The sequence below is a fragment of the Prosopis cineraria genome, unplaced genomic scaffold, assembly GCF_029017545.1.
Source record: "Prosopis cineraria cultivar Desert tree isolate PC_DT_omini unplaced genomic scaffold, ASM2901754v1 PC7, whole genome shotgun sequence".
NCBI lineage: Eukaryota > Viridiplantae > Streptophyta > Magnoliopsida > Fabales > Fabaceae > Prosopis > Prosopis cineraria.
Window position 1 is genome coordinate 5,780,332 of NW_026555338.1, and position 72,089 is coordinate 5,852,420.

Sequence of the window (72,089 nt, forward strand, 5' to 3'; positions counted from 1 at the left end):
CTAATAAATTAGGTTAATTAAGCCTTAATCCTTAAAATTTAACTATTTAACTCCAGATTAATCATAAAATATTAGTTTTGTATTCAAAAGCCCTTTTTAAATATATTTGGGTAGAAATGTAGTGTAGGTCTATACGATACTTACTCAACAAGTCACTAGCCAAAGCAAACTCCCAATCGTTAGATAATAGTTTCCCAAGAAGAGAAACCTTCCTTCTCCTCTCCAAACATGTTTTTCCTTCCTTTCCTTTTTGATTTCACGAGCTGAAGATGTAGCCTTTAAGTAAATCCTATGCAATGTGCTGCAGTGCATGCAGCACTCGCCACAGCGCTTGGCACAATGAGGTCAATCTCACTTATACTTGCGCGTCTCATCCCAGCTTGCCATTCCACCATTTAATTCTATATTGACACCAACCAACCAACCAAAATCACACATTAATCCTACATCCAAAGCCATAATCAATTCACTAATTACTAATCTACCCTTGACTAGTAACTAGTGTTCTTGAATTGAAATTCAAAATGTTATAGAACCAATATAAAAAGTCATTTTTAACTACTGTAAAAAGCATTTTCTATTATATTGTTAACAAAAGGATTTGAATAAAGATCAAGGAAAACATCTTCTAGAGCACCTTCCTCTAGTAACCTTAACATTCGATTTCTTTGTGCTTGATCAACTATTAAAAAAATAAGAATCACTCTGATTATTCAAATCAAACTTTCTGGACAATGAAGAAGTGCACACCTATATATGGGCTTACTCAAGACTCAAAAACCCTAATTTAGAAATCCTAGTTTTGATGAAAATACTAAACAATAATAAAATTCAATCACATAATATAGGAAGTATATTTTCTAAAATCATGGGATTGCATTACAAAATGAAATCCTAATCTAGAAATAAAAAACAAAACTTAAATAAAATATTAAACTAATATCTAAATTAGTAAGCTAATTAATTTGGATCAATCAAGAGATCTTCAAATCTAGGAGAATTTCACCTCTTATGCTTCAAATATTGACTTCAAGGATACTAAGGGATCACGCATGATATGACTATATGTGGTGCCTCCCTTAAGCCTTTCTCTCCAAGTAACCCTATTGTCACATGTTGCAATTGATGAGCTAGGGTTTTAATTAATTAAACTTCAATCTTCCAAGACTTGGGCTTGAATTTTGTCCAACTCCTTTAATGAAAGGCTCTTGCATGTGTGGACCTCATTAATGGATGTGAACTCTTGTTCTTGGATCTCTTTAGCCAAATAAGTCAAGACCACCTTCATAGCTTTGGCCCCGGCTTCAATTATTGAGCTTCTAATGCCTTATACTAGATCCTTTAGTACTTGAGGCTTCAACTCTAGGACACACCTCCTTGGATTCTTTGAGTTCCTTGTGGACCATGTGCCAAGCAATCTCCATCAATCCTCCTCCCAACTAACAAATCTAACGCATCTGGAAAATCATTCCCACGATCTTCCTATACAACATGGTAATATATAAATGAGATAAGCATCCTGTGTTAGAAACAGGATCAAAATATCATGTGAAATGTGTGTTATTGTGTAATGAACGTTCAACTTATTCCAATAAAAATAAATTAAAAGGCAAGATGGATCTTAATAATTAATAAATAATGAATATGTTAGACTAGAAGATTTTCTCACGAAAGCTCCATTGAATGAGACTTCTTTTTTCCAGTTGAGGCATGTCATTTTGTCCCTTTATACTTTGGCTTGCTACCACACCTAGAGCAACCTTTGTAAGTTCATCCATATTTAGTATCAAGGTTTAGAATCTCACAATAAATTAGAAAGAACGTATTTAAAAAAAATAAACAAACCCAAGAATTAAAAGTTAGAACGAACACAAAGAATCAACAGGCTGGTATCAATTCATATAAACTTAACACTAGCTGTTCTGGAACCTCCGGACAAAAGATGAGGCTCGGGCAATATGAAGGTTCGCCCGATCGAAGATGTGTCGTGAAGAGAACTGATATAATCAAGAAAACATAGTAGCCGATGCAGATGAAGGATAACCCAGACGATTTCACTTTTAATGACAGCTACCTACAACCGGAGAGGGGGGGGGCTAATAATCAAACACACAAAAATAATACTTTTATAATTAATAAATTAATATTTAAACCCTTGTCAGCCTTGCGGTAGACAATTGGCAGTAGATATAATGGGATATGGAAAGGACAAAAACACTTGAAACCCAAGGAAAAAATTCATTTGATCATTTTTATAAGATATTTTTACTAATTTTATTAATATTAATATAAAAAAATATAGGGACTAAAAGTGTATAGAGTTTTAAATATACTCTTATATAACAAATCAAAAAAGTAATATCATATTACTTTTTCTCTCTTATAAAAGGTAATTTTAAAAATATTTTTTAAATATTATCTAAAAAGTTATACCGTGACTTATAAATAAAAACAAATAAATTTTTTAAAATGTGTTTTATAAATGAAACTAGATAAAGTACATAAGAAGAAATTCAAAATCAGGCAAAGCCTAAGGCATGCCGATGAATGGCACGTTAGCTGGCCCTGCATTTTTCCATTTATCATACAATAATTTCTTCCTAATATTACTTAAATCTTAGGAATAAAATTGGGATACTACAACCCACTTCTTACTAGAATTGAAAAACAGATGGACCTGATCCATAAGGGCTTGATCTCTTAAACCCAATTTCTTATTTTTCACTCCTTTTCTGATGTCTGACCCTTATTTGAAGAGCTCAGGGCCAGGCCCGCAAGCCCTCTTTTAAATAAAATTTAAAAAATAAAATAAAATTGAGCACTACAAATTAATTAAAATGCTTTGAAATAAAAAAAATCAAAATTCTTATAATCTTTTGAAAAGTGAACAAAACACATCTAGAAGTCTAGTAATAAAATTCAATTCTTGGTTAAAAAATATTTTATTTTTTATAAATACACAAACATAATAATTAGAAAAATAAAAATATCAAAAATTTTATACTATGCACTAATATTTATTAAATTATATTAAATCAATTTTAGACTAAATTAAAATTAATAATAATATAATGCGGGTAGGGTCAGGGTTTCAGGCAAGCAGGTCTTTGGCTTTAAACGCATGTTGCACCAAAAAAAATAGGGCTTAAAGGACTATTTAAGGCCAAGTTTTTTTTTTTACAAGGCTTATTAGGGTCAGGCTTTCAAGTCTGATTGTTTTAAAAAAATAATTTTTAAAATATAAACTCTTATTTAAATAAGACCTTTAAATCTAGCCCTTTAAATTCGACCCTGTTCTTGACTTTACTTTTTACTCATGATGTTATAACCACCAGTCTTTTGGCCCCCAAAAAAAAAAAATTACTGCTGATTCAAAAGTGAGTTTCTTTCTTTTAACCTGACGTAAATATAATAGGTGTAAAAGGTATGCTTTTTTAGACATAATATTACTACCATAGCTTTAAAAAGTATATTTTTAAGCCAGTTCTATTTAGTTGGTCAAAAAAAAAATCTAATTCTATTTATAACCAGTCTAAAATGCAGACTTTTTTAGACCTATTATACAACCAATTTAAGATGTTTTGGGGCTTTCAGAATTACTTATATCTAAACTGGTTCGAGAATGAACTTCAAAATTCATTTTTCCCATGTTTAAAAAGCATTTTTTGTACTAATGCTAGTTGAATTGTTATCTCTATAGCTTTTTTATTTTTTATTTTTTATTTTTTCTTTGAATTCTCAACTCCTTTTTTTTACCAATTTTTAATACATATTTTTATGCAATACTAGCGATTTCAATAGCACATAATTTTTGCAGTTACCATCTGATCCAATACAAATTAATGACAACAAATAATTTTGTAATCACTAGCTTACTTAAGTCCATTATTATTAGAGCTACGCCAAAAAGGAAAAAGAAAAAAAGAGACAAAAATGGTTGCATGTACCTCAGGAAGAGAGTGGATAATTCTCCTGAAAATGTTGAGGAAGAGTAAATCAATTAATTATCCCAAAAAAAAAAGTAAAACAAAGAAAAAGAGTGGGTCTTCGGCCAACCTTGAGAATGGTGGTGGAGAGGTAAACATCAGGAAGCTGCAAGTGGTGGGTCACAGGTGCCAATTTAAGTGACAATAGGTGGTGTTTCTTTTGAGATAGTAGGCAGCGTTTCTTTAAGGAGTAGTGCTTCTCATGACAAGCATTAATTACCTTTAGTTAACTTTGCTTTGAGAGGGGGAAAAATAGTTAAAGGAATATTTGCTCATAAATTATTTGTCCATGAGTATATAATATCCAAAATTTATATATAACGTAATTTTTTTTAACATTTGAAAATAATTTATTGGAGGTACTTTCTATTAAAAAAGTTAACTTTAAATATTAATTGATAAAAAATTATAAAAAATGATCTCAAAAATTATAAAAAATGACCTATAAAATTACACATGAGTATCTTATAAAAGATCATATAACTTAAGTCCTTCAAGTTACACATATAAATAATAGGATACAAATATTATTTATTATCCACATAAAAAGCCAAAGTATAATTTTGACAAGTCATTATTTTAGAAACTTAATCAATATTAATTTTCTTATATGATACTTATTTACAATTTTATAGATCCTTTTTTGTAATTTTTAGGCCTTTTTTTGTTTTTTTGTGAACTAAAGGTAGTTAACTTTTTTAACAATAGGATATCCAATAAATCATTTTCAAATGTTGAAGGGTAAAATTCTACTACATATAAGTTTATGATATTAGACACTCTTGAACAAATAGTTGAAGAATAAAAATGCCATTTAGCTCTTAAGAAAAAATAAGAGTTAAAGTGCATTTTTCCCTGTACTTTCTTCAATGAGAGCGGTCAGCATCTTATACTAATAAGTGAAACATTTTTTTTTCCCTAAATCATTTTTTAGAGGAGTGAAAATCACCCTCTATTAGCAAAAATCACCCTCTATTAGTCAACATCTTATAATAATAAGCAGTTAGCATCTTGTACTAATAAGCAAAATCACACTGTACTAATAAAAATTTCCTAAAACATTTTCTCCCCTAACAAAAATCACCCTCTATTAGCGAAAATCACCCCTAAAATCATCTAGAAAATAGTTTAGGAAAAAATGCTTCACTTATTAGTATGGAGGGCTTAGTGCTCATTGAAGGAAAGGATAGGGGAAAATGCAATTTAAACCTAATAATAATAACAAGAATATTTTCAAATAAATTATGGAAAATGACCTTAAAAAAAATTAATAATAATTAAGTCCTTTAAATATTTTAGGTCAATCTCTATAATATTTTTGGTCAACTAACAATTTTTTTTTAAATATTACACCACTCAAATTTAATATTTTTGGTACTTTACAACTTTGTATTAAAAATGATAGAAGGAACCTCCACATAAACTCATTTTCCCAATTTTAAAATTGGAAACACATTGCATTATATGAAAATATCAATTAACAAAAGTGACAATTCAATTCTAAATGTCTGTAAATTTGACAGTTAATTGATCAAAAAAAAATTACACAAGATGACGTAAAATAATATTTAAGAGGCTTAATTGTATTAATTTTCTTAAAAGATTATTTTCTTTCTAAATATTAACTATTTTAAAAAAATTTATTAATAAAATTTTAGGGTACTCAACACTCGTAAAAAAAAAGTTGTGGGACAAATTAGGACCAAATGGCATGTCATGCAGACACAGGAAATGGCAGAGTTAATGAATCACTAATCAAAAGTGATTTTTTGCTTCTCTAAAAAATGACTTAGAAAAAACATATCTCATTTATTAGTAAAGAGTATCTAGAGCTACTTGAATGAAAAAAAGAAAATGCTCTTTAACTTGGAAAGTAATTAAAGGTATAGCTTTTCAAAGGAAATGCTATCTCTCTATCGCAATAGCAGTAGTGATTATCACAACAAGAAAAAATTAATTTTTTAAAAGATATATATATATATATATATATGGAGAGAGAGAGAGTTACCGTCCCCCACTAAAAGTGCTACCTCATGCCCACTAACTTGTAGTAATTTAAATTTTAAATGCTACTCAAAATAATTTGTAGTATTTTTTAGAAGAAATGCTACTAAATGTGTGTCACTGAAGCTTTTTTTTTTTTTTAATAGTAGTAGCAGCCTACAAATGATTATTGGGACAAGGATCTATGGTATTAAAATGGATGCTTATGGTTACTTCCTTGGTGGAGCAATTTCTGCTAAAGGGTCATATAGAGAAAGGGGTTGGAGAGAGATGATACCTGGATGTGTAAAAAGGCAGAGAGAGAGAGAGAAATAGCCCACACTTAAAATAATGTATGATGGTACCATTTTAACAGTGAAGGTTAAATTATTTTAAATTTAATTATTTAGGTTTAACATATACCAAATATAAGTTGAATATTTAAATTACTCTTGAATATATAGTTTAAGATTCAAATTATTATTTAACCTTTAGTAAAACCTAAAAAGTGAGGATTTTATTAGCAAGCTTTAAGACCAAATTAACAATGGAGGCAAAAATGTCTCACATTTAATTATTCAATATCCAAAATATATCAATTAGGAATATAGAGTTTAAGTCATTATTGAATTTATAATTTAGGGCTCAAGTTATATATTAACCTTATAATGAACTAGTATTCTAAATCCATTTTACCAATTTTTTATAATCTTTTTATAGCCAACATGCCAATAAATAGTGGTGGCGAACACTATTGGTGGATGGGATTTCAGTCGCAATTCAATAATCATACATAATTTTGAAACAATGAATGGAGAAATGAGTTAAGGATGACAACAGTTGTGGATGGATTCAGGAATAAAGGTGGATGGGAAAAAAGAAGACAATTTTATATAAGTATTAGCATATTCTTTAATTGTTTTTTATAATAATAATAGCTTATGGGTGTGTGATTGAAATGACCTGAGATCAACTTTAGTATCACATGCTTTGATTTGATATGATTTGCTATTGAAAGAAGTTAGGAGATGGGAGGAAAAGACATGAAAAAGTAACATACACTATTAACATAAAAAACTTACAATATATAAATTATTTTAATTTAATAATTATTAGACTAATAAATATAAAATATTTTTAAAATTTAATTTCTCAACAAAATAAATCTAAATAATGAATATATCATATATAATAGGGTAAATGTGTATTTTTATTTTTAAAATATTTTTTCAAGAGCACTCAATACAAAAAATTTTTTGTTAGAGTAATTTTATTCTTAATGTTATCAAAATGAAACATTTTTATCTTTTTCGTTAAACTTTTAATGTTGATCTCAAACAAAAATTTAGAGGAAAATGATAAAAATATTTTATTTTAATAACATTAAGAATAAAATTGCTTTAAAAAAAGTATTAAAGTATTGAGTGCTTCTCAAAAAATATTTTAAAATAAAAGTTTACCTTTATCCTATATAATAATACATACAAATCTCAATAGATAATATATTATAGTAATAATTATCAAAGTGAAGAGAACGGCAGATGATTAAGAATATAACTTATCCTTGTTGGCCAGACAAAACTTAGTGATATGCGGACAGTGGGAAAGCTAACTTTTCTTTTAGTATAACTAATTATACAATGTAACTATGATTCCCTTCGGAACTTGTGACATGTTTTACAGCGTTCTTAACTACAAAGTTTTTTTTTTTTTTTGGCCAGAACTACAGAGTTTTTTAATGATCAAAGAGAAAAGAAAGAAAATATTGGGAGTCTGTTTGGTTCACTACTAAATGAAAATTTAAAAAAAAACATAGGGAAAACGAATACTCCCTCCATATAAGTTTATAAAATATTTGTAGAAATGATTTAGTGTCTCAATATATAAGGTGTTTGATAAAAATAAATGTTTATTAATTATACCTATTCTAAAATTATTACTATTTTTTCTTATTATATTTTCTCTATATTTAATGTTTCACAAGTAAGATTATATTAATTAAATGAAGGATATTTTTAAAACTTTATATTTGTGCTTTTTAAAAATTAAAATTTTAAAGTATATTTAAATTTTTTTTTTACTGATATATATAATTGTCAAAGAATATCTCCTACTCATGAAATGGAACAAATGTCCCTCAAGAAATGCCCACTACTCAAACTTTCAGCCAAGCGTTTCTAAAGATGGAAAGGAGACATGTTTGTCCTTTTGCTTCATTTTCATCAAACCAAGCGCCTGTTATGTGGTAAAAACGTGAAAATGCTATTAGTGTTGCTCTCTTTATGAACTTTACAAGCTGTAGTCTTACTTTCATATTTAAACTCTTGAGAATCATTATACTTGGTTAACTTAAACCTGTTTTTTACCCCACCAAAAAAAAAAAACTGTTTTCACGTTGTCCTAATGACTAGTTGAATTATCTTAGTGATAATGCCATCTTCCTTTTCTTAGGATTCATGGGTTCAAATCAAGTATTTATATATTTATATGTTTGCATGGGTGTGCACGTAAAGGCTAGGTTTGGGGTTAACCTTTTTTTTTTTTTAAGCCTATTTTTTTTTAATAAAAATATAATTATCTGTGTGATTGTGGACAACGAAGATCTGTGGGTGAACAAGAGGTACATAAAAGGCCGTGTGAAAAAAGAAAAGGTGGGCACGTTCCTTTGTAATTAATGGATATTAATTTAAACCATAAGAAAAACCATATATATATATATATGTATGTATGTATGTATGTATGATCACTATTGCAGGAAGGAGTTTTAACAATGATTACTTTTTACCTTTTACATCAGTTAGTAAGGAAAAGTAACAAGAAACAAAGTAAAAAGTCAATTTTTTATATAGGTTATTTAACAATTGTGAAAAAAACTTTTCATGTCTGTTATTAAATTAACTGACATAGAACGTATATTTTTCATATCGGTTATTATGTGAAAAGCTAGCTTTTCATGAGGGTTATTTTTAGAAAATCAATATTAAAAATTTTTTATCATTAGTTTTTTATATAATCGTTATTAAAAGTCTAACTTAAAAAAATTATTTATCTTTTTATACATCCAAAACTTAAACTTGTAGATTTCAACAACAATTGAATTCAAATTAAATATTAACAACAATAACGTTAAAATCCAACTCTCAAGCCATGAATAAATTATATAAATATTATAAAGATTAGAAAAATTTTTGGTAGAGTTTTTCTTTAAAATAAGATCTCTCAAAATTTCAATAACAATTAAATTCAATTTAAATCTTGACAAGAAGGAAGTTTAAATTAAACTCCCAAACATTATAAAAATTTAAATAATATAATCTTAAACAAATTGCAAACATATAACAATTTAAAAGAAAGAAACACAAAATAATTAAAACGAACAACTATTCTAAATTGAGCACGCCTAATGTTGTGTGAGAACAAAAATAAAAATTTTCATATCTACAACTACTAACTACTTTAAAGTACAGAAATTAAGGAATTTTTTTAAAAAAGAAAAGTTACTTTAAATGTGAAATATGAATAAAAGATAGCACCAAGAATGAAGTAGAATAAGAATGAAGAAGAAAACACCCCCAAAAAATGCTAAAGAAATCAACAATGGAAAAAGAACGAAGGAAGAATAAGAGAACAAAAATGGATCTTAAAAAGTGAAATGCGAATGGACAACAACACCATGCAAAACGGCACAAAGATGGTGAAAAAGTGGTGGCAATGTAACCCAGAATGGCGACTCAACAGCAATGATGGTGGACGGAGCAACGAACATCAACGATGGCAAAGGAGGAAACTTTTTTGGTTTCAAGTTCGGGGAGAGAGGGCATCAAATGAAAAGGAAATTGAAATTGAAGGAAGAATTATCAAAAATGCATATTTTAATATCAGGAATTTGAAATGAAACCACGTCGGTTGTAGAAGCAACTGATATGGAAACATATGACAATGTTTTTAAGAAAAAACTTTTTGACAATCTACGTTGGTTTTTTTAATAGCCAACATGGGTTGTAGTTTTTATGTCGATTTTCTAAAGCATCGGTGTAAAAACTTTTTCATATAATTACAGTTTTACCATTGCCTTTTTTTACTACGGTTTTTTAAATAACTTATGTTAAAAGGTGACATAAAAAGGCTATTTTATAATAGTAAATATAAAATGAAAAGCCATAATACTAGTAGGCGAGTTGGGTTTGATTGAAAGAATTCATTGTTCATAATGTAGTAAATTAAAGTTTAAATTAAATTTTTATTGAAAGATGGGCCGACTTCTAATAAGAGAATATTTTTTAGTAATAAAAAAATGAAAGGCAATAATATTATTCAAGAGAATCATTACTCCGTGTGAATTTAGGAACAATAATCTACAACAATATGAATAGTATAATATTTATTTTTGCAAAGAATAGATAGAATAAATAGTACAAAAAAATTGTAATAAAAAATGAATTCCCAATATTGTGTGTTATGATTCCCTCGTTGAAGATAATATAAAGGAAAATAACAACTAGAGACTATAAATTATTAAAATATTAATAATAGACTATAATTCTTACTTAAAATTAAAAAAGTATGAATATAGTCTAAAATATTTTTCAGAAGTGACTTTAATAACTTTTTAAATGATTATTGTATATTTACAAATTCCCTTAACAAGTTTTAAAAGTGAATTTTAGTTTCATATTGTGAAAACAATTCATTCCAAACTTTTATTCATTAATATTTTAATTGATATTAAAAATATTTACATTCTATGATAGTAATTTTTAGCAGTATAATTTTTTTATTTTCAAAGTTAAAGATAATTTTATAAACTTATGCACGTTTTTATTTTAAGTAAAAATTATAATCTATTATTGACAGTGGGGATATACATAGAGTTGAGGGTGGCCCCACCCAACTTGGAGAAATTTACAAGTATTTGTTGTAAATTCTAAAAATTTGCACCCACTGCTCCAATAATTTTGAACCCACTTCACTCAAAATAAAACATATTTGAGTTCTAAAAAAAGTTAAGCTTTTAATATTCCACTTAAGCCTAACAGATCTTAAATTCATACCCTATTAAATTTAAATTTAAATTATTATTTTTTGGGTTATATAAATTTATATTATTTTTAATAATATTTTAATTATAATTTTTATATTTTATTCCCCATCGGTCCTAGGTTTTGCGTCCGCCATTGATTATTGAGATTTCAATAGTTTGGAGTCCTTAATTATAATTAATAACCTTACAGGGTCTCTAATTGTCATTTTCTTATATATAATACTAATATTAATCATAATAATAATTAAGTTATCATAGCCTAGGTATCGAGGGTAAGGAAAAGAAAGTTGGCGTGTGGGTATAAAATGGGCGTGGGTGGGGGAAAATGAGGATGAGAAGGTGAGAGAGAAAGAGAGAGAGGCATCTTCCTCGAAGCTAGTTCAAACTAGTGGGAGGTTGTGTGCAGATCAGAGAGCGATCGAGAGAGACACAGACACAGACAGAGATTAATTAAGATCATCGGTCGGAAAAATTAGCATTAAAAATGGTACGAGGAAAGGTTCAGATGAAGAGGATTGAGAACCCGGTGCACCGACAAGTGACCTTTTGCAAGCGCCGAGCTGGGCTCCTGAAGAAGGCTAAGGAGCTTTCTGTGCTTTGCGATGCTGAAATTGGCCTACTCATTTTCTCCGCCCACGGCAAGCTCTACGAGTTAGCCACCAAAGGGTATATCTATCATTACACTTTTCTGATCATTATAATATTTCAAACATCTTTTACTATATATATATATATATATATATATGATACAGTCTCTAAACTTTGCTCTGTCTGGTTTTCGCATACGAAATTAAAGAACAATGCAAGGGCTTTTGGACAGGTACATGAAGTTCACTCGTGGACCTCAGCTTCAACCTGAACCGACCATCAATGAATCACATCCCCAGGTAACGTAAACTCTCTGTCTGTCTATTTGTGCTTTTGTGTTTACTTTGCCACAGTTGGAAGGATCAAATACTACTATAATGGAAGAATCGAATAATATGTATGACCAATAGTATTAATTATTTCCAAGAAAAATGGATCTTTAATGGCTATTAGATGTGATATCTTAAGGAATGTGACAAGGATCGGATTCTTGGTGGCGTTGTCTGCATAGTTATTGAAAAGTAGTTATATGTCAGTGAGAGTGTGACTAATCATCCAAAAGATGAAACGTGGATGGCTTGATAGATTCCTCGTGATCAAGAACTCAGTTCTTAATTACTCTTCCGTTTCTGCTGTATCACATAATTTAAAAAATTAATTAATTATATTAATTATTTTTAAAAATAAAAAATTAAACTACAATACCTTTTAATAATTATATTAATTAAGTCTTCATTAATTATTTTTTATTAAATTATAAAAGTTAATTTAAAAAATTTGTAATAAATGCCTATTGTGATTTTGTTTATATAAAAAGTTTGTAATAAAAACGGAAGAAATATTGTATATGATTAATAAGCTTTACCTGGCACAACTTAATTGCTTTGTTCGATTCGATTTCGTGTGTTCGTGTCTGTAGATATATAATAGAAGAAAAGCTTTGTTGTTGGATTCCTGAATTTCTTTGTTTCTTTGTATGCGTTATCTTTAAAATATGGAACTCATGTGCATGATAGTACTGTGGAAATTAAGCTCTTTCCTAGAGAAGTATTAAAACTATATATATTTTTTCTCTATATAAGCGTACATTACCTGGAATATCAATAATAGCATAATTAAGGCTTTGGATCAATCAAATTTTTTTAAAAAATTTTATATTATTTTATATTGAATATTGGTGTATATGTTATGCAAGATTTTTAAAAGTGCATAGAACAAAAACAACGTAACCAAAGGATATGGTTAGAGGCGAAAATGGGTCAAGTTTTAACCAAATATATAAGCCAAGCCTTCTGTAAGTTAAAGCTTTAGGTTGACCTACTAACCTACGTAATGTCTTTGTTTTCCGCTCATAAGTATTTTTCTATAGGAAAAAAATGTTATTAAAGTGCAATCAAGTATTAAATATAGGTATATTTGTTTTTTTTTAAAATAGATTTGAGCCTTTTAAAAATTTGGCTTGATTGGAAAGAATATTTGAGAGCTCACTATCGGGGGAAAAAAAGTTTTTCCTTTAGGCTCAAAGGTTCAGGTCTTTAAGTAATTAAGACTTCCAATTGGAGTCTAACGTCTAACCCCATTAAAATCATTAATCCTTGTTCTCATTAATTAAAAAGGAAAAAATTCCATATGTGACATTATTATTACATACTCTATAGAACACCGTAATACATTTGAATAATTTAATAAATTTATTTTAAATTGTATACATAAATTACTATTACTATTATATTAATTGGAAGTTGATAAGACATTAGTTTTACTTTGTTTTAAGCAAGGTTCATAAAAATATTAAATACTAAATGAAAATTTTATCTATTGGTAGTTTGGGAGGGGGAATTATAATCGTTCTTGGGCAATAAATAATTTAACAAAATTTAATAAAATGGACAAAATATTATTATAATTAATACTTTTTAGATAAATATTTTATTGAAAATAAGTTTTACAAAGTTTTATGAAGGAATGTTATGAAAATAATTTTAATAATTGAAATTTTAAATTAGATATTGATAATATAGAGCTTCCTTTTTTTTATTTAGTAATTAATTAATGGATAATAACAATTAGGTCCCAAAAAAATTTAAAAATAAATAAATTACAAATATCAGTTCAGATAGTTACTCCCTCTGGTCCTATTTTTAGGTGGAGAAAGAAGAATTTTTTTAGTCCTATTTATAAGTCACGTCATTAAATTTTCATTATAAATTGCTTTTTTTACGGTTTACTAATGTTAGAAAGAGAAAATATGTTATTAAAGTGTGTATATTTAATAGAGATAAAGTCAAAATTTTATTAAATTTTAAAACAGAGTTAATGAGTTTTAGGGTTTTTTTTTGTATCGGTAAAACATGTTAGAAATGACTTATAAATAAGACTAAAGGAGTACAAACAAAAATTTCAGATATAATCTAAGAATTACATTTGAAACTTAAATATTTTATGTGCAGTTATGACTTCTAAATTTGTATTAGTTTGAATGGAGATTTATAATTCATTTTTCAGAAAATTGCTAAATACCTAATTGTCATTACTTCAAAGTAAGCATCCATATCTTCGTTTTAATTACCTTTGACGCGGCAATAGTATGTTCCTGTGCAGGACGCGAAAGAAGAGATCGATTTGCTGAAACAAGAAATTGGAACTCTGCAAAAGGGTCTCAGGTAAATTTTATAGTCTAATCAATTGCAGGAAGATTGACAATTAGATTCTAAAATCTAAAATTTATCACAAAGTAACAATAAATTTTTTTGAAAAAAATCAGTTATAAATATTATTTCAAATATATAGTCATAAATTTAGGAGTTACAACTGCAAATTAAACACTTAAATTTTAAATATAACTCTTAGTTTATTGTTGGATTCTTGTTTGTAGTGGTTTGAAATAATATTTATAACTTTTTTTTATAATTTTTTTCAGAATTTAACTATAATAAATTTCAAATATTGAGACTTTATTGTCTTTCTCTCTTAATTATATTATATTTCAGTTTTTCAGTCAAACTGTTTTCAGTACAATTGTTTGTTCAGTCCCTAATTTTAGTTTTGATTCGGTGCTCATCATAACAAACTATGTGTTTATTGTTCGGATGGTGCAAATTTAAGATATAAATTTTGTAAATATGATTTATGAGATAAAAAATCATGATTTTCAATGTCCTTGTTGTTAAATACAAATAGGAGTATAGTTACGGGGTAATTAATTCTATGAATTCTGTGAACTATCTCATTCTTATTATTTTTTTATTTTAAGAATGGATAAAAGTATAATTACTGAAAATTTATTTAACATCAGCGGGGGTGTCTTTGATATTAAAGAAGATTTTGACAGGTATCTATTTGTTCAAATTCTAGACGTAAGTGAAGCTCAAACTTAACTTTGAAGTTCAAACTGATTATGAAGTTTTATTCGAATAAAAAGATATAACTATTTTCGAATCCTACTTTAAACATTTTTTAAATTTATTCAATAAAAAAATGACCCTTAAACTATATAAATTTAGGAGCGTTTATAATTTTAAACTTATTTTTAATGTAATACTACTTTTGAACTTTTGAAAATAGTTCAATCAGACTTTACTGTTAACAAAAATAAACTTTTATCATTCGTTGACCAAGAATGACAGCAGAAGACCAAAAATGTTTTAGTAAATGATCTAAAAATTACAAATAAGGTGCCAAAAAATTACTATAAAGGACCAAAGAAATTTTATTAGTCATTTTCTATAATTTTTGAGGTCCTTTGCTGTCATTTTTTAGCCAACTAATAATAAAAGTTAACTTTTATTAACTATAAAAATTAGATATAACACCATTTTTAAAAATTAAAGAAAATATTATACCAAAAATAAATTCAGATTTCCAGAGACTCCTGTACCTATAGCTTTATGGTCAATTTGCTCTTTTATCCAAAAAAAATTGAAGATAAAAATAATTAAAATTCAATTATGCTATATCTTTCATAAACTCTATCAGTTGCTAGTTTTACCAATAATTAATAATATGAATTAATTATTTACACACGCATATACTATATTACTCTATTAATAAAAATTCATACATTAGTAATTGATGATTATACATTATGGTTGTCATATATATGTATATGTATGTATGTATGTAGAAGTAGTTTATTACAGAGAATGCTTTATTTCACGTTGCACTAAAATATGAATGTGTTAAATTTCCATTGCGAGTAGTTACTTGTTTGGAGGGGGAATCGGAACAATGGCGGTGGAGGAATTACAAGTGTTGGAGAAATACCTCGAAATGTGGATTTATCAGATTCGTTCAATGAAGGTAACACCAAAATGCAATTTTCTTTAGTATGAATGAAAAAAAAACCTGAAATATGAAAATAATAAATAAGTACAGTGAAATGTGAATGGAATATGTGGTAATTATTATGTGGTCATTAGAAACTTATATCGCATTTTGACTTTTTGTGAGATGACTTATTGCCCCTAATTTTAAATTTGCAAAGAGGTACTTGCATCATTTGCTATTCAGTTGTCATTATGTCCTTCCTCAAACAAACTAGCCATTTCCTAACTGTAACTAGTAACTGATTTTGAGTAGTTACATTTGACTGATAATTAAAAATAGAAGAAAGGAACTTGTTATTTTCTGTTCCCCCTTAGTTTATAGCCCAAACAAAGTAGTGACTTATTTTTTTTAAGTTAGACTTGATTGATAAAATTTTTATGGAAGAGACACTTGTTGTCTACTATTTAGCAGTAATCATTTCTTCAAATAAAGTAGTCATTTTCGATTCATACCAAGTAACTCATTTTCAGAAGTTTGCACTTGATTGATGACGAAAATTTTGCATAGTCACTATCCCAAATAAAGTAGTCATTTTCCAATTGTAACTGGTAACTGATTTAATCTTTAGTGGTTGCACTTGATTGATAAACAAAAATGGCAGAAAACAAGTCTTTAGAGACTTCAAAATAATTATTATATTTCATAGTACTTATTTGTCATTTTCATATTTCATAGGGCTTTGTTTTGTAATTCTCCCATATTTTTATTCCTTCATAATAAAATGAAATAAAATAAGATGAAATTCAATCAATCTTTATTTCAAATATTTAATTAATTACATTATGCTTTGATTTAATTTTTGGAGATCTTGACTGCGTGTTATCTTTTCTTACTATTTACAGATGAATAATATGTTACGTGAAATTCAAACATTGAGGGACAAGGTTAGCATGAAACTGCAGTACTTTAGTTATTTTTATTTTTATATAGTTATTTTAGTCTTTTGGTAACTTAACCATGAAAAATAAATGTGTTGATTGAATTTAATTTCTAAAATCGTTTGCTCAAAAATATTTTCTTTGTATAGCATAATGAGCAAAACATTATTATATAAATTACTCGAAACAATAATATGTATCCTATATCAAATTAATGACATCTTTTTATATATTTATAGGTGATTTATTTTTCTTTTAATTTTTGGTGTGATATATGTGTGTGCAAGGAAAAAAAATTAATCTTTTAGTTCTTATAATTTTCTCAATTTTAAATTAAATTTGTGTAATTTATTTTAATTTAATCAAGATCTTGGAGTTTGATTCGTTAGATTTGTGTTAATCTTTGGAAGTTTAAATCCTTGACTTTTTTCTTTAAAAAATGAAATTAAAATTTTTATATTTTTATTATTATAAATTATAAGATTATATAAATTTAGAAATAATTACATAATTTTTATACCATATTTATATAATTAGGCGATGCCTTAAGAATTTTTTTAAAAAAACTTCAATATTGTATTAAATCAAATTTTCTTTTTTAATATTTTTAGCCAAAAGTATTTAAAGATACTCAATAATAAAACTTCAATTTTTCTGTATTGTGTCAAAAGTATTAATATTTTTAATTTTTTTTATATCACAATCCCACCTAATGAGATAAAGCTTATTATTGTTGTAGTAGTACATAGTATGATTCATGCATTACCATTACTCATTAATAGTGAGACTTAGCTTGTTAGAGTGCATATATATATATATATATATAATCAAATATTTAAAATTAATATGCATGATAGAAAAATATGAATTGTGTTTAATTTATTTTACATACGCCTTATTGGCTTTTGGTATTTGAAGGAGGGAATACTCAAAGCTGCAAATAAGTATCTCCAGGATAAGGTAATGATGAGATGTCTATATATATATATATATATAATTTGCTTTTCCTTTTGAGAAAAAAGCATTGATGTGTTTTCTATATTAAAATATTAATCTAATTAATTGATCAAGCCATGAATATTTTTTTTCTTTTTTGCTTAATTTCAGGTTGTGGAGAATGATGGAATTACTGACTTTGGACCATTTGCTCTTGACACTTACCCCTTGATGATACAAGATGAATTATTGCAGTTTTAGGAAATAACTTCATTTTGTAACATTGATATGATATAAGTTTTAGTTAGTAATCAAAATAAGGGATGTTGTGCGTGTTATTTGCATAATAGCACGCTTATTCAATAAATTGTAGCCTGAATAACTTGTCAACTGTAGCTGCTTCATGATCTCAAATATTGTAAGCTTCACTGAGTCATGTATTACAATGAATGTCATACATTGTGTTTATTGTTGTGATTTGATTCTCGACTATTAAATCCAAGATATCTTAATTTAGTTAAGATGTCACGATTAATAAGATTTTTGCTGAATGAGGTGTGCATGTACCTAAAATAATTTGTGAATCTAAGGATTTTTGCCAAAACTATCTTCTCAAATATAAGGATTTTCTGGGAAACCCTTTCTAAATAAACATTTTTTATTTTTGTCAAAAATATTTTTACAAAAAGTGCTCAACACCACATTTACACTAACCAACATTGGCTTGCTATCGTGCCAGGAGACTTATCTTCTCCTGGCATATTTACCAACATGCTTTTACTCTTTGGTAATTTATACTTTTTGACACATCCACACATTAATTATAACAACGTATAAACAATGAGATACTTCACATGCATTGTTTCAATAAACGTACATTGATTTTACAAGCATGATGATTGAAAAACAATTTATTTCTGTTTTGAAGCAATCTTCTCAAGTGATTGCCAGGTCATTAACATATAGTGTCTTTTGAAATCTGATTATAATATGTACGCGTGCAACTTAACTGACTTTTATTTGTAAAACAGAAATCAATAATACAAAGCAAGCCACAAATTATTTTGTTAACATGTAAATTAGCGAGTGAGGAGAAAATCTGACTGTTGTTTTATTCCTTTATGTCGCTAATGGCCTGTTTGGTAGAGGAGAACTGGGGTCGGGAAAGTGAAAATGGAAGTGGAATAAAAAAATAGAATGTTTGGTAAACAGGATTCCACTTCCTCAAGGAACCTGGTTCCGTCAAAAATGGTGGAAGTGAGTTCCATCATCCAAAGAACTCACTTCCTCCCTCAATTCCTTCCTTGGTTTCTCATTTTTACCCTCAACTCTCTTCTTTTGTATTTGACCGAGCTTCATCACCCACCATGTCCATCAATGGTGATGCGATGGAAGACCAAATCGAGGACGATGATGGCGATGGCTGCTGCGACTAGATTAACGACAACCGAACCTCACCCCTCTGGCAACAACCGTCGGCGACACCATGGATGTGTATTCTCAAATCATATTTCAGTTTTCTTTTTTTCTTTCGATCTGTCAGATCTTCAGCCTTCCACCTCCAGCTCCTCTTCCATGGTGATTTTTGTGGCCCCTCCATCTTCCTCACCCATTTCAACTCTTTCTCCATTCTTAGATCTGAGCTACAATAAATTTTAAATTTAATAACAACGATCTACTTCAATCAGTTTTCCCATTGCCCCATTTTGCAATCTGTGTCTTGAAACCCCACTTCCTATCGCACATGCTGAACTAGAGTTTGCCATTGTTACTGCACAGGAAGCCAAATCGTTTTGATGTGCAGGAAGGTGATATCTTCAAATCATGGGTTTTTTTTCTAAAATATTGCTCCTAATCTTCAATGATTACAAGTCGTAAATGATAGAAGTTAGATTGTTGTTTTGGAATTATTGTTCAGTGAGAGTTATGTTTGCTGGAACTTCAGTCATTTTTAATGTGCAATGGTAGTTGTCAAGAAAGAAGCTACAGAGGATGAGGATTTTTTTTCAAATTTTATAGGTATTTTGGTCTTTTCAAGATATGAATATGTTCATTAAATAAATTTTTTTTTCCAAACACACTTTTGAATCTTACTTCTATTCTCATTTTTACTTTCACTTTTATTTCCATTTCCACTTTCATAAAAACTCTTCCCTTATACCAAATGAATTATAAGATTGCATAGTCAAATTATTAATTCTGTGATTAGTTTAGAGACATATAATGTCCATAAATACATTATTCATTTTTCAATCCACTTATATACATATTATAAACTAATCCTATAATGTATCTTTCCAACCACCTAAGACTTTAGCCTAAGAAAACTTACCATACTACACTCCTTTCTTCGTCTTTATATATAAAATATTTTTAATTAAATCTTACATTCAACTAAAAGTTTGTTATTTAGATGAAATAATATAAAATCACAATAATTTTTCAGTTTTGCTTTTAATAATGTCATAATTAATATCAGTAGTGGATAAAAGCACACAATTAATATCTTTTTTATTTTTTACAACAAAATAAAATTATTTAATTATTCAAAAATAATACCTTTTATATTTAAGGATAAAATAATCTTTCAAAAGACATTATATATATATATATAGAGACCGAAGGCGTAATCACTGAGACTATATGCAGGGTCCCTAATCTTCGGGTGGTTAATATGACTTTGCAAAGTATACGTGTGATATTTTCTTTGAATATATGTGTGTGTGAATATATTACTTGCCGTTATAGTTAAAATATTTATATCTATATTAATAAATAATATAACAACATAGTGATAAATGAATTTATATTATAATAATATCACACAATTAATGTTAGTTTCGAGGAATAACTTCATTCTTTAAACGCGCTTCTCTGCTTTGCCCATCACTTCTTCACCATTGTGTTTGCTAACAGTTGTAGTGTATTTTTCATAATAATAAATATACAGTTAAATTTTTATTTTTTATTTTTAATTTTAGAATTGAAGTAAAAGGATCCAAAAGCATAGTAATGTTTAGATGTATTTAATTGATCATCTCAAGCTAATTAACTACGTACAGTACTGACGACATAAATAACTAGAAATAGTGTTTTTCAGCTGCAAACTCTTGTAATCATGATTTTTTTTTTATTTTTTTTAAAAGCCTTAATTTGTAAATGTCATGGGACCAACTTGCCTTCTTTTAATATTCAAACAAGCATATAGCATGGCAAGTAAACATTCTATTAGTGTCTATTTCAGAACCTTCAGCCTTTTAGACTCACAACTGGCGCATCAAATTAAAGTGACTTGAAAAAAATTAAGCGTTTTGAATTTTCGTTTCACAACTTTTTTTTTTTTTGAGAGAATCTCACTTAAGGCCCTCAGAACATAAAAATTTACATTTAGGATCCAATAGAATATAAAAACACACTGCAAGCTTGAGGGCTTTTCTTACAAATTTTGTTGTAGATGAAAAAATGCATCTGCCCTTGTCTCAAAAGAATGTTCATGTACGCACAATATGATATTTATAAATTCTCAATACAATATTCATAAATGCACATAACACATTTGGTGTATATTAACTTAAAGTCTGTTGTTTTGTTTCAATGAAAGTATATTGTTTATCATAGGTTTTATGTTGTACAAATGTTGTAGGCCTACATATTTACACTATGTTGAGAATTGATGGACATTATGTTGATGATTCATAGACCTCGTGTTATGCATGCATGGACATTTTATTAAGGCAAGGGCAAATGGGTCTTTTTGTTCACAGCAAAATTTGCAAGAAGAGCCCTCTGGCCTATGGTGCATTTTCAGATTCTATTGAGTCCAAAATGAGATTCTCCTTTTTTTTTTTAATTACTCGCAAAGATATCTTCCTATTAGATACAATTTTATTTGAGGTATACTCAGGTATTAATAAATGTGAATTTTTCTCCCAATGAAAATTCAAACATCAATTCACAACTCATATATAGGTGTTGACCACATGTAAATCAAGTGTTAAATTAACCCTTTTTTTGTTGGACTTTGTTAATTGAGTCCACTCATGGCCTAATCTAGCTACAAGCCTGTCAATATGTAATGAACTAATTAATCTTTTAATAAATTTCATTTTAGGATTGATGTACTCCTGTGATTTCTGTTACAAGGCATTTCTAACCGCTTCATTGAAAGCAAGGAAAGATGATTAAGTTATTAATTTTGTTTGAATATAAAATAAACTTATAATTTTATCCATATGAAAGTTTTTCAAATTTTGCATTACATATTCACTTAAAGTTAATGAATTTATAAATAAAAATAATATTAAAAAATGTAGTTAATATTTTATCAAATATGTTATATTAAAGACGAAAAAATTTTCTAGAATGCACCTAATAATAGGGATACCGGGGAGTAGAAGTAACTCTAGTTTTTCATGATAAACGAAACTACTCTCCAAGAACGAGACACTGTGATACAGAGAAAAGAGGTGGAAGAGAGATTTTTGTTTTTTGTTTTTGTTTTGTTTTTTTCAAAATGGCTTGCACGAATTTTGAGTGTTTGATGAGTAAGAATCATAATTGCAGGAACGTAGAAAACAGATGAATGCATTCATTTCTATCAACCAGCGCCTCATAATATTACTCACCTGCTATTAAATGTTAAACCCCATTATATATTTGTATTATATTATACTCTTCCCTCCTTTACCAAAAAGACCTAGCTGGCCCTCTTTCTCCAAACCCTGACTCCATCTCTTGTTTCTTTCTCTTAATATGGCTAAGTTGTTGACGTTGCAGGCTCCATTGTTATTGCTTGTGCTTTGCATGGTTGTGAAATTTCAAGTGATCAGAGGGCAGAGTGGTAATAATGGGTTTAACAGTAGAAGAGAAATGGTGCCTGCCATGTTCATCTTTGGTGACTCTCTCATCGATAATGGCAACAACAACAACCTTCCTTCGTTTGCCAAGGCCAACTATTTCCCATATGGCATCGACTTCAATGGAGGCCCTGCTGGTCGTTTCTCTAATGGCTACACTATGGTTGATCAAATAGGTCTTCTCTCATCTTCTTGCTCTTTTAGCCGAATCTCTCAATATATATTCAGATAACAGATCACTCGTTAGACACTTGAATAACTTGGTTTTTCTAGTAAGTTTGGTAACAAAAAGTGTATCCATATATTGATGGATACTTGGATATGGGTTACCGCAAGTCCCACATTAATTAATTTGGGATGCGTAATAAAATATTTAAGTAGGTTAGCTCTTTTAATTTATTTTAAAAGTCAAATTTTGGGATGGGGTTTATTATCTTACTCAGATGCACAAGGTTTTGCTTTTTGAGAGGCGGATTTGAAGTGCAGACCTTTTATATATAGGAGGAAAATAAAATTTACAAGTCAAATGTTCTTAAATTTCCTCTCGCAAATGGTATTAATTAGCTGTTTACTTGTAAAACTCCACTTTTACGCTTGAAACTATTGTTGTTGACAGATTTCGTAGAGGAGCTAGAGTGAATTTTAATTTCCCTTCCATTCTTTTTCCTTTTATATTCTTATATATTAGTTTTGTGGAGAAGTGTCATTTTCTTCTTCACTACGGTCATTCAGTTTTTCAAAATAGATATAGACGCAATATATATATATATATATATATATTATGTGCATACACTTAGATATCTTACCCCACTTAAATAAATGGTCTATATCCAAAATATGGCTCTCACATATGATAATGTCTCATATTTTATCATTATTTTCTTTTTCTTTTCTAATTATATATATAATATTAATGTGTATAAATATATATCTATATGTATTATGTGCATACACTTAGATATCTTACCCCATTTAAATAAATGGTCTATATCCAAAATATGGCTCTCACATATAATAATTTCTTATATTTTATCATTATTTTCTTTTTCTTTTCTAATTATATATATAATATTAATGTGTATAAATATTACTCTATATTTATTGAGAAGCCTACCAGTTAGTAAAGTGTAAACAAATGATGAACCTATCTGCTTAGTCGTTTAAAACGTTAAGTTTACCTGAAGTATTTACTCTAGTATTTCTCTCTTTTGCTTTAAATGGATATGCTGTACTCACCTCAATGGCTTAATTAATTGGTCAAGCGAGGTGAAAGAAACAGAGGTGGGGGCATGCATTCAAATTTATTATAATGAGTACTAATATTGGTGCCATTATTATTGCCATCTTTATATATGTATATTATTTTTTCCCATTTTGAATATATATATATATATATATATAATAATAATAATAATAATAATTAAATTTACACATAAATTTGACGCAGCTGAACTGCTTGGACTTCCCTTAATTCCACCGCACTCTCAAGCATCAGGAGGTGGAGTGCTTCATGGAGTTAACTATGCTTCAGCAGCTGCTGGAATCCTTGACATCACCGGAAGAAACTTCGTATGCTAAAATTTTTTAAAATAGTCATTTCATTTAGTGTGTGTATGGTAGAAAATGTGATGCCATGATCGATATTAAATCAAAAAATCTTTTGATTTGGTGACTGTCATTATTTTTGAATGTTTCGAAAAATTATCATTTTAATTTCACTTAGTAAAGTAGTAGATAATGTGACGCAAAGACAAACCATCCACTTAATCAAAATGGATGTATGAAATCTTTCCAACTTTGTTACACTAAAAATCCATCAACTAGACTGCATAATGCATTACATTCATTGATATATATTAGAAAACTTTGTGGTTTATGCATATTTGATGCAAGGAAAAGTATGTTTTAGAAAGGACATAGAGAATATATCTAGGAAAAAAAAAAAGGGATAAGTACATTTGTCATTTCCTTCCCTTAAAAGCACTTATAATTTATGGAGAGACAACAACAACAACAACAACAAGCCTTTATCCCACTAGGTGGGGTCGGCTACATGGATTGCAAGACGCCATTGTGCTCTATCATTTATCAAGCTTTTAGGAATATTATTAATTAAGAGATCGCGTTCAATAACTTCCAAGAGTTTTCTCTTAGGCCTTCCTCTACCTCTCTTAATCGAACTCAAAGTTATATGTTCCACTCTTCTCACTGGTGCCTCTCTTGGTCTTCTTTGTACATGCCCAAACCATCTCAACCTATTTTTTATCATTTTTTCCTCAATAGGTGCCACCCTCATTTTTTCGCGTACGTGCTCATTTCGAATTTTATCTTTACGTGTATGTCCGCACATCCATCGTAACATTTTCATTTCTACTACTCCAACTTTATGCTCTTGCTGTCTCGTAGAGCCCAGCATTCACTACTATATAACATTGCCGGTCTGATAGCAGTGCGATAAAACTTTTCTTTAAGTTTATTAGGCACCTTACGGTCGCAAATAACTCCTTTAGCTTTTCTCCAATTAAACCACCTAGCTTGAATTCTATGTGAAATATCTCCACTGATTTCGCCATCATGTTGAATAATGGCTCCCAAATATCTAAACTTTTCCACTTGAGGTATAATTTGATCTCTCAATTTTACTTCCAAATTATTGTCGAATAGTCCTTTACCAAATTTATAATATAAATATTCCATCTTACTTCTACTTAGACGAAAACCTTTCGACTCCAATGTCCTCCTCCATAACTTAAGTTTGCAATTAACCTCTTCTCTTGTCTCTGCTATAAGAACTATATCATCCGCGAAGAGCATACATTTCAAAATTTCCCCTTGAATATGTTCCGTCAAAATATTTAAGATCAAGTTGAACAAATAAGGACTCAGAGATGATCTCTGATGTAGTCCAATCTTTATAGGAAAATCCTTTGTTTGACCACTAAGTGTTCTTATACTAGTTTTTACCCCCTCATACATATCTTGTATGGCTTTAATATAAGCCATCCGTACTCCCTTTTTTTCTAACGCTTTCCAAAGCACTTCTCTTGGTATACGGTCATAAGCTTTTTCCAAATCAATAAAAACCATGTGTAGATCTTTATCTTTACAACGATACTTTTCCATTAATCCCCTTAGCAGATAAATCGCCTTTATAGTTGATCTACTTGGCATAAAACTAAACTGATTCTCAGAAATATTTGTCTCCAATCTCAACCTGTGCTCAATTACTTTCTCCCACAATTTCATTGTATGGCTCATGAGTTTAATCCCTCTATAGTTAGTACAATTCTGAATATCTCCTTTATTTTTATAAATAAGAATTAATGTACTTCTCCTCCACTCATCAGGCATTTTCTTGGACCGTAAAATCACATTAAATAATTTAGTTAACCATCTCACCACTTCTTCACCTAAACATTTCCATACTTCGATAGATATATAATCAGGTCCGTTGGTTCTATCATTTGTCATTTTCTTAAGAGCTTTCTTTACCTCCTTATCATTTATTATTCAATAGAATGATAAATTTTGTTCTCCTTCACCAGTTACTAAATCCTCCAAGTTACTAGATGAACCCTCTCCATCATTGAAAAATTTATGGAGAGAATGACAGATAAATCAAAAATGATAATTTGATATCGTGAAATGTGATAATCCATTTCAACTCTCGAGGGACTTACCTATCAATGAGCTTTAAAGTGAAATGACATTTTTAGTCACTGGTAATAGAAAGTTGTAATTTTTTAAATTGTTTTAGTTTTTGGTAAAACTATACTTGTGAATGCTTACCTTAAATTTGTGAACAATATAAAATTTGTAAGTTAGACTTTATTAATTGAAAAAAAAATTGCTGAGAGAAAGTTGTAATTTCTCGAATCATTTTATTTATTGGTAGAACCGTTTGCAAATACTTATACTAATCTTGTAATTGCTATCTTTCTTTTGTTTTCTATAAAGGTAAAAGTGTCATTTCAGTTTAAAATTTATTAACAGATAAGTCATGAGACTTGAAAGGGATTATTACATTTCACATGACCAAATTATTAATTTTTTTTATTTCAAAAGAATTTATATATCATTTTGTCTACAGTGCATCTATTTTGACCCAGGAGTTAGTTGTGATGAAAACCTGTTAGATGAAATGAGAACGTGCAAAATGGTACCGACAGCATTAAGGGGAATTGACTTGGAGCATGCAGGTGGGGCGCATACCGTTCAATGAACAGATAAGGAACTTCGAGAACACATTGAATCAAATAACTGCAAATCTTGGGGCAGACGAAGCAGCAACGAGTATTGAAAAATGCATTTTCTGTTGGAATATTATTTATGAATTAGCATTAATTAATAAGCCCAATAAATTGGTCCTTATGATCTTGTGTGGATCGTGATAGGTAGACCACACAAGTGAGCCCAATGGGCAGAGGCCCAACCCAGAACCCAGTAGCCGTTAGTTATTTCCTATCTCTTAACTGACTGAGTCAGAGATAATAGATAATATAATTATTTAATTATTTAATAAAGCGGTTACCGATCTGATCTATATAAGACGATTAGTCGGTAACCACAAACACACGACTCATTTTCTTCTACTTTCATTATCTCTGAACTCTCTGAAGGCTCTGGGGACTTGAGGGTTGTGTACCTGCCTGCACTCGAGGTAATCGAGATTTCTCTAGCACTCATGGATTCTTCAAGTACGCATGAATTACTTTATTCTATCATATTATTATTATATATGTGAATTGAGATACACAGATCTACACGTGGCATCAGAGCCTTGGTAACGACTTTTAAATTTATATATCTCAATTCCCTTTATGTATATTTTTTTTGATATATTGAAAAGATTCATGCTCATGTTGATAAATTTCTTATGATCCATATTCTTCATATTTGAATATGAGAACTTTGTTTTCAATCTTATTATATTTATTATAAATAAAAAAATTTTTTCTCCTTCTCGGTGTCATCTCCCTATTCACTGTATGTTTCTGTTGCCGGAGAAGGACTCCAAGGACGTCGGACATGATCGCCGGAAACGGAGCTGCCAGTGCGTCGTCTGCAGCTTCGTTCTCCACTGCTACGTGGAACCACTGCTGGCGTTGTGGACCTCCGGAGCCACTGCTGGCGTTGTGGTCGTTGGCTGGTTCACTGGTGCTGCCGCTCGTCCTTCCCCTCCCCAGTGCTTCTGGCTCACGGCAGCTAAAAGAAGCTGCAACAGGATCATGAAATCGGATCCTAGGGATCCGGTTTCATAGTTCTGGGCCCAAATGAGCTGTTATTATAAAAAAAAAATTCTGGTAGGCTGGACCAAGTCCATTGGGCCCAAATCGCATGGGCCCAGTATAATTAAAAAAAAAGGTGACAGTTATGCTTTTGGTGGGGCTGGTCCATTTCGTTTTTTTTATATATATGAAACTGATACTGGGCCCAAATCGTATGGGCCCAGTATAGTGCAAAAAAAAATCAGTTAATTGCATTTTCAGTCTCATTTTAAATTACCTTCTTGGCCCAAAATTTATTAAATTTACGAATTAGCCCTATGATATTTCTAGAAATTACACTGCAGTCCCTTAACTTCCAGAATTGCAATTTTAACCCAAATCTCTTCCAGAATTACTTATTTGCCCCTGATTACCTTTTAAAATTTCACTTAAGTACTAGACTCATTTTCTAATTCCCAAAAGACCATAAGGACTTTTAAAATTATGTTGTTTTGTCTTAAGGTCATAAAATTTATGACTTTATGAATTATTGATGATGCTTAGGATCTTGTAGTATGAATAATGGACACACCCCATAGGTGTAACATTATTAATATAATTTTGATAGTTTGCTTTGAGAATAGGCTAATAGCACTCCTTTAATATGTTAGATATTTATTGTACCCTATAGGTATGAAAATGTTTAATGCATTATTTTGTATGGACTTTTGTGTGAGCTAAATCTTTATGGTGTATGAGCCTTCTTGGTGCATGGTTATAGTTGCATAATTGATAATCGCTTGTTGGAAATTCTGTTTTATAATTATGTTGTGCACGCATAATTAATATTTTCCATTTTCTGTTTTGCGATTTCAATTTTTGCTTTTACGCAACTATCCTTTGTGAAGGCTCTTAATGGGACTAACTATGATGACTGGAAAGAGTCCCTCAATATGTATCTGACCATTTCTAAGAAAGATTTAGCTCTGAGAGAGCCCAAGCCTGCGGATCTCTCTTCCGAGTCTAGTGCTTCTGAAATAGCCTTCCATAAACAATGGAGTGAGTCCAACCAGATCTGTCTAGCGATCATCAAGTACACAATTGAAAAGGGAATTAGGGACAGCATTCCTGAAAATGATACTGCAGTGGAGTACTTGAAAGCTATTGGTAACAAATACAAGAAGCTTAACAAGACTCAAAAGAACTACTATCTGTCACTTCTTGACAACACTCGATACGACGGAGTTTCTGGTGTCAGGGAGCACATTCTGAAGCTTGTTCATTACTATAACAAGCTTAAGTCATATGGGATTGATTTGGGTGAAAGCACCTTGGTTTACCGTGTTCTTCAATCACTGCCATCAGAGTACGCATTCTTGAGGACTTCATACAACTCACAAGAAGCTGAATGGTCTGTTGACCAGATGATATCGATAGTCACTCAAGAAGAGGAAGCTATAAAGAAGAATTCCTCTCACTCAATAAACTATGTTTCCCATGGCTCTAGCAGCAAATCTGGAGGGTCACATAAGAAAAAGGGGAAGAAGTATGATGCCCCAAAGCCTAATAATCCAACCTTTAAGAAGGATGGTGATAAGAGTGAGAAGTCGAGGAAGAAACCCTTTAAAGGGTTATGCAATTATTGCAAGAAACCAGGTCACATTAAAGCTAATTGCTTCAAATTGAAGAACAAACAAGAAAGTGAAGGTACAACTCTTCAAACTGCCCCTCTAGCTCTAATTTGTTTTGAATCTAACACCATTGAAACTTCCTTTGACTCATGGTGGATGGATTCTGGTGCCACTGTACATGTTGTGAATTCTCCACAGGGGCTAAGAAACCAGAAGGTTCAAGTGAGGCACAGAGGTTAGTCTTTGGCATAGCAGGGAGCAAGGCATCGGTTGAATGCATTGAAACTATTTCTTTGTATTTAAATTCTGGTCATGTTTTACATTTGAACAATGTTGTTTATGTACCTTCTGCGAAGAGGAATTTAATTTCAACTTCTGCATTGAATATTTGTGGCTATTCATTCTTCCAAGGAAATGGGAAAATTGACATTTGTTTTGATTCCATTAATGTTGGTGTCACTTCCTTGATATATAGTTTATATCGATTGAATGATTAGTTACTTGAACTTCCTAATCTTCATGTCAATGCTGCTATTGGGCATAAACGTCAAAGGCCCAATGATAATTTCTCTATGTTATGGCATCGTCGTTTGGGTCATATCTCTAGAGAGAGATTGGAACGCATGATCAAGCAAGGCGTCTTACGAGACCTTGATTTCTCAGATTTTGAGACTTGTGTTGACTGTATAAAGGGAAAATTCCCTGCTAGAGCTAGAACCAAAGGGGTAAAGAGGTCTGAAAATACTTTAGACCTAATCCATACTGATATCTGTGGACCTATCACGCCTCCGGCTATGGGTGGTTTCAGATATTTCATCACCTTCACGGATGATTACTCTCGTCATGGATGGATTGAACTCTTGTGTGAAAAGGGCGAGTCCCTTAATGCATTCAAGACCTTTAAAGCAGCAGTCGAATTGAAATCTGGCAAGTTGATCAAGTGTGTGAGATCTGATAGAGGAGGAGAATTTTATGGGAGATATACTGAGACTGGTAGGAACCCTGGGCCATTTGCTTTGTACCTTCAAGAGCATGGCATTGAAGCTCAGTATACTATGCCTGGCACCCCGCAGCAAAATGGGGTTGCAGAAAGGTGAAATCGTACTCTCATGGATATGGTTAGGAGCATGATCAGTTACTCCTCACTGCCAGAATTCTTGTGGGGTGATGCACTCAAAACTACTGTTTATATTTTGAATCAAGTTCCTAGCAAGTCAGTTCCAAAGATTCCATATGAGTTGTATTTTGGAAGGACTCCTGCGCTGAAGCATATGCCAGTTTGGGGTTGTAAAGCACAGGTAAAACCTTACAATCCACAACAGATGAAGCTTGATGTTAAAAATGTTGATGGTTTCTTTATTGGCTATTGCATCAGATCTCATGGGTATAGATTCTATTGTCCAAATCACACTACTAGGGTAATTGTATCTGACCGAGCTTACTTCTTTGAAGATGCCTTAGACAGTGGGAGCTCTATGCCTAGGCATATTACCTTGCATGACGAAAGTAGCATTTTACCTATGCCTATCTTGACAACTCCTCATGTTGACAGAAATAATGCCATGGATCAGAATAAAGCTCAAGATGAACCACCTTTAGAGGGTGATAGGGACATGGTTGTTGAATCAAGACGGTCCCAAAGGGTTCGCAGGTCTGCTATTCCAGATGATTACATGGTATATTTGCAGGAATTTGATTCAGATGCTATTGATAGCTTAGACCCAATGTGTTACCAAGAGGCTATTTCTAGCTCGCATTCTTCTGAATGGTTAGAGGCTATGAGTGAAGAAATTGCCTCTATGTACCGCAATCACGTATGGGAGCTTGTAGAGCTACTAAAGGGGTTTAAACCAGTGGGTTGCAAGTGGGTCTTTAAAACAAAACGAGGAGCTAGGGGTGAAATTGATAGATATAAAGCCAGACTTGTAGCTAAAGGCTACAACCAGAAAGAAGGTATTGATTACACATAAACCTTTTCTCCGGTATCCACCAAAGATGCTTTTAGAGTGGTAATGGCTTTAGTTGCACAGCTTGATCTTAATCTTCACCAGATGGATGTCAAGACTGCGTTCTTGAATGGCGATTTGTATGAAGAAGTCTACATAACACAACCTGATGGTTTTGTTGAATCCGGTAAAGAACATCTAGTGTGCAGATTAAAGAGATCCATCTATGGGCTAAAACAAGCCTCTAGGCAGTGGTATCTAAAATTTGATAAAGTTATCACCTCTCTCGGTTTTGTTGAGAATGTCTCAGATCAGTGCATCTATCAAAAGTTTGATGGGAATAATTTTGCCATTCTTATTCTCTATGTTGATGATATCTTATTAGCCAGCAATTCAATAAATTTCCTCAATGAGATAAAGCACCTATTGTCTTGCCATTTTGACATGAAGGATATGGGTGAAGCCTCCTTTGTTCTTAGGATACAAATTCATCGTGATAGATCTCATGGTATTCTTGGTTTATCATAGGCCACTTATATTGAGCGGGTACTTTAAGAGATTCAAAATGGATTCATGTTCTCCTTCACCTGCTCCTGTACAGAAAGGTGAGCTGTTGTTAAAGTCACAGTGTCCCAAGGATGATAGGAAGAGGGCTAAAATGAGAAAGATACCATACGCTTCTACTGTCAGCAGCCTTATGTATGTTCAAGTGTGTACTCGACCAGATATAGCCTTTGCCATCAGAGTGCTGGGTCGATACTTAAATGATCCAGGTCCGGATCATTGGAAGGCTGCTAAGAAAGTTATGAGGTATCTTCAAGGTACAAAGAATTATATGTTGACTTATAGAAGGTCAAATTCTCTTGAGGTTGTTGGGTATTCTGATTATGACTTTAAGGGATCAGAAGATCTTGAGATTGTTGGCTTTTCAGATTCAGATTTTGCCTCTTGTCTAGATGATCGTAAATCCACGACTGGCTATATTTTCATGTTGTCTGGAGGAGCTGTCTCTTGGAAGAGTGTGAAACAGACACTTACGGCAGTTTCATCTATGGAAGCTGAGTATATTGCTTGCTTTGAGACTACACGTCACGCTATATGGTTGAGGAAGTTGATATCTGGCATGCACCTAGTTGAGTCAATATCACGTCCTCTAACCATTTATTGTGATAACAAAGCTGCAGTATACTATGCTAACAATCACAGAAATTCCAGTTGTACAAAGCATTTTGATATCAAATTTATGTTTGTGAAAGAGAAAATTGCTGAGTCTCAAACCTGTGTGGTACACATTCCTGGCACGCAGATGCTTGCAGATTCGCTAACTAAGGGCTTACCTGTAGAAGTTTTTCAAAATCATGTAACTTGTATGGGTATTATGAATTCTTTTGATGCCCTAGTTTAGTGGGAGTTTGAGAACCTTCTTTGTTGTAATTTCTCTTTAGGCTTTGTTTTCTTCTGTGAGTTATATTCAGTTCAGTTAGATACGTCTATATCATTTGTATCCTTATAGGATTCAATGATTCTATTGTGGTACGCTATGCATGTCACTTGTTTCCCCATAAGAATCAGTGATTTATGTTGTTATCTTACTGAGCTGTATTTGAAATAAAATTTCATGTTTTACTCAGATTATGAGATATCATAATCACTTGTTTCCCCATAGGATTCAGTGATTTTGTGGAGTTTCATTTTCTGAATTTTGTTTGTGGCTTGTTTATACAACTTGCTTAATTAATGCAATCCAAGTGGGAGATTGTTGGAATATTATTTATGAATTAGCATTAATTAATAAGCCCAATAAATTGGTCCTTATGATCTTGTGTAGACCATGATAGGTGGACCACACAAGTGAGCCCAATGGGCAGAGGCCCAACCCACAACCCAGTAGCCGTCAATTATTTCCTATCTCATAACTGACTGAGTCAGAGATAATAGATAATATAATTATTTAATTATTTAATAAGGCAGTTACCGATCTGATCTATATAAGACGATTAGTCGGTAACCACAAACACACGACTCATTTTCTTCTACTTTCATTATCTCTGAACTCTCTGAAGGCTCTGGGGACTTGAGGGTTGTGTACCTGCCTGCACTCGAGGTAATCGAGATTTCTCTAGCACTCATGGATTCTTCAGGTATGCATGAATTACTTTATTCTATCATATTATTATTATATATGTGAATTGAGATATATAGATCTACATTTTCTTTATTGGAATGGGAAGCAATGACTACCTAAATAACTACCTCATGCCTAACTATCCCACTCGCAATCAATACAAGGCTCAACAGTACGCTGATCTCTTGGCTTAAACCTACCATCAGCAGCTCACGGTAATGATGATGATGATGATATATTATTATTATTATTATTATTATTGCTTCATTCACAAGCTATGATTTCTATATATATATATATATATTATTCATGCATATATATGTGACTGCAGAGACTTTATAATCTTGGGGCGAGGAAATTTGTGGTTGCTGGGCTTGGCTTAATGGGATGTATTCCAAGCATTTTGGCTCAGAGTGTGAGTGGAAGCTGCTCAGAAGAAGTGAACTTGCTGGTTCAACCTTTTAATGCAAATGTGAAGGCCACTTTGAGCAATTTGAATGCCAATCTTTGTGGAGCCAACTTCATATTCGTGGACGCAGCCGCCATGTTCCGAGATATTCTTCTCAATGCCAGATCTTATGGTATGATACATAGATATGTGTGTGTATATATAACTCTCATTAATTCCAAACCCTATAGTATTATATTAGTTTAATTTTGATGGATGGATGAGATGACAGCAATGGCGGGGCCATGTTTGGGTGAGGGTACGGGCAAAAGAACCCTCTTACTTTGGGACAAATTGCAAGTAGGATTTATAAATTTTGCAACTTTGCACTTCCTATTCTTGATATTTTGCACTCTCTAAACTTAAAAAAAAATATTTGGGCTAAAAAACTTATTAGATATGTAAAATTTTAAGGGAAAATAACAATGAAGGATCATTAAAGAAATTTATATCAGTCAAGCATCAGTTGTTGTCAAAATCCGAATGAAAGAAAGCCCAAATGGACTGTTATTAATTTAGAATGAGTTGTTAAAATTTGAATAGATACTTGCTAATCAAAGATCAACTCAAATCAACAAGCATCCATTCAAATTTTGTTAACAAATAATCCTTAATTGATATAAATTTTCTCCAGCAATCGCTTGATGAATATTTTTAAAAATTTTAATTATCAATATAAGATATAAAGAATTAGCATGTTCAATATAATTTTCCAAAAAAGAAAAATGATCATCAATTTAGTTATATTATCATATTTTTAGTCATGGTGTAATTTTTATTTTTTAAAAAATGATTAATTGTTAAATTAAATGATCTTACATCCTTAACTCTTGGTCTTGGTTCCGCCATTCGATGGCAGGGTTTAGTGTGGCGAACAGAGGGTGCTGTGGCATAGGGAGGAACAGAGGGCAGATCACATGCCTCCCATTCCAGACGCCATGCCTCAATGGAAGAGAGTATGTGTTTTGGGATGCATTCCCCCCAACAGAAGCAGTCAACATTCTCATGGCAACAATGGCTTTCAATGGTGACTCTTCTCTTGTCTATCCTCTCAACATCAACCAGCTTGCTCAACTCTAGCTAAATCAATTCTCTTGGCTTTTGATTACCAGGTTATATTTGTAACAAATATATATGGCTATTAATTAATTAGCAAATTGGCAAATTTAAATTACCTGCATTTAACAACATATATGGTGGTAGGTTTTTTTGGGCGTTACTTCCTCACAATTTATAGAGATTTTCATCATACAAGAGATCAACCTTTTAAGCGGTCATGGTTTGGAAAATTCCAATTATTGAAAGTTTGTTGATTAGTTGATTAGAAGTAATTAAGTTTCAACTTTATTCACTCATACAATATAATGATATATCAAAAACAACTATGATACTAATACATACATACATACATACATACATACATACATACATACATATATATATATATATAATAAGTTATTATAACATGTCAAGACAACTAAGAAGCCCAATGGGGTTGGACCAAAAATTAGAACACGGCGTCTATTATAATTTGTACTGATATTTTTGTTTTCCACTTTGCTTTTCATATTCTTTATTCTTTCAAGTGTACAGTTGAACACCCTAGGGTTTTGTAAAATTATTCTTTATTCTTCATTACTGTTAACCTTAAAATTATTTTTAACCTTAAAATTGAATATAATATCTAAACAAAACTTTATTATGTCTAACAAGACAACATTATTATTTAAATTAGAATTTTGTAAATGTTATTATCTATATTACTTTGTAAAATTTTTTTAAAAAAATCTAACCCATACAACACATAAGATTCAGTTTAGTTTCTATATAAGGAATGGATGACCTAGGGCTTTGTGCACCCCATTTTTTTATCCATCCTTTTGCGTATAATCTTCTCTTGGCTATTAGAGTCGACAATTTTGAATCATAGGGCTACATAAATGTTGGATAAGGCTGGCACCCAAAAGAGGATGAATTGGGTGTTTTTAAAATTTTCTAAAAATTTTTTCCCAACCCAAGATGATAATGGACTAAAAAACAATTTAATGCATAAAGCTTTTATTAAATGAAGAGTTTTGGAGAGAAGAAAGCTTGACACAAGAAAATTATCTTGGTTCATCCCAACTACTTAGCCTATATTCAGTCTTTAAGATTACATTTGAAATTTTTAACTATAAACACAAGATTCAAAAAGTGCTTGCCACACAGTACAACCACAAAACAACACCAATCTTGATTTTACAACAACATTTACAAACACTTGTATGTTGTTAAAACCACACAGAAAAAAACTCTTTAAGATTTTAGATAAGTAATGAATTTTTTTTCAAAAGATTAACTTTCAAAAATAGTATATATGAATATAAAGAAAGCTTATAAACTACTTGAGGGCTTTTTTTTTTTATAGAATATTGAATGTAAATTGGTAAAATTGAATGAACAACCCTTAATGCTCAAAGAATTGTTGTCCACTCACTTAAATGAGGTAAAATGAAGAAAACTCAAAAGACACCAAAATGAAAGGCACAAGCAAAAAGCTAAAGGAATCAAACAGAAGAAATCAAGCCAAGTCTTAAATTAAAGGAGGGGTCCCCTTAATCAACAAATGGCTCGAGAAGAGAGACAACCAAGAAACCCAATCAAGCTCTTAATGCTCAAAGAATTGTTACCCACTCAATTAAATGACATCATATATATAGTTTGCCATTAAAAGAGACATCAAAAACTCTCAAGGAAAGTGAAATAGACATTGGAGAAGTGTAGAAGTGAAGCTCATCAGAAAAAGCACCTTTTTCTATAAAAGTGCATTAAATGCTTATCAGAGTATGACTCACATATGGATGAGTAAGGGAATACATGTGGATTAGCTTCATGCACAAGGGTCAGGTTTACTTCAATCTAGTTCAAGCATAAGGCTATTATAGTTCAAGCATGTATTAGAGTTCAGAAGCTTCTTGTTTTTATTGTGAGCTTGAACATACATGGGTAGACACTAAATCAAGCATTGATAGGAAATGTGCTCTTTGCAAGTCAAAATACACTTAAGTCACTTCTAAGTCGAGATTGAAATAGCTTCTTATGGCTTAAGGCTCTTTAAGTCAAGCTTAAAAAAAAACTAAGTGTTGGAATCCATTCAAATATAGATCACTAGGGTGTTACACATGAATTACTCTAAGGTATACTTCAAACTGACACTTTAGATAATTCAAGCGTGGGCTGTAAAATCCTCAGTTTTTGGATATTTAACTTACTGTGGGATTGTGGTTTATTGAGGAATTTTAATTGAGAATTGATAGTATTTTAAGGTTTCATTAGAGAATAAGTTTGTAATTGAGGTTGTTTGAGGTTAATCATATGTTTAGTGTGTGATATGGTTTAAATTGGGCCTAGCATGATATATGGATGTTAAATAGGGTTCAAAATAGATATTGGGTTAGATTGGGTCCAAATAATGGAGTTTAATTATGTGTAACATTTTTGTGCTGCACGCCGTGGTGCTTGATGTATACACCATAACACATGACATAGAATATGTACTTAATGGTTGTATGAAAAATCAAAAAGACGAGGAGATAAACAATTAGGGTTGAGTGAAAATTGAATTCTCTACTAGGGTTTGGTAGCTAACATTGATTGTACACGAGTTTGAGACTTTAAGCACTCAAGGTAACAAATCTGACCTCATCTCTAGCTTCTATTTCTCTTCTTTAGCTCTTTTTTATTGTGATTAAAGCTAGGGTCACATTTTATATGGATACCCAGCCCTTGGGTTTGAATCAAATAGTAGTTTTGAGGTTAAATAAGTATGATTTAGGTTGTTTTGAGGTTATTTATGGTATTGAATGGTTGGAATCCAAAAGCCCTAAGTTATTTGGTTGATTAAAAAATGATTTGGGTTATGTAGAGGTTAAATAAGTGATTAGGAGATATAATGAGGATGATTATGAGTATATTCAAGTTTTAAATAGTGGTAACAACTTTGGATTAATTATATTAATTAACCTAACCTTAGGATAAGGTTGTGATTAGTGTGCTAACACTTTGATTAGTATTAATTATCACTTTATTAACTATAATTAATATTGTATGGTAAGTAAATTACGGTAGAAACACTGAGGAGGGTGAAGGTGCTCTTATACAAGGAGCTTTAATTTCAAGGAATCAAAGTAACCACTATTAATATGTGATTGCATGTATTTTGTGATTTGTTATATGTGTTTGTTTGTTTGGAAGTAAAAGTGTTGAGAAAAACATGTTTCTATTGTTCGAAAAATAATTGCCAAGTAGGATGACTATTACATGCGCGCGCGCGCACACATAAATATTTTTGTTAAATTATGATTCGTGTTTAGATATACATAAATTGTTTGGTTAAGTTTTTGTCCTTTAATTTGAAAGCAAGATATGTTTAGATTGTTTGGAAAATATGTGTTGTCTAATTATTTTGTTTGAAATTGACTTCTATCATATGGTGAGCCCTTATTAGACCCAATGAGTGGATATTAAGCTTAGAGCAACCCACCTTTGATTGGCTGATTTAGTTCTAACCACAAAGTTAGGAGAGATATAAGGTGTTGTCATACTAAAAAATGATTTGTTTGGTTTTTGTTTGGATATCTATTATTTAGATATCATCTTATTTGTCCCACTTAGTAATCGCATGATAAGTTGCATTACATGCATAATTGCATACTAATTTTTCATTATTAAGGCTTTTAAGTCTCACTCCTCATGATTAATGTCTTTATAGGAAATAGTTCAATTGGGGAAGTATTAGAAGCCTAGCTTGGTGTGAGTTGACATCCATTTGGCCTATTCAGCCCTTTTTGGGTTTAGTATATGTATATTTACCAACTCTAGGGTATTTTTATGTAATCATGAGCATGTGTATAACATTCTTAGAATTTAAACTTGATTAAACCTAATTAGGGTAATTAAGTATATTGATGTGGTGTGTGATTATAGGGGTCTAATAAGTATGTTTGGTTGTGATTTTAGTTCTAAATTTGGGTCCAAAGTAAAGTTGGGTCACTTGAATATGAAAAAGGAAGAAGATTTGAAGATAATGGTTTTGTGCCATCTATTATGGCATATGGCTTATTCATCGTTGTATATGTGTGTTAATTAGTAAAGGAGGGACCTCTCTGTGCCATAGGCAGCAGTGTGTGCTACGTATGCCATGGTGTATGGTCAAAATTTCTGATAAATTGGTCACGAATCAAATAGAAAACCAGAAGGAAAAAAGGGAAAAAATGAAGAGCAAATGAAATTTCTTTACTAGGGCTTAATACATTGGAGGTTTGGCAGTAATTTGGAGCTAGAGAATACATAAGGTAAGGTTTCTAAACTCCTTTCCTCCCTTTTTCTTCCATTTTCTCTAGTTTGAGAGTTAAGGTTTCAGTTGAAATAATAATTTTAGTTTATATGAGCTATGGGTCTGAACCCTTTGATGGTTTTGTGAGTAATTAGTTGGCAAGGGCCATTAATATCTGAATTTAGCATTAATTATAGTGGTTGGATGAGTTAAAATGTCATTAATGGAGGTTTAATGGCTTATTAATGGTAATGTGAGTTAAGGAACTCTAATAAAGTCAATGGGTATATTGAAAAATGGAAGATTGTGTCCTTGTGTGAGTTGGAAGGATGAGTTAGTAATAGAAATTATTTAAATGAGGATACTAATGATTTTCCCTTGTCTTGGAATTGTAGACTAACTAATTTGGCATCATTCAAGCTATTTAGAGAGCTTTGGAAGTTTTTGTTTTGAGAGGTAAACCTTTAACCTCTCAAAGGTTTGAGGTAATTAGAAAAAATTAGTGTGTATAATTATATGTTAATTAATTATTAGTCAAATTAACTTGTTTGAAATTGTTAGATGTTTAAGACCTGTTGATGCAAATATTGTCATTGTGATGAATTGTGTGTGAGAGAAGTTGTGTTGAATTGTAGAGAATATTATATACATGTATATGTATATGAGTAATAATGTTGATTAAGAACATATCCTTATGGTGGAAAGTAAAATGAATATCATGATTTTAGGCGTGTGGAGAATTATGTGGAGTATAATGGATGAACATTGTGTGAGCATGATATGATGTGTTTAAAGTTGTTGGAAATGCACATTAAGTATTAATAGGTGCATGGCATGATCATTATGGTGGGAGTTCACCTATAAGGAGAGGAATAGTGTTTAAATCCAATTGTAATGGTGGCTTAGCATTGGAATTGGGAGCTAGGTCAAGCATTCACCGTTGGAATTAGGAGGTAGCTTTTGTCTTATGATTGATTAGGGACTGTCCCACTTGTTTAATGAGGGACTTAAACCTAAATAGTCTCTACTGGTTCATGAGGAGGCTAGATTAGGAATGTGACATCCTATGGTTGCTAGCAGTGGGGGAAAACTATGGATCACAAGTGAGTAGGTTAGCATTGGCCAGGAAGCTCTTCATGAGTAGAAGGCTTGGTTAGTCTGGGTTTATTGAATTAGCTACTAAACAGCCATCATTTTAATGTAAGAGATATCATGAAGATATAATGTTAGCATAGATCGTGCATTTTACTTTCCAACCACATGGTTGCTATTATTGTGGTTTGGTATGATTTGATAAGGGGGCGCATGGTTGTTATTATTGCAACTCATGTTTGCATGACTATGCATTTGTTTTGAAATGATGGGTGCTGTGCTCGGTCATATGATTGTTAGTTTTGTGGTCAAGGAAACCCTTTGAAAATCTTACAAACTTTGAAATGATAATTATTGCCATTTGCATGTTATAATTAATTGATATGCAATTGTATAGACTAGATTGACCTTGGTTACTGAGTGATTGTACTCATCTCTCAATCTTCAATATTACAAGGCCTAGCTTATCAGATTAGGAATGAGGAAAATGCCAAAGGCTTAGGATTAAGAGAAAATCCTAGTAGTAGGCCTCGTATCATTTTTCTTGTGTGCATTTTGTTTTATTAATTACCAATTAGGACATTATGAGATTCATTTTTGTCTATTTGCACTATTGTTAGGAAGATGACTAGATTGGTTTATTTGTGCCTTGAACTATGTAATATGATAGTAAAGTTTAAATAGGGCCAAAATACTAGTGTGTAACCTCCTCCTATATCCACTCAATATAGAAGAAGATTATGGTGATACCACTACCTCACATTAATTACAATACTCAAATTTTCTTTCAAAAGCTTCGGTCAAAGACTTATTTTATAAAATCATTCAATTCACAATATAATCAAAGAAATATACAATAGAAGCAAATCACAAACTTCTCTCATACATAGTGGATATAACCCACTAGCATTCCTATCCCAATGGCATGCATTTCATCACAAAGTAAAATTGAGAAATGGTCCATGCACCGTGGCATGTAGTCTGTGTGCCGCGGTATGTGGCACAGAGCCACACACTCATCCTTTTTGTGCCATGCATTATGGCATGTGTCACCATGCATCACGGCACGCCTGTCCGGATTTCTATTGTCATTTTGAGAGCAAAAATGAAGAACTTTCGGTGTGCACCGTTTTCACATACGACATTCGTTTGGAGTGATTCAAGACCTACATGAAGCTTAGCTCGTATACTAACTTCGGACACAATCTAAAAGTCCAATCAAAATTTGGATACCCAGGTGTAAAAAGTCACGTTTTTTGAAAATTTTGTGCACCCAAGCGCTCAAATCGATCCCTTTCTTTCATTATACCACACTAGGTCTTGAATCAAGTCTAAAAGGATCTAATACACTTGATTAACCATAATTAAACACAACCATACTTATATAACAGAATTTGACCATTCTATGGTCAGTTTTCACAATTTCACTAACTTCGCATACTTTGCCATTTCTTAGAATGACTTAGCCCACTTGGCTATTTCTCAACCCATACATATAGAATCATATTTACAATACAATCATAGCCCTCAAATTACTCATTTCATCATAATTTGTCCCCTGGCTTAAGATTTACCAACACCAAATCATTTCAATACAATATACTCAAATTATAGCCCCTTTGTTTCAAACAACACATATACACATATTCGGGCTTGATTTCACAAAATCTCAATTCAATACATGCATGCAACCCTGTGGCAACTCCCTTACACACACATATTGTTGGATAGAGAGGCGTAATAGAAGATTAAAATTTTAAAGTCCCTGTCTTGATATGGACCGAATGAACTCGTTTAAGTCAAGGTGGATAGAAGAGTTACATTTTAATTCTTTGAACTTGGAGCACGTTCTCTTCAAGAGTTTGGATCTTAGGAGCTAACAATATAGATCTGCTCCCTCTACTGGTATCCACATGAATAGCTCTTTAACTCGAATAGCGTGCTAGCGCTCCCAGCATCCATTCTTCTTTAAACGTTATTTTTCCTTTTTATAGGGTATTTCGTGGCTCTCAAAGTGTTTTTGCTATCAAAACTTTTCTAACTCTCTCATCCTTCATAAAGGACGTCTCTATCTATATATAGTATATAGATAAGGGCTTTTGTCTTCCACTTAAAAGACCCACGAAAATATAATTAAATTTATCTTATGAATTTATCTTATAAATTCAAATTATAAAACTGACATGATATTCTCTCATATCATGTTATGTATTAAATTTAATTTATCATATAAAATTAAATTTAAAACTAACATAATGTAATATAATATAATATATATCACATATACATATTATATTATACATGTGTATATAGATATATATTATACATATATATATATATATTTTGAAAAATATACATCTATATATAAAGTTATATTTTGAATTTTATATTTCATATAAATATATATAAATATTTATTAAATAAATATTCAAATATATATATATATATAAACTTCATCACCCTATATTACATTCATTGAATCTAGACATATTTCAGATTCAATAAACTTGGATATTATAGCTCAAGTTGGGCTGTTCTTGTGTTTAACCTTATAGGCCTATATAAAATTGGCAGTAAACTAATTACGCTATTAGCCCACAAGTCACAAGTGGCTCCTAGCAAGACATTGCAACTACCCAATTCACATGGGGATCGATGATCCGATGTAACCTATCATGCAACCATATCACATCCCTTTTGTCACATGCTATTTCGGTCAAGTATGAATATGGAATTGTCATTCTCCTTTACTGGACTATTACTTTTTCGATCTCTGACTGGACTGACAGTAACAATGAAAAAACCCTTTTCATTGTAGTATGGCCATACATTTTCTCAATCTTACTTATCAAGGGGCCTAGTAATATCTCTCGCTTAATGTGAGGGATAAATTTCATCTTAACCACTCGTATTCCTTTGCATGAATATCACTAAACTCAATTATAGTCTTTATGATCACTTAGTTAAAGATGACCTTTAACTAGTCAAAGTTCAGTAGTCATCATGTAGGAATCCATAATGATCTCAGGTCAAAGGGCTTAGTGATATAGTTACATATGAGATAAGCTTATGATTTGTACATGCAGCTTTCTCATAGTCAGTCGGTCGAGCACCTTGTATTCTTTCAAGTGCCTATGACTTTGATTTGTATCTCTATAATTAATCAAAGTCATACTAGTCTTGTTTCATCTATGATCCCTTATAGATAACTGACTAAGAACATTTATGACAATCAGTATAGTTTGTCTAAGGATACAATTATCATATTGAATATGCAATTGTTATGATAACAAAAGAAAAATTCATTAAATAACAATGTGCATAGTATAATGATTGGCCCTAGGGCACAATTTCCAACACATATATATACACAATCTTAGTTCAGTTCATTATACAAGCTCAGAGTACATGGCTTCACACTTAAGCTGATCCAGACTCTCTTTCCTTGCCCTGATCACTTCTCGATCCTGTAAACATGTAACCATGAGGGTGAGATAAAAATCTTAGTAATAGAATAACTCACTTCTATTGACTATCACATGTAACAATATGAAAGTAAACATAGTATATCATTAAAACCTCATCAAATAGCATTTATATCACATATCTCATTTCCTTTCTCAACTTTTTCTCAATCACAAAGGATTCCTATCTCAACATATTTCATCATATCACATAACATACTAGCATGATCTCTACTAATTGAACCTCTAAATCACCCCGACATGAAACTATAAGCTCATCTTAGATCAATGTACACTCTCATTAGTCTTGAGCTCATCTACAGTGGTAGAATCACCCAGCTAAAGATGTTCTAACGCACAATACAAACTATGGTTTCCCCCAATACACATAGTGGGGTGTCGTTGACTCCAACACTATATCACAAAGATACTAGGGAGTCTCTCATCTCTAACACCGTACCTTAATGGGCACTGAGGAGATCTTCTCCAACACCACACCTTTTAAGGCACTAAGGAGAATTGTTTCTAACACCGTACCATAGTGGGTACTAAGGAAACCTTGCCATATGGTCTTGACCATCTCTTACACTAGGGTGAACTTCCACCCCTATGATCATGCTTTTCTGAACCATTTAAGGTTCCCATTTACCATTTCACACTTTCTTACACACAACATATACATATAATACTTTATATTTGAAATCACACATTTCAATACTTTATTTCAACCAAAAGCCATTTCACACAACAATCACTCAATGCTTTAAAATGCTTATTTTAAAATCATTTCATGCACTGTATAGCATACTAACATATAGTTACAATAAATAGTCAAACAAATGAAGTTATTTAGTTACCTGAACCCTTTTGTCACTAGAAAGGTTACTCGTGGATTTCAATTTTCACCAAGCTTATCTCAAGCTTCCTTTCTCTACTCACACGTCCAATATGCCAATCTGAACACATTTAGCACATTTTAGTCATTTGGTCTATTTTGACCAAAAACTCATTTTTACTACTTAGGGCTATATTCATTTGTAAACTCTTTTTCATTTATTCATTCTAAGTCCATGACTATCTAATTACTACTTTACATTATCTTAACCAGTCTTATTTTACTCAAACTAGATTTTTGCACTAACTTTCTCTCTCTAAGGGCTAAAATTGAGCCTACGGGTTCAAAGCTCTATCGTTCAGCTTTAAACCAGTTGCAAAGCTCTAATTTAAATCTTGAAGACCTTTTTATTACTATTGGGCAAGAATTAAGTTCCTCTAATTCCACTGATTCAATTTCCTTATAATTTATTTTTAGAGAAATTTGTGTAGAATGGAAGGTGAGGGTTATATATAGCTTACCTAACAAGTTACTAATCTGAATCACCTTTTACTTCTTTAAAATAGCTTGACTTAGCTTCTCAGCCCACCTTTCCTCTCTTGTGTGTTTCTCAGATTTTCACTTCTAAAAATCACCTAATTTCACAATTTAAGAAGTGATTTTTTGGTCTATGTGCTGCGGCGCATGTAGCACAAGTTGCGGCACGTGGCATAATGAGATTTATTCTCATCATGCACACTTGCTTCAAGCCGAAATGCACTCCTCTTGCTTGTATATGCTCACACAACATACAAACAAGTCAAAATACCAATTAATCATCCAAATCTCAAATCCCACACTAACTTCCACTTCACCCTCAATTAACCTCTAAACTTATGATTAAGAAATTCAACATGTTATATAGTGAAAATAGGAAATTGTGTAAATGAATGATTATTGTGAATTTTAAGTTGTTTTATGAATATTTGGATTCCCTTATGTTTTTAGTAATTTAAAGGGTTGAACGTTGAAATTGTGATATAGGTGTTATTATTTGGTTGTGGTCTATTGCATGAGTTTTGTATGGTCCGTTGAATGTGGTCTAAGAGTTGGTACAAGCTTTTGGCACATGGTTTGATAAATGGACACTCTAGTTATGTGTTTTTGTGATAAAGAAGTGAATTTTGATAAGGATGTCCAACATTTTATAGAAAAATGATTTGGTTATGGAATTAATGCATTAGTTAAAGCTAAGAGAAAGCCCTCTGTAGATACCTAGATCCATTAGTATAAAAATAACTTTTTATAGTGGTTAAAAATGACTTTGTACAGTAGTTAAAGAGGCGATATTATTCCAAGGGATGTAGAGTGTCCCATCTCTCTACATCGGTTATCCACCTGATGTAAAAACTAAAATTTCTATATAAGTTATAAAGCCAATGTTGAAAACTATATACGAAAAATTTAAAAAAAATTTACCTGGCACTTTTACATTGGTTGGGATGCTAATTGATGTAAAAAGTCATGTTTTTACATCAGTTGGTAGCCCAATGTAAAAAATATTATATTCTATAGCGTTTGTGATAATAACCGATGTAAAAAGTATTAAATTTTTTGTACCATATTTATTTTATCAATTTTACTTATTCCTATGCATAGCAATTGCCCAAGCCAAATCAGATAGCCCAATTCATTTACTATTATCTATTAAGTATTTATCAACTATACAAAACTATTTAACTATTAAAAAACTAACAATTGCCTAAATTATATCAACTATCAAAATTAAAACTTGTCTAAAACTAACAAAATTAATAAATTGTATGAAACATTTTATAAACCTCACAAATTCTCTCCAAAATAGGTTGCCTAATATATGCAGATGTCTTCAATTTTAGCTTCAGAAAATGCATCTGAATTGTCGAACATCTAAAATATGATTCACAAATTAGACTTATTAATCAATATCAAATAACATAATAAAATAAAACTTTTAAAAATATATTTACCTCTTTTTTCAATCATGCCCAATGTGATGATGTTGAACATGTGTCTCATGACATATAGACAATACAAGTTCATCTTCACTAATTGTCTACGACTCTAAATATGAAGAAATCATAAGAAATTAGTAAGAAATTAGTAAGAAATCTTAATAATTAAACATATTAATAAGTTAGTAAATAATATATTCAGAAAAAATTAAATTAAATAGTTTTGCAAAAGTATTCTTACAGTTTATTGTCTTTTTCATTTCTTTCCCAAGTTTGTAATGGAGGGAGCATAAAAAGATGATAGTGTTGCTCTTTATTGAAAGAACAAACAATTGCCAATGTTCCCTACAAAATATCATATGAGGTAAAGTAAATCCACGTTGAAAAAACTATTAATTATAAATTGATCCTTGCGAGTGCACATATGGAGCCATAAAAACGTCTTTCTTGACTTCATATATTCTCTATTAGAGGCACTTGGCCCTTAACTCTGGAGTATTACCTTTCTCTGTCATGTGATAAGGGAAAAGGTTGCCTAATATATGCAGATGTCTTCAATTTTAGCTTCAGAAAATGCATCTGAATTGTCGAACATCTAAAATATGATTCACAAATTAGACTTATTAATCAATATCAAATAACATAATAAAATAAAAACTTTTAAAAATATATTTACCTCTTTTTTCAATCATGCCCAATGTGATGATGTTGAACATGTGTCTCATGACATATAGACAATACAAGTTCATCTTCACTAATTGTCTACGACTCTAAATATGAAGAAATCATAAGAAATTAGTAAGAAATTAGTAAGAAATCTTAATAATTAAACATATTAATAAGTTAGTAAATAATATATTCAGAAAAAATTAAATTAAATAGTTTTGCAAAAGTATTCTTACGAGTTTATCGTCTTTTTCATTTCTTTCCCAAGTTTGTAATGGAGGGAGCATAAAAAGATGATAGTGTTGCTCTTTATTGAAAGAACAAACAATTGCCAATGTTTCCTACAAAATATTATATGAGGTAAAGTAAATCCACGTTGAAAAAAACTATTAATTATAAATTGATCCTTGCGAGTGCACATATGGAGCCATAAAAACGTCTTTCTTGACTTCATATATTCTCTATTAGAGGCACTTGGCCCTTAACTCTGGAGTATTACCTTTCTCTGTCATGTGATGAGGGAAAAGAATTCCAAACTTATCACCTTTGCTTAATATAATGCACAAATGATAAAGCTACCTATAACAATGTAATTATATTAGTTTACTAAACTTAATGATTAAGTTAATTATATTAAAGAAAAACATACATCATAAATAGTTCAATGTATGGTATGATAATCTGACTATTTGACAGAAGTTGAACCAAATCTTCTCGTTTAACTGTCACTACCATGTATTTCTTACCCACAACCTCCAGGTCCATTTCTAAATTCTTGAATTTGAATGATGAATCATATGCCATTATGATCATTCGTTAATGCTGAGTCAATGAGGGTTTTGGAAGTTTTGAGAGATTCGGCGAGGAAAGCTTCTACATAATAAAAAGACAAGAAATAGCTAACAAAAACATATATTAGGAAAGTTGCTACATAATAAAAATTCATGAAATTTCGTACCACAACTTAAATCATATTCACAAGTCTCTTGGGCCATAGGATAAAATTGCCAACAGCTTTAACCATAGTCTTCACCTCATCAGTAGAGAATAGAACTATTGCGTCTGGCACTTTTAGATCTGCAAACACCATACTCACTTGATCATCTTGAATTTGCTTATGGTGGATGGTTGACCCCAAGTTATAGATGCTGCCAAGAGCAACCAAGAGTCTATCAGGATCTTCTAGAAATATCTCATATGGTTCACTAATGTTGTCACCAAAAGGACCCATTAACACACGCTCAAGAACATTACTCCCTTTTGTATTATAAAATCCAGGGGAATGTATGAACTAGTTCAGCAATTGTCTCCTATCGTGAGCTCATCATGCTCATTATCTCCTCCTTCATTTGCTCTTTCATTTGTAGAAGCAAGGCTGCAAATGAAGCTTTAAACTCATCCTTAGTCTACTGCCTCACAGTGGATATAACTGTATCAAGCTCTTCTCTAGTCACTACACCTCCTGAATTGGGACGTGTAAGTGATCCAAAGTAGTCCTTAATGCCCACACCATGTCCAACCCCTCACACGACCTAGATGCTGTGGTTTGCTTTTTGCTCCTTAAGAGCATCTGGTAACATAAAATAACAATATTAATTAATGATGTATACAATTGTATAGAAATTTAAAGAGACAAGGAATAATAATTTTACTTATAATCCTCTTAGCAATCTCACGTGCTGTCTCATTTGTATAGCCTCCTTTCTTGTATTGATGTCCATATCTCCATTTCTCCTCTCGGGAGACAGGGGATGGTGGAGAAAGGAGCATAAAAGGATCAGACTTAGCTTCTTCTTCTCTCTTCTTTTGTTTCTCTACCATCAATATATCATTAGCTTTAGCATAACCTCCACGAGCCAGCGTGTGAGAGCATTGATTCTATTGAGCAATTTCTTTTCCTTTAGCTTATTTTTCCTGTTAATAAATTGAATTTTAGATTTTATAGTTGAAGTAAATCTAAATAAAACTTAAATCAATTAGAAATCAATAGACCAAATCTTTTTTAGAAGTTTAAAGCCTGACAAATTCTTCTTAAGTATCTCCATTAAGGAACTAGTATGTATCGAGAGGATTAGGATAAGCCTGACTCTCTATTACCTCAACAAAGATATATCTCCTAGTAAGATCAGTCTAAATTTTTCCAACATGTTCCACAGTAAAAAATCAACTTGTGTCGACAATCTTGATTAGATGGAACATTGTATGTGAGCTACAATAAAGACATAAGATAATAATTAGTAATTGCCCAATAATATATAGCCATAAAATTTTTTTATTTTTAATTATTTACCTAAATACTTTTCCAAATCTATTCCTTCACACGTTCTGGCATATCAGGCCAATCCTTAGACATAATAGGAGGCTTGGTACGTGATAGGAGGCTAAGAAAACTAACAAACTTGGCTTTATGTGGCCCTATTAGATTCCATTTTTGATCAAATTAAATTAGTAACTTATGCCCAACACTCCTACTCAAAGTCAATCTTTCAATCATGTGCCATATCTACCCCTCCTCACAAACTGGATTTGACTCGGCTCCTCACTAGGGGTACCCTAACTCGGTTCCTTACTAAGAGTAACATCACTAATTAATTGGCTTGTAGTGGGTTAGCTCTGAATGTCATCACCCCGATTCTCCATATTTCTATTAATTTAAATAAATGAAATTGATTAAAAAAATAATCAAAGATAAGATAATTAGAAAAAACAATCCCACAATATAAATTTAATTAAACCAATAAAACATACTTTAATTTCAAAACTAATTTATATGGGGATATTCTCCCATATCCTTTCATGATGATCACTTCTTGTAGCATGTTCATCATCTACTTCATCTACCACATCCAAAATTGGTAGTCCTGATGAGAAGATAGGGGTTTCAAAAATATCAAAATTTGATTCATGATTGTCATTACTATCAATCACCCTTTTTTCCTTTAAGTACTATTGACCAATTTTTATTTGTTAGATCTATGACATAGAAAAATTGTTTAGCTTGGTTTGCCATAATAAATGGCTCATCTCCATAAGTTAGTCTTTTTAAGACCAACTATTGTAAATCCTAAATCATCATCACGAACACTGTTGATGTCAACCTACTTTCACTTGAAAACATGAACTTTAAATTTTGTATAATCAACCTCCCAAATCTCTTAAATAACCCCAAAATAAGTCTTAAATGCAAGTTTAGGTTTTTTATCTTTTGAACTAGAGAAGTGAATGGCTTCAGCCACTGTCATAACCCTACTATTTTGCACCGTACTCTTCTCATCCAAGGACTTTATATAAAAGGCATACCCATTAATATCATAAGCACTTCAACATATAACATCAAAGTTAGGACCTCCAGTTAACCATTTAATTGTATCAAAAACATTACTTTCATTTAAATTTTTTTGCTTGAACTAGTCTACAAAAGTCCTATTGTGCTCTTTTAATAACTTTTGTTCAGTCATTCTCATTCGATAATTTTTTGCCTTTAGAAGTTCTTTATGAAAAGATATGTAATCTTTAACTTCATCAATATTATTCAAGATATATAAATGTACTTCTTGTAATTCATCATGATTCATGCTCTTCACTGATACTCCACATATACCTTGACCATATTGCCCTTTCTCATGATGAGATTTAGGAAGTTTGATTGATTCTATACTTGACAAGTAATCAAAACAAAACTCTATAGCTTCTTCAGCAACATATTTTTCAACTATTGATCCTTCAGGTCAATAAAGATTCTTGACATACCCTTTCAGTATTTTCATGTATCTCTCAACTAGGTACATCTATCGCAAATAAACAAGACCACACAATTTTACCTCCCTTACTAGATGCACTATTAAGTGAACCATAATGTTAAAAAATGTAGGAAGAAAGTACATCTCAAGTTGGCACAAGATAATATAAGCTTCTTGTTCTAACTCTTCCAGTTTATAGGGATAAATAACTTTACTGCATATAGCATTGAAAAAGAAACAGAGTCTAGTTATTGTAAGTCTTAAATCTTCTTTCAATATGCCTTGAATAGCCAAAGGTAATAGCTATTGCATCAAGATATGGCAGTCATGAGATTTTAAGCCTACTAGTTTTAACTCTTTCATAAATACAAGCTTCATAACATTTGATTCTATGTAAACACTCAAAAAAATTTGTTTTCTTAGATTTGCACAATGTATAAGAGGTTGGGGGACAATAAGTTTATTTATCTTTTGGTCTCAGGTGTAAGTCTTCTCATATTCCCATTTCCTTTAAATCCAATCTTGTATTCACACCATCCTTAGTCTTACCGGGTATGTTTAGAAGTATTCCAATAATACTATCACACACATTTTTCTCCATGTGTATAATATCAGCACAATGCCTCACTTAAAGATTGTGCCAATATGGAAGGCAAAAAAAAAAACCTTTTTTTCCATATACTTTTTGCATCAGTATTCGTTTTAGTCTTATTGAAGACAATATTGATGTTTTTTACCTATTCATACACTTAATCTCCAGTCAAAGCATTTAGAGCATCATTGTGCTCTTGGTGACCATGAAAAGCTTTCTTCAATTTATGATACATCTGATCTTGTCTAAGAAATCTCTGATGGCCAAGGTAGACTGTCTTCCTTCCATGTTGAAGTTGATGGTAGTTTGTGCTTTCTTCACAAATTAGACAAGATTTATGACTTTTCACACTATAAAAAGAAAAATTTCATATGTAGGAAATTCATTCACAGTACAAAAGATCATAGCACATAACTTAAAATTCTCCTTCTGATTTACATCAAATACTTCCACACCTACCTCCCACAACACTTTCAAATCTTTAATTAGAAGTCTTAGGTAAATATCAATATCATTTTCAGGTTGTTTTGGTCTTGAAATCAATATGGTTAGCATCATGTACTTCCATTTCATGCACAGCCTAGGTGATAGGTTGTAAATCACCAAAAGAATAGGCCATAGACTATGTATACTATTAAGACTACTATAAGATTTCAATCCATCGGTAGAAAGTTTGAGCCTCAAGTTCCTTGGCTCATTGCCAAATTCAGGAAATAGTTGATCAATTTTTTTTTTCACTCAGGAGAATCGGTTGGATATTAAAGTTTTTCATTAGATATCCTCTCATTTGCATACCACATCAAGTTCTTCACATCATTAATATTTGCAAACAAATGCTTGAACCTTGGTATAATTGGTAGATACCATAAGACCTTTATAGGAGTGCCGTTCTCTTTATACCATAGTGCCTCACATTTCAAACACTTCTCCTCTCCTTCAAGGTCTTTTTTGTACAATACATAATCATTAGGTCTTTTTTTAATATTTTTTGCATACCCATTGGACACAAGATCTTCTTGGCATCATAATAACGATATGGTAGTGCATTGCCTTTCAGAAACATTATTTAAAGTAACTCTAGCAACCATGTGAAACTTTGGTCACTCCACCCAGCTCGTGCCTTTAAGGTAGTCAGTTTTAACACCCCAGATAACAAACTAAAATCAATACACCCCAAGTATAGAGTCTTCTTTGTGTTAGTGCACAAGTTATCATACACATGTGCTCGTTCAAAAGCCTCTTTCCCAACATCACGGATCATGTTCTCTAATCGATCTTTATTCATATCTACTTCATCATCAAGATTATCAACTTTCACATATTGAGACATGTTACTATAATTTTTCAATCATTCAACATGCTAAATCCATGTTGTATAATTCTTGCAAATCCCATCACAAACCAAGTGCTCTCTTATTTCGAGAGCACCTAGTCTCCTCTCACTCAAGCAATTAACACAAGGACAATAGAACCTTTTACTATTGTCAGCAGCATTTTTCTTAGTAAATTCTAAAAATTCTTTCACCCCATTATTATACACATCACTCATTTATCTATCATTCATCCAACTACGATTCATATGTCACCTCCTAAAGAATATAACTAATGTTATTACCTTCAAACTATTTCAAAAATCAAAATTCCTAGCTAACTTAAGATTTGAAAAAAATTTCGGCAGAGTCTCCCTTAAAAATTGAATCTTCGAAGACTTTAAAAAAGATTACAAGAGAAAATTAACAATTTTAAACTAAATAAATGATCACATGCAACAACCTGAGGCCTTATGAAGCTACTAACAGCACTCCCAGTAACAATCAATGTTATTAAAAACTAAATTTAAATAATTTAGAGGAAAGAATGGATTTTAAAAAAATTTTGGTAGAGTCTCCCTTAAAAATTGGACCTCCTAAGACTTTTAAAAATTTTTACAAGAGAAAATTGATAATTTTAAACTAAATAAATGATCACATGCAACAACATGAGGCCTTATGAAGTCACTAACAGCACTCTCAGCAATAATCAATATCATGAAAAACTAAATTTAAATAATTTAGAGGAAAGAAAAAATTTTAAAAAAAATTTCGGTAGAGTCTTCCCTAAAAATTAGACCTCCTAAAACTTTTAGAAAATTTTACAAGATAAAATTGAGAATTTTAAACTAAATAAATGATCACATGCAATAACCTGAGGCCTTATAACGCCACTAACAGTACTCCCAGCAACAATCAATATCATTAAAAACTAAATTTAAACATTATAAGTAGCCACTAACACTCCCAGACAATATTAGCCTAACATATTAGAAGAATTAATAGAAAAAGTACAATTAAATAAAAATTCATGTTCAAAAAAAATTAAGACATACTTGGGTGGAAGTACCGGTAGCAAAGGTGGAAAGGCATTGAGTGAGGAGGGGAGAAGTAGTGGTGGTAGGCAGATAGGTAGAGGCACTAAGTGAGGAGGGAGAGGGGCACTGGGCATGGGAAGGGGAAAGGGGCGCACCGAGGGGGATGGGGAGGGGGAGGTGCATGGTATAAGTTATAAGCTTATCTCATATGTAACCATGTCATTAAGCCCTTTGACCTGAGATCATTATGGATTCCTATATGATAGCTACTAATCTTTGACCTAGTTAAATGTCACCTTTAACCAAGTAATCATGAAGGCTATGATTAAATCTAGTGATATTCATGTAAAGAAATATAAGTGGTTAAGATGAAATTTGTCCCTCACATTAATTGAGAGATACTACGAGGTCCCTTGATGAGTAAAATTGAGAAAATGTATGGCCATACTATACTGCAAATGGTCTTTTCATTGTTATAGTCAATCCACTTAGAAATTGAGAAAGTAATGGTCAGGTAAAGGAGAATAACAATTTTATGTCTTATACTTGACTAACATATTGCGTGACAAAAGGGATGTGATATGGTTATATGATAGGTTACATCGAATCATCCATCCCAATATAAATTGGGTAGTCACAATATCTTGTTAGAGGCCACTTGTGACTTGTGGGCTAATAGCGTTATTGGAATACTGCTAACTTCATGTGGGAACGTCACACACAAGAACAACCCAATTCGAGTTATAATGTACAAATTCATTGAATTTGAAGTGTGTCTAGATTCAATGATATGGTGTATGAAATATATATATATATATATATATGTATGTATTTGAATATTTATTTGATAAATATATATATATATATATATTTATATGAAATATAAAATCCATAATATAATATTATATATATATATATATTTGAAATATATATATTTGTGTGTGTGTATCTAATATATATATATTACTGTGTATATATAATATAATATATATATATCTTATATTATATTATATTATATTATATTATTATGTTAGTTTTAAATTTCGTTTTATATGTTAAAATTAAATTTAATAACTAATATGATATAAGAAGATATCATAACAGTTATATAATTTGAATTTATGAGATAAATATGAATTAGATATGATATTATAAATTAAATTTATGAGGGAAATTTAATTTTATTTTCGTTGGCTTAAGATATGATTTTTGAAATAATTACAATTATTTTTGGAAATTTAAAAAGAAGACAAAAATCCTAATCTATATATAATATAGAGAGGGGATATGGTTAAGTAAAAAAGTGAATGAGTCTCATGACAACAAAACTCTGAGAGCCATGAAAATTCCCTAGAAAGCAAAAGGAGCTTCTGATTTATGGATGGGCGGATATTAGATATATAGAGCGCTAGCATGTTGTTTGTATTGGAAAGTTGTTCATGTGAATACTGATAAAGTGAGAAGATCTATGTTGTCAACTCCTAAGATCTAAGAACTTAAAGAAAACAGGTGAGAAGTTTGAAAACTAAAAGGTAACTCTTCTATCTACCTTAACTTAAATAAGTTCGATTAGTTTGCAATCACAATTGGGATTTAAATTTTAATCTTTTGTTGTGCCTCCCAATCCAACAAGAAGGGTTAAGGTTACCAAATATTCACTCTATTTGATAAATTAGCTTAACTATTTGCGAGTAATGATATGACTATATATATATATATATGTTTTAAAGTTATTTCATGTTTGTGAAATGATTGTATTATGAATGAGAATGATTTTAAAGAAATGGATTTATAAAGGCATATGTATGTGTGTATATATATGGTTTGGATACAAACATGTGGTTTGTATATGTGACATGTGAACATGATCATGTTAGGGGGTAGGAGTTCATTTGTGGAGAGGTGTAATGAAAGACCATATGGCATATATTCTCTTGAGTGCCTGACGGGGTACGGTGTTAGAGATTCTCTCTTGAGTGCCCATATGGGTATGATATTGGAGATTTATGCTCCTAAGCATCTATGCGATGCATGTTGGAGTAACAACACATCAATCATATGTGATAGGGGAAACCATATTCTAGAAGTAAGATAAAACACCTTTGGCCAAGTGATTCTACCACTGAAGGTGTGTTCAGATCAATGTGTGTGCGATTGGTCTAGTAGAGCCTAGGGTGACATAGAGGCTTAAATGGTAGAATGATCATGATAAAGTGTGAAAATGGTTTATGAAAACACATATGCATTTATTTGGATATGTACAATGTATTTTTATATATATAAGCTTTACTTGTTTACAATTAGGTGTGTTAATTGATAGTTATGAATTATTTTATTACTGAGATAATTATCTCACCTTGTGATTACATTTTTTACATATCTTGATAGTGAGCAAGGCAAAAGGAAACATTTAGGATAGGGGTAGTGGTACTATTTTTATGCTTCAAGAGCTTTGTGTAATGAATTTGTGTTATATATATTTAAGGTTATAAATTACCATAGGATGCATTGACATGATATCATATACTTGTGTGCTTAAAATGTGTGTCTTATTCCTAAGCCATGCATATGTGGCAAAATGTGACTTATTGGGCTAAGATAGGAATGTAAATGTGTGGTGTATGTGAATGTGGTAATTGTGTGAAATATTTGGCCATGTATGCTATACATATACATGAAAAATTGTGAAATATAGGTCCATTATGTGAAAAGGATAGTATGATAGCCAAATATGTGTGATTATGTAATTTGATTGATATTATTGTTGAATCAAGTGAAGTATGTCCCATTGGATGAAGTTAAGCCATTGAAAGTGGCCAATGATATATGGGTTAGATTTGCCACAGTTAGGTTGGGTAGGAATAACAAAAAGCAGTCATTTTATATCATGTAGGAGCTTAAATCACTCCAATTGGATATTATGTGAGGAAATCGTGCATGTTAGAAGTGTAACATCCCGAATTTCCAATCCTATATTAATTACTTATTACATAATGAATTAGTAATTTAATGTGGAATTAGAGTTTTTGGTAGTAAAGTGTTATATTGACTCCTTGGGATGTTGTATAAATAGATATGAGAAAAGAATGAGGTCTCATGACAGAGCATGTAAGTGCAGTGAGGATTTCCTTTATTGCGCACACGCCATGGCGGAGGATGGATGCATCGTGGCACATGGTGTAGAACTTTGATAAATGACTTCATGTTTGCTTGTGAAAAATAGAAAGAGAGATAAAGTTAGGGTAGTCAGGCATAGAGAAGGAGTCATTCTCTCCTAGGGCAAGTGATTCCTGGAGGAAGTGTGATGTTTCCGACCTATTACTTATCAGGTAAGTCTCGTTTTGCCTTAACCTGCAATTCTACCCTATTTTCTCCATTTTAGGGAAGTTTTAAGGAAATGATTTCTTACCCTATAGTAATAGAAAGGTTTTTTAGAACTAAACTAGTACTTTGTGATTGATTTAAATTGGAATGATAAAGCTTTGAAGCTGTAAGCATAATTTGCCCTAATATAGAGAGAGAGTAGTAAGAGAAAATTTTATTGTGAGGAAGTTGATGCATGTTGTGAGTGGAAATTAACTATAGTGCACGTGTGTGAATACAAATAAAAGAAATGAAAGTAACTAGATGCTTGATTATTGTAATTGGCACCTTTTGTCCATGGTGGAATTGACTTTGGGTGCCCAATTATGTAGATTGTTGTGTATGACATGTTAAAATTGTGGAAAGGAATAAAATAAGGTTAATATCCTTAGTTTATTATATTTATTAACATTATAACTATGTAAGAGTGAATATGAAATTATTGTTTTATGAGTTTTAAGCATAATTGAGCATTGCAAATGGTTTTAGCATGAAATTGAATTTAGAAATAAAATTTGATGATTTATAAGCTTTGTTTGATATATTTATATATATGGGTAGTAGAAATTGTGGAAAGAAAGTAATGAAAATTCTGTAAAAAGCATAATTATAGGGTATGGGAGTTCACCCAAGATATGTGGAGATGTGTGTTTGTGGAGACGTTAGTGAAAAATCCATATAGTCAGGCTGGTATCATGGGACATCTGGTGCAGCATATTATGGGTTGGTACCATGGGTAATTCGGTACAAGATATTATGAGACTATTACCATGGGACATTTGGGCAGTCTGGCAACTCTCTAATGCCTGTCAAGGTGCAGTTAGGAGTCAATGATGCCTCTATCACAAGTGTGTGAAATGAGGGAAACCATAGTCCGTAGGTGGGATAGATTACCTTTGGCCGAGTGTTTCTTGTAATGTTTGCCTTGACATTATCAACATTCACCACAAACTCACAACAAAGAATCATAATTAAGAGGAAGAATTGCTCTTAAGCTCACATTAAATATAAAAGGGTTAAAGCTAATAATCTTTTAGGAATAATTTTGGAATATTTGGGATCCCATAAAACCCTTCAAATTAGTAGTTTGAGCTCAAACTTAATAATTTATAAAGATATTAGAAGTATGGAAAAGTTTTAGGAAGCAAAACACTTGAAAACAAAGCTAAAAATGTCATTTTTGAGTATTTTGGTATATGCATTGTGGCTTGTAGTCTATGCGCCATGGCATGTGGCACAGAGAGAAAAATTTAGCCACTGTGCCATGTACTGTAGCTTGTGCACAATGCGTAGTGGCATATGTGTCCTTGTCATGACAGCAAAATGTTGTCATAACATCTTTCCGGGATGAACTTTGAATGCGCGCCATTTTCCCATCTGATGTCTGATTGGAGTGATTTAAGTGTCCATGCGAAGCGTATTCAATAAGATAACTAATAGTATAAGTTCCATTATGATCTGATACTACATGAGAATTTTAGATACTTGGATGCAAAAGTCAATTTTTAAAGTGATTTTCAAGCATCCAAGTATCCAAAACTCAATAACTTATACCATTAACGCATTTTAAGGCTTGAACCAAGTCCAATAGACCAAAATACACTGATTAAGCATTTAAATACACAAAAACATACCAAATAGAAAATTTGGCCACTTAATACCCACTATGGCCAAAACACAAAATCAATACTACATATACCATTTGGACTCTATTGTCACATAATACACCACATATATATTATCACCATATATATACATCATTCCCTGCACTTGTATTAGTATTTTAGCCATCACCATAAAAATTACCACACATTCACATCATATACAATATTGGGCTAAAATACAAAATAACAGTATAATACAAGTGCAACCAATCAAGATGATATGCATTCCTAGTTGGCAACTCATGTTATTATCCATATAAGTTTACATATAAAATTCAAAATAAAATCGGGCACTACAATGGTAATGTAGCAAGTATGCTAGCCCTTGTTTGATTCCTTCCCTTGCTCAGACTCTATAGTAGAACCTGTAAAATGATAACCACAAGGTGAGATAAAAATCTTAGTAGCTAATATCATTTACAATATTGATTAACATGCCAAGTTATAAATAAGTTTCAAAATATGCATAATAAACACACCATGTACAATCACTATAATTTAAATGCATGATTGCTAATCATTTAGTCCTCTAATACTTCTGACTGAACCGGTAGGCTATTTCACAAAACCAAACCACATATATGTTCCCTAAGCTCACCATCTATAGTAGTCACCTGACCAAGGTGTCTTAAACCACTTATAGAGGTTCTCCTTGTTACAAGTAATTGGGGTGTCATTACTCTAACACCGCATCCTACGGATGCTAAGGAGCATAGTCTCCAACTCTATGCCCTTCTGGGTATTAAGGAGAGAAAGTCTCTAATACCACACCTTTTTTTGAGTACTAAGGAGAAATATGAGTTGCACCTGGCATCCCAAGGTGCCAGAAGTATCGTATGGACTTAATCTCTACTAACTCTACTAGGATGACCTCCCACCCCTAATATGCCACATTTCACTACATATCTCTACTTGGCCATGCATAAACCACTTTCTAAGCCAATATAATGAATGTTACCATTTACTTTAAAAAAATGACATTTTACAAATCAATATTTCACTCATTTTCTAAATTAGTTAACTTTTACAAAATTTATACATATATACATAACAAATATACAAGAACAACTTGAGAATAACTTATACAAGGTAATAAATAATATAAATTATCTAGTTACCTCAACTCTTTTGTTACTAAAAGGGTTACCTGTGGTACTAAATCTCTTCTTGTGTCAAGGCAAGTCTTCCCACATCATAATCTACATCAACAAGTACTATATATTAATTTTTAATTAACACAAGAACTATTAGCTATCAATAACATCCCAATTCTTCTACTTCTCACTCATATTCTTAACAAAGATGCTTGTCAAGATTACAATTTACTCACACAATCCCCTCAAGCCTCCCTCTCACTCTATCATAACATAACACTTAATATCTGAACTTATCACATTTCAAAACCCCATGATCAAGTTAGGGCTTGATACAACTTTTAACAAAGAAGAAAGTAGTTTCATATTACCACTTATCCATGATTAAGAAACTTAAATCAAACCTTTAAAATCAATTTAAATATTTAAAATATAGACCCATAGCTTAATCCATTCAGAGCAAATTCTCCCACTTTTAAATTCTATGGAAAATGAGATGAAAAGGTAGAGGAGAAGGGTGGGAAACTTACTCTGAAGGCCCAATTTATCTTCGAAATCCTCCCAAAATGATGCCCTAACAGTGCCCAAAGCCTTCTCCTTTATGTCATAGGTCTTTCCCCTACAAAACTAACTTTTTTTGATGATTTTTGTTTTTATGCTATCTGTGCTGTGCCATGCGCTGCAGCGTATGACACACAAGTCATGGGTCATGATGCAGTAGTAAAATGTCATTTTTTTCTCCCCTTAATGCCACCCGATTTGATCTAACTTCCATTCTAACTCAATTTAGAGCTAAATATGACCCAACAAGGCAATTAGCAACTCAAAAACATAAGTAAATTAATTAATCATTTTTTAACTTAGTTATACCTTAATAAATCAATTTATTCTAGACTTAAAATTTTTAGATGTTACAATTCTCCCCTCCTTTAAAGGAATTTTGCCCCTAAAATTCAACAACTACTACACATACCTAGGGAAACAGATAGGGATACTACTGCTTCATTTTGTCCTCTATCTCTCTGGTAGCATCACTGAGAGCCATTCCTTTCCATACCACCTTAACCAGCTAAAGTCTTGTTCCACAATTACTTATCTTTAACATCTACTATTTATTCTGGCTCTGCTCAATAAGTCATATTCTCTTACAGCTCAACCTCTTTGGGTTCAATCATATAAGATGGATTAGGTTGATATTTCTTCAATTGAGAAACATGAAGAATATCATGAATCCTAGACAATTGCAGTGGCAAGACAATTTGATAGGCAACAGACCTAACTTTCCTAAGGATCTCGAATAGACGCTTGAATTAAGGGGACAATTTCTTTGCTTGGATTAACCTTTTGATTCATGTCATAGGCAAAACTCTTAGAAAAACATGGTCACCAACCATAAACTTCAATGGCCTTCGACATCTATCTGCATAACTCTTCTACCTACTCTGAGCCGTTAGAAGTTTTTACCTTATCATTTGAATCTTTTGCATCGCTTGATCTATAATATCCAAACCCATAATGCTTCTCTCACTCAATTCAACCCAATAAAAGGGAGATCGATACTTTTGTCCATATAGTGCCTCATAGGGAGCCATCCCTATACTGGAGTGGAAACTATTGTTGTAGGCAAACTCAACTAAAGGAAAATAATTATCCCAGTTGCCTCTCAGTTCCAAGGCACAAGCTCTCAACATGTCTTCTAGAGTTTGTATAGTCCTTTCTGTCTATCCATCAATCTGTGGATGATACATTGTATTGAATCTTAATTTAGTACCCATTACTCTTTGCAATGCTTTCTAAAAGTTCAAGGCGAACCTTGGATCACGATCAGAGACAATGTCCTTTGGCACCCCATGCAATCTCACAATTTCCTAAATGTAGATCTCTACCAACTTCTCTAACAAATCACTTATTCGCATTGCCAAGAAATGGGTTGACTTTATCAACCTATCTATAATTACTTAAATGGAATCATAACTGGATCGGGTTCTTGGTAATCTTGAAATAAAATCCATAGATATACTATCCCATTTCTACTTTAGTATCTCTAGTGGTTGTAAGGGTCCTGCTAGTCTTTGATGCTTGATTTTAACCTTTTGACAAATCATACATCGAGATACAAAATCTGTCACATCTCTTATGATTCCAGGCCACCACCAATATCGCTTCATATCCTGGTATATTTTAGTTGTTCTGGGGTGAATTGTATATCTACTCTTATGTGCCTCATTTAAAATTTTCTTTCTCAAATCACCCTCATCTAGTACACAAACTTGGTCTCGATGCACAACAAATCCATCATCACTAAAATCAATGTCTGTGGTTCGCCCTTCCTCCATATCTTCCCAAATTCCTAATAAATACTCATCCTCAAGCTATGCTATTCTTAACTCTCTCTAGAACTTATTGGTAATCTTTGTGGAATGTAAACTATACAAAGTTAGTTTTGATGAATCATGCTGAATATCTAAGTAGGATTCCAGCAACTTGTGCTCCTGCACCATTAGACAAGCAACATGTAATGATTTTTGACTTAAGGCATCTTCAACTACATTTCCTTTCCCTGGGTGGTATTTAAATTCAAAGCTATAATCCTTCAAGAACTCCACCCACCTTTTCTGCCTCATATTAAGTTCCTTATGATCTACTAAATACTTCAAGCTCTTATGGTCACTAAAAACACTGAAGACTGCTCCATATAAATGGTGCTACCAAATCTTTAATGTAAAAATCACTATAGCAAGCTCTAAGTCATAGGTCAAGTACTTCTCTTTATATGGCATAAGCTGTCTAGAAGCATAAGCCAGTACTCACTCATCTTGCATTAACACATCTCCCAGATCCTTCAAAGATGCATCTGTATACACCTCTTATAGCAATTGTGGATTAGGAATAATTAACATCGGTGTTGTAGTTAGCTTATCCTATAGCTTCTGAAATGTAGTATCGTACTTGTCATTCTAAACGAATGGTTGATCTTTTTAGGTCAACCTAGTCAATGATAAAGCTATCTAAGAGAAACCCTAGATAAATCTGCAAAAATATCTAGCTAACCCTAGAAAACTCTATTTTTTGGTCATAAAACTAGGTCTCTCCTACTTCAACACTGCATCCACTTTATGCAGATCCACTACAATCCCTTCCGTTAACACAACATGCCTTAAAAATTAGACCTCCCTCAACCAAAACTCACACTTGTTAAGCTTGCCATAGCGCTTGTTCTTTAAAATTTATAGTAAAATCCTCAAATGCTTCGCATGTTGCCCTCATCTTTAGAATATATAAGAATGTTGTTAATGAATACCATGACAAATTGGTCTAGGTAAGGCCTAAATATGCAGTTCATGTAGTCCATGAAAATCACAAGTGCATTTGTCAACCCAAATGGCATTACCAAGAACTCATAATGCTCATATCTGGTATGAAAAGCCATCTTGGGCACATCCTCCAAGCACACTCTCAATTGATGGTATATTGACCTTAGGTCGATCTTCGAGAAAACTGAAGCTCCCACCAATTAATCTAATAAATCATCAATCATTGGTAAAGGATATTTGTTCTTTATCGTTACCTTGTTCAATTGTTTATAATCAATACAGAGCCATAAGTTGTTATCCTTTTTCTTAACAAATAGTACTGGCAATCCCTAAGGTGACACACTGGGTCTAATAAACCTCTTTTCAAGTAACTTCTCTATCTGCTTCTTTAACTCAGCTAACTTAATTGGTGACATCCGATATGGTGCCTTTGAGATTGGTTCAGTTCCTGACACTAGGTTTATTATGAATTCCACTTTCCTTTTTAGAGGCAAACTAGACATATCATTTGCAAATACCTTAAGGAATTCATTTACTACCCCAATCTTATTAATACATCCATCATAAACCCCATGCACTGAGAAGAAAACCATATAGGCCATACACCCTTCTTGCATTAGTTTCTCTGCTAGTCCTATTGATAAGAACTTAGACTCACTAGGAATATTAGCCAATGCAGTATGTATCGGTAATAAAATTGTCTTTCAAGCACAATCCAAGGTGGCATTATTTGCCATCAACCAATCAATACTGATAATTACATCCAAACCCATTATAGGAATCCGAATCAAATTGTGAGTAGGTGAATGATTTTTAAACCTCACTTCTACATTCAAACATACTTTACTAGCCATATCGGATGACCCATATGAAGTAGACACTTTAATTACACATAGAAAATCATGCAAAGGAGTCCTAATTTTTCTACACATTCATGTGAAATAAATGAATGTATAGCACTAGAATTAAATAATGCTTCAATCTTCTGCTCACAAATAAAAATGATACCTTTTATAAAATTTAGCAATGCTCTAGTCTCCTCTTGGGAAAGTATGTATAGTCATTTTAGAATAGTTGATCTCTACTTTTCATCTCTACTCTTTCCTTAAGGTATTGTCTAGCTAGATGGCCAAGTTTCCCACATTTAAAACATACCCAGCACCTCTCAGGATATGATCGCCGACACTTAGCACATGGTGGTGATCGAGCTGTACTTAAGGTTGGGTTAAGCACATTGGAAGTCTGTCAAGATGGTTATAGAATACTAGAACTTTTAAATCCATCCCTCTGAAACATTCCTTAAGTCTGTAATTGTCTAATAAAACTCTTCTTGCTCAATACTATAGAACTACTTGAGACATAACTAGTCTTTTTGGAGGCTTCTCTAGAGGGGCCTAGGGAGGACGAGAACCTCTCATGACTATCCCATCTCCTTTCTACTTCTGCTTCTTGGCTCCTTCTTACTATAATTCAAAGCCAATTACACATGTTACCATATGTAGTTACTCCTAACAGAGCAATCTGTTGTCTATATTCAGGCCTTATCTTTCCTAGAAGCCTCTTTGCCTTCTACTGGCTATCATCCATCTCATTTAGATAAGTAGAAAAATTTTGATAGTTGATTAAACTTCTGAATAAATGCTTCCTCATTAAGATCTCCTTGTTGAAATGCATGGAACTCAGCCTCCTTGTTATCTCTGAATACTAGAGGAAAATGATGATCAAAGAACATTTTCTTGAATTATTCCCAAGTTAGTTGATGTCCATCCACTAGTGTTGCAGAATTTCACTAGTGTTTAGCATCCTCAACCAGATACACTGTGGCTAGAATCACCTTTTACTCCATAAAGCATGGTATCACCTCAAAGATGATTTCAATTCTCTCTATCCATTTCTCTACTTCTCCTTCCTTCATAGTTCCATTAAAGGTTGGAGGGTTAAACTGGGAGAAAGTCCTCCATGCTCAGTCAATAGCCATCGCTTGAGTATCTCCATCCACTCTAGTCCCAGACAATCCAGGTCTACTACTAGAACCATAAGATGGTTCTAATATGCTCTTATAAGCTTCTTTTAATCTCCCTTGGTCCTCCTCATAACTTATATTATAGAGCAAATCATTATGGTCTTGAACAGTTCTTTGAATAGTTCTCATCATATCCGATAATTCTACTAGAATTGCAACATTACCCTGGTGCCTTTGTTGCTATTCCGCTAGTTTCTCTGGTTATACCTCTAGTATCGGCCCATTATTCTCCAATAAATTGTCGGGTGAATTATCAGCATTTTGGGTTCTTCTAAACTTTTTTCTTCCTTCCTAAGAAAGAAATCAAGTAGAGAAGGGGAATTAGTAGGAAAATAAAGGAAATGAGACAAAGGAAAAGAGTTGTGTACATAAAGTTGCCAACTAATGAAAATTAATGCAATGAACATATCATAATAACCATATCCTGAAACTTGAGAAAATGATACTAAAATGGAATGTCCACCTTGACATTACCAACATTCACCACAAACTCATAACAAACAATCATAATTAGGAGTAAGAATTACTCCTAAGCTCACACTAAATATAAAAGGGTTAAAACTAATAATCTTTTAAGAATAATTTTTGAATATTTGGGATCTTATAAAAACCCTTTAAATTAGTAGTTTGAGCTCAAACTTAATGATTTATAAAGATATTGGAATCATGGAAAAGTTTTGGGAAGCAAAACACTTGAAAACAGGGCCAAAAATGTCATTTTTGGGTATTTTGGTACATGTGCCGGGGCTCATGGTCCATGCACCATAGTATATGGCATAGAGAAGCTAATTTGGCCACTATACCATGTACTATAGTTTGTGCACAATGCACCACGGTGCACGTGTCCCTATCATGACAGCGAAATGCTGTCATGATAGCTCTTTAGGATAAATTTCAAACGAGCACCATTTTTTAATTGATGTCTGATTGGAGTGATTTAAGTGCCCACGTGAAGCTTATTCAATAAGATAACTAATGGTATAAGTTTCATTACAATCCAACACTATATGAGAATTTTAGACACTCAGATGTAAAAGTCAGTTTTTAAAGCAATTTTCAAGCATCAAAGTACCTAAAACTCAAAACTTATATCATTAACTCATTTTAAGGCTTGAACCAAGTCCAATAGACTAAAATACACCTAATTAAGCATTTAAACACAAAAAAACATACCAAATATAAAATTTTACCACTTAATGCCCACTTCACCTAATATGGCCAAAACACAAAATCAATACTACATACACCATTTGGCCTCTATTGCCACATAATACACGACATATATATTATCACCATATATATACATCATTCCTTTCACTTATATTAGTATTTTAGCCCATCACTATAAAAATCACCACATATTCACATCATATATAATATTGTGCTAAAATATAAAATAACATAGTATAATACAAGTGCAACTAATCAAAATGATATACATTCCAAGCTGGCAACTCATGTTATCATCCATATAAGCTTACATACACAACTCAAAATAAAATTGAGCATTACAATAGTAATGTAGCAAGTATGCTAGCCCTTTATTGATCCCTTTCCTTGCTTAGACTCAATAGTAGAACCTGTAAAATGATAACTATGAGGTAATCTACAATATTGATTAACATGCTAAGTTATAAATAAGTTTTCAAATAGGCATAATAAACACACCATATACAATCACCACAATTTAAATGTATAATTGCTAATCATCCAGTCTTCCAATACTCTTGACCAAACTAGTAGGCTATTTCATAGAACCAAACCACATGTATGGTCCCCAAGCTCACCATCCATAGTAGGACTACTCGACTGATAGGGAAATTTAGTCACTTATCCTTAAAATTAAACTAAAGATAATTGTAATGCAATATAGGGATAACCCTAGGTCATCTCCCAAGGAATGGGTTTAAGTCTAATTGAAAGTTATCTAGTGAAATAAATCAACAAAAGTTTGTAGGAATTTAGTTGCCTAGCTAATTATCTAAACCATTTACCTAATGTGTAAGTAATTAAAAGACCAGTGAAAGTGAGTGAAATGGACTTCCCTTTCATAATAATGAAACCCTAGAGATTAGTTGATTTTGGACTCAATATCTTCTCATGATTAGGCTAAATTTAGCTTCCCTTTTCTTTTGACTAAAGCTGTCATGACTTAAGAAAATTATCCTAAGCCAATTAACCTAATTAGCTAACTTTCCTAGGTCTTAGATTAAAGTCCCTATTTTAATTAACCAATTAGTGAAGAAATTAGTCAAGTGATTCACTCAAAATCTCGTCTTAATAGCCACAGTCAAAACAACAATGTGAGTAGTCATAATATTATGTCAAGCTACTCAATAACACAAGCATTAACATCATAAGATTATGCAATATTAACAAAAGTAATTTACTAATTGAAAAACATAAGATTATGTACCAAACAAAGAGTGGAAAAATTTAGTCATGGCTGTCCAAGGAAGAAATTAAATGGAACAATCCTCTCTCTTTACATCAACAACAAATTCAAATTAGAATTTACAAGCTAATATGATTAAACCCTAGATTAAGGATTCAAACGATTTAGTAAAAAGAGAAGAGGATAGGAAACAAAAGAACTTAGCTAATTTGAAGCTCAAGACTCATCCTCCATCTTTATCTCTCTAGGATTCCACAAAGAAACTTAGCCAATCTTCATCTTTAAGAACCCTGTAACATTTTAAAAGTTCAAATCTAGAAAAGATGAATTAATTAAGGGATAAATTAGTTAAAAATATGATTAATTTATTTAATTATGTTTTTGGGTGGCTAATTGGATTTTTGGGTCATATTTGGCTTTAAATTGAGATAGAATGAAAGTCGGGTCAAGTCAGGAGGCATTGGGGGGAACAAAATCAAGTTGTTGCTCAATGCATCATGAGCCATGGCTTGCATGGCATGCGTTGCAGTGCACGACATAGTAGGCAACTTAAATTTTTGAGAATCATCAAAATGGATAGTTTTTAGGGTGGAAAACCTAGAACACAAAGGGGGTAACTTTGGGCACTGTTAAGGCATTAATTTGGAAGGATTTTGAAGATTATTTAAGTCTCCAAACTCTTAGGTAAGTTTCCTACCTTCTCCTCTACCTTTTCATCTCATTTTCCATAGGATTTGGAAGAGTGAGAATTTAGTCTGATGGGATTAAGCCATGAGTCAATGTTTTGAAGGTTTCTATTGACTCTAAAGGTTTAATTTAGGTTTATTGATCTTGTATATGTGGTAATAGAAAGCTACTTTCTTTTTTGGTGAATTTTAAATCAAGCCCCAACTTGATCATAAGGTGTTGAACTGTGATAATTTGAGATATTGAGTTTTATGTTGGTGATAGAGTTAGTAAGTGACTTGAAGGGATGATGTGAAAAAATTTTAATCTTGACAAGTCTATTTGTTGAGAATATGAGTAAGAAGTGGAAGAATTGGGAGGTTAATATTAGTTAATGGTGCTTGTGTTAATCAAAAATTAACATATAGTACTTGTTATTGTAGATTGTGGTGTGGGAAGACTTACCTTTACACAAGAAGAGAATTAGTACCACGGGTAACCCTTTTAGTAACAAAAGAGTTGAGGTAACTAGATAATTTGCATTGCTTATTACATTGTATAAGTTATTCTCAAGTGTTTTTCTATGATTTGTTGAGTATATTTATATATAAATTCTTTGAAGGTTAACTATTTTAGAAAATGAGAGGAGTATTAGTTTATGAAATTTTATATTTTAAAAGTAATGGTAAGATTTATTAGATTAGTTTGAAAAGTTAAATATGCATGGTCAAGTGGAGATATGTAGTAAAATGTGGCATATTAGAGGGTGGGAGGTCACCTTAGTGGAGATAGTGAAATTTAAGTCCATATGGCATTGCTGGCATCTCGAGACGCTGGGTGCAGCATTTACTCTCCTTAATGCCCGAAAATGGGTGCGGTGTTAGAGACTTACTCTCCTTAGCACCTAAAAGGATGTAGATTTGGAGACTATGCTCCTTAGCATCCGTAGGATGCGGTGTTGGAGTAATGACACCTTAATTACTTGTAATAGGGGGAATCAGTAGTCTGGAAGTGGTTTAAGACACCTTGGCCTGGTAGTCCTACCATGGATAGTGAGCTTGGGGACCATACATGTGGTTTGGTTCTGTGAAATAGCCTATTGGTTCAGTCGAGAGTATTGGAGGACCGAATGGTTAGGTATCATGCATGTAAATTTATGGTGATTTTATATGATGTGATCATGTTACTTATTTTAATGCTTGTTTATAACTTGGCTTGTTAATCAATAATATAGATTATCTTAGTTACAGAGATTTTTATCTTACCCCGTGGATTATCATTTTACAGGTGCTACAAGTTAGACTGAGCCAGGGGGGAATCGAGCAGGGGCTAGCATATCTATTACACTCTTTGTAAAGCCTGACTTCCATTTGAGTGGTGTACATAAACTTGTTGTATGATATTATATGTTGCCAACTAGGAATGCATATCATTTTGATTGGTTACACTTGTTTTATACTATATTGTTGTGTATTTTAGCCAATATTGTATATGAGGTGAATATATGGTAATTTTTATGGTGATGGGCTAAAATGCTAATACAAGTACAAGAAATGTTTTATCTATGTGGTGACAATGTATTTGTAGTGTATTATATGGCAATAGAGGCCAAATAACCTATATGATGTTGATTTGGTATTTTGGCCATATTGGACAAAATGGCCATTGAGTGGCTAAATTTGGTGTTTGGTATGTTTTGTGTGTCTGATTGGTCACTCAAGTGTATTTCGATCCATTGGACTTAGTTCAAGCCTCACAATGGATTAATGGTATTAGTTATGAGTTTTGGGTACTTAGATGGCTGAAAATTTCTTTGAAAAACTGACTTTTACATTTGAGTGTCTAAAATTCTCATACAGTATCAGATCAAAATGAAACTTGTACCATTATTAGCTTATTGAATAAGTTTCGCGTGGGTGCTTGAATCACTCCAATCGGACATCGGATGTGAAAATGGCGCGCATTCGAAGTTCATCCGGAAAAGTTATCATGACAGCATTGCTGTCATGGACACGTGCGCCGCGACACTTTTGGCACAAGCTATGGCACACAGTATAGTGAGAAAACATGGCATTCTGTGCCACAAGCTACGGCGCACGGACCACGAGCCACGGCATATGGACTAAAACACTTAAAAATGACATTTTTGACCCTATTTTGAAGTAGTTTGGTTCCCAAAACTTTTCCATGCTTCCAACATCTTTATAAATCCTTAAGTTTTAGCTCAAACTAATAATTTAAAGGGTTTTTATGGGATCCCAAATATTCCTCTATTATTTTTAAAAGATTATTAGTTTTAACCCTTATGTATATAATGTGAGATTAGGAGCCAATTCTTGCTCTTAATTATGATTATTTGTTGTGATTGTGTGGTGAATTTTGGTAATGTCAAGGTGGACATTACATTTTGGTATCAATTTCTCAGGTTCTAAGATCTGGTTGTAGTGATGTGTCTATTGCATTCATTCTCATTAGTTGGCAACTTTATGTACACAAATCTTTTCCTTTGTCTCATTTCCTTTACTTCCCACTAATTTCCCTTTTCTACTTGGTTTCTTCCTTAGGAGGGGAGAAAAATGATTAGAAGAAGCATTTGAAATGCCAGTAATTTATTGGAGAATGATGGGCCTATACCAGAGGTACAACCAGAGATACAAGTAGAACAACAACAAAGGCCCCAAGGTAATGATGCAATTCTAGAAGAATTGTGGGATATGATGAGGAACATCCAAAGAACTATTCAAGGTCTTGATGCTCTGCTTCATAATAAAGGTCGTGAGGAGGAACAAAGGAGGCAAAAGGAAGCTCATGAGAGCAGATTGAAACCATCTCATGGTTCAGGTAGTAGACCTGGATCGTCTGGGACGAGAGCGGATGGAGATGTTCAAGGGATGGCTATTGATCGAGCATGGAGGACTTTCTCTTGGTTTAACCCTCTAACCTTTAATGGAACTATAAAGGAAGGAGAAGCGGAGAAATGGGTAGAGATAGTTTAAACCATCTTTGAGGTGGTAACATGCTCTACAGAACAGAAGGTGATCATAGCCTTAGTGTATCTGGTTGAAGATGCTAAATACTGGTGGAATTCTGCAAGACCAGTAGATGGACGCCAACTAACATGGGAACAATTCAAGGAAATATTCTTTGATCATCATTTTCCTTCAGCATTTAGAGATGAGAAGGAGGCCGAGTTTCATGTATTTCAGCAAGGAGACCTTGATGAGGAAGCATTCATTCAGAAGTTTAATCAGCTATCAAAGTTTTCTACTTATCTGAATGAGACCAATGATAATGAGTGGAAGGCCAAAAGGCTTTTAGAAAAGATGAGGCCTGAATATAGACAGCAGATTTCTCTACTAGGAGTAACCACATATGCTGACATGTGTAATTGGCTCTGAATTACAGCAAGAAGGGGTCGGGAAGTAGAAGCAGAAAAGAGACAAGATAGTCACGAGAGGTTCTTGTCCTCTCTAGGCCCTTCGGGTGAAGTCTCTAAGAAGATGGGTAATGACTCAAGTAGTTCTGCAACACCGGGCAAGAAGAGCTTTGTTAAAGGATCACAGACTTGAGGAACATTTTAGAGGGGTGGATTTAGG

The 72,089-nt window shown here is 32.0% G+C and overlaps 2 protein-coding genes across 3 annotated transcripts; both read left to right on the top strand.

The window, feature by feature from the left end:
• Window positions 1-11,337: 11,337 nt before the first annotated feature.
• Window positions 11,338-18,206, top strand: LOC129315985 (agamous-like MADS-box protein AGL12). Of its 2 annotated transcripts, none has more exons than XM_054960195.1 (7): window positions 11,338-11,676; window positions 11,807-11,897; window positions 14,200-14,261; window positions 15,798-15,897; window positions 16,767-16,808; window positions 17,721-17,762; window positions 17,910-18,206. In XM_054960195.1, exons 1-7 carry the CDS (start codon window positions 11,495-11,497, stop codon window positions 17,997-17,999), a joined length of 609 nt encoding a protein of 202 aa, XP_054816170.1. In that variant the 5' UTR covers window positions 11,338-11,494; the 3' UTR covers window positions 18,000-18,206. The 2 variants fall into 2 exon arrangements, with proteins under 2 accessions (XP_054816170.1, XP_054816171.1); XM_054960196.1 differs by having other exon boundaries at window positions 11,831-11,897.
• Window positions 18,207-19,048: 842 nt separating this feature from the next.
• Window positions 19,049-35,031, top strand: LOC129314896 (GDSL esterase/lipase At1g71691-like). The gene is given in 7 exon segments (XM_054958378.1): window positions 19,049-19,316; window positions 22,515-22,770; window positions 24,042-24,163; window positions 26,794-26,901; window positions 33,587-33,718; window positions 33,835-34,084; window positions 34,811-35,031. Coding segments are annotated over 7 exon segments (1,290 nt in total). The 5' UTR covers window positions 19,049-19,115.
• Window positions 35,032-72,089: the final 37,058 nt, after the last annotated feature.

Bases quoted from the DNA above. Each gene is read 5' to 3' on its own strand.
- LOC129315985 (XM_054960195.1), top strand. From the start codon at position 11,495: ATGGTACGAGGAAAGGTTCAGATGAAGAGGATTGAGAACCCGGTGCAC. The intron at 11,898-14,199 runs GTAACGTAAACT...GTTCCTGTGCAG, and splicing joins TCAATGAATCACATCCCCAG to GACGCGAAAGAAGAGATCGA. The intron at 17,763-17,909 runs GTAATGATGAGA...GCTTAATTTCAG, and splicing joins ATAAGTATCTCCAGGATAAG to GTTGTGGAGAATGATGGAAT.